General features: G+C 37.7%; 4 protein-coding genes, 1 long non-coding RNA gene and 1 other non-coding gene across 8 annotated transcripts in view; 1 reads left to right on the top strand and 5 right to left on the bottom strand.

Annotated features, from left to right (window-relative positions):
- The window catches only part of LOC122754426, a 17273-nt gene extending 5405 nt beyond the window's left edge, over positions 1 to 11868 (top strand). For both annotated transcript variants that reach the window (XR_006356366.1, XR_006356365.1), the window contains exons 2-3: positions 10203 to 10498; positions 10740 to 11868. This is a non-coding gene — a long non-coding RNA (uncharacterized LOC122754426). The remainder of the gene's footprint in view (positions 1 to 10202; positions 10499 to 10739) is intronic.
- A 3286-nt stretch (positions 11869 to 15154) lies between these two features.
- Positions 15155 to 16378, bottom strand: LOC122754425 (trace amine-associated receptor 8b-like). The gene has a single exon (XM_044002828.1). It carries the CDS (start codon positions 16361 to 16363, stop codon positions 15263 to 15265), a length of 1101 nt encoding a protein of 366 aa, XP_043858763.1. The 5' UTR covers positions 16364 to 16378; the 3' UTR covers positions 15155 to 15262.
- An 8147-nt stretch (positions 16379 to 24525) lies between these two features.
- On the bottom strand, positions 24526 to 25970 carry LOC122754422 (trace amine-associated receptor 6-like). The gene is made up of 2 exons (XM_044002825.1): positions 25900 to 25970; positions 24526 to 25640 (listed from the first exon to the last, which is right to left on the bottom strand). The coding sequence occupies exon 2, from the start codon at positions 25579 to 25581 to the stop codon at positions 24526 to 24528; it is 1056 nt and encodes a 351-aa protein (XP_043858760.1). The 5' UTR covers positions 25582 to 25640; positions 25900 to 25970.
- Positions 25971 to 30940: 4970 nt separating this feature from the next.
- On the bottom strand, positions 30941 to 32053 carry LOC122755136 (trace amine-associated receptor 8b-like). The gene has a single exon (XM_044003486.1). It carries the CDS (start codon positions 32036 to 32038, stop codon positions 30941 to 30943), a length of 1098 nt encoding a protein of 365 aa, XP_043859421.1. The 5' UTR covers positions 32039 to 32053.
- Positions 32054 to 47843: 15790 nt separating this feature from the next.
- On the bottom strand, positions 47844 to 56358 carry LOC122754421 (trace amine-associated receptor 7a-like). 2 transcript variants are annotated; one of them, XM_044002822.1, is made up of 2 exons: positions 56333 to 56358; positions 47844 to 48900 (listed from the first exon to the last, which is right to left on the bottom strand). In XM_044002822.1, exons 1-2 carry the CDS (start codon positions 56356 to 56358, stop codon positions 47844 to 47846), a joined length of 1083 nt encoding a protein of 360 aa, XP_043858757.1. The 2 variants fall into 2 exon arrangements, with proteins under 2 accessions (XP_043858757.1, XP_043858758.1); XM_044002823.1 differs by lacking the exon at positions 56333 to 56358 and having other exon boundaries at positions 47844 to 48908.
- Positions 56329 to 56435, bottom strand: LOC122726960. The gene has a single exon (XR_006352951.1). It is a non-coding gene; the product is annotated as a U6 spliceosomal RNA (small nuclear RNA).
- Between the last annotated feature and the right edge of the window lie 15654 nt (positions 56436 to 72089).

Raw genomic sequence — 72089 nt, 5'->3', positions numbered from 1 at the left:
TAGCAATAAAAGAACCCTTGGGGCAGAAAAATACACAAAAATATGGGCTGAGAGTTTTCTCCAGCTATAGATAGATTTCAGGGGGCCGTGCTGGGCCACCAATAAAGCCTAACCCTGCAATTGGGCCAATACACCAGATACCCACCAGAGGAATTTGCCCCAGTGCCTCTGAAGCAGCTGCAGCACCAGCACCAGCATCTTCTACAACCGAGCATGAGGTCAGACTGAACTGCTGGCCCGGGGGGTTGGGGGGGGGTAAGTGCCGGGGTACCAGTGGACTGGGGAGAAGGATTCAACTTTCTCACCCCAGTGGGGAACCAGGAAGAAATCCTGAGTGGCGGGAGACCCAAGTGGGGGAGGGGAACAGGGTTGCAGTCTCATCGGAACCTGAGAACCACACCACAGAAAGCTTTGTTGGTTGGGTGCTTAGTAAATAGGCCTGAGGTTATCTCTGGACCTGAGAACAGGCCAGGTGAGATTAAAGCCTGCCCCTCCTCAACCCAAAACACCTGGGACCCTCTGAAGCTGAGAACAGGAATGGAGCCAAGAAGGTTCTCCCCGCCCGCCCCCCCCCCCCCTCCCCAACCTCCAGTGGAGAGTTTAAAATCAAATGAAAGTGAGGCCAGGCAAGCTGAGAAAAAGCCCAACCATCCCCCAGGCAATGCTGTAGCTTGAACAGTGTGTTCTGGAAGCAGCACCACACTTTTAAGAAAGAGTTAAAAGCCAAGAAATAGTAAGCCAGGATGAGTAGGCAGAGAAAGCAGAAGACCATCGAAAACTTCTTTGGGGTAAGGTAGACCACAATACAACCTCAGAAGAAGAAGATAATAACAGGGTCAAAGCTCCAACACCCAAAGCTTCCAAGAAAAATAGGAACTGGTCTCAGGCCATGGAAGCTCTCAACAGGGACTTTGAAGAGAAAGTAGGAGAAATAGAAAGAAGATGTAGAGAAAAGGAGGAAAGAATGGAAAGGGAAATGAGAGTGATGCAGGAGAGGCATGAGAAAAAAGTCAACAGTTTGAAAAGCCAAATGGAAAAGGAGATTAAAAAACTGTCTGATGAAAATAACTGCCTAAGAATTAGGATTGAACAAATGGAAGCTAGTGACCTTATGAGAAACCAAGACACAGTAAAGCAAATCCAATTGAATGAAAAAATAGAGGGCAATGTGAAATATCTCCTTGGAAAAACAGCTGACCTAGAAAATAAATCTAGGAGAGAGAATTTGAAAATCACTGGACTACCTGAAAACTATGACCAAAACAAAAGCTTAGACACCATCCTCCAAGAGATTGTGAGGGAAAATTGCCCTGATATTCTAGAAGCAGAAGCTAAAATAGAAATTGAAAGAATCCAACAATCACCTCCTGAAAGAGATCCCCAAAGGAAAACCTCCAGGAATATTATAGCCAAATTCCAGAACTCCCAGGTCAAGGAGAAAATACTGCAAGCAGCTAGAAAAAAGGAATTCAAATTCTGTGGAGCTCCAATAAGGATAAAAATGATCTAGCACCTTCTACATTAAAGGACTGAAGGGCATGGAATATGATATTCCAGAAGGCAAAGGAACTGGGACTTCAGCCAAAAATCATGTACCCAGCAAAACTGAGTATAATTTTTCAGAGGCAAAAATGGGATTTCAATGAGAGAGGTCTTTCAAGCATTTGTGATGAAAAGACCTGAACTGAATAGAAAATTTGACTTTCAAATACAAGATCCTGGAGAAGGATAAAAAGGTAAACAGGAAAAAGACTTCATGAGGGATATTAAAAGATCAAATTGTTTACATTCCTACATGGGAAGATAATACTTTGAAATCATAAGAACTATCTCAGTAAGAAATTCAGGGGCAGCTGGGTGGTGCAGTGGATAGAGTGCCAGCCCTGGACTCAGGACAACCTGAGTTCAAATGTGACCTCAGACACTTAACAATTACTAGCTGTGTGACCCTAGGCAGGTCACTTGGCCCCAACTGCCTCACCAAAAAACAAAACAAAACAAAACAAAACAAAAAGTCTTCACAAGAAATTCACAGAAGACAGGGCTGAACTGAATATGAAGGGATGATATCTGTAAAGCATTTATGTTTTGTTCTTTGTAGAGCAGACAGGGTGGGGTGTCTTATGTCTGGGGCTGGATTTGGGCTTGGGGCCTCCTGGGTCCAGGTCTGGTGCTTTGTCCACTGTGCCACCTAACTAATCCATGATGACATCATTAAAATAGGGTTGAGGTGTAGGAGGAATAAACTGGGGGAGGGAGAAGGGGAGAGATGGTCTGGGGAGAGGTAGTTCACATGAAGGAAACAAGAAGAAAGTAGAAGAAGGGGAAGGAGTTGGGGAGTGAGTGAACCTTAATATCATCAGAATTGGCTCAAAGAAGGACTAACATACATACTCAAGTAGGTATAATAATATATTTTTGCCCTGGTGGGGGGGAGGGAGAAAAGAGGTGGGGGGGAAAGAAGGGAAGGAGGAAAGGGCAGATCGGGGGAGAGAGAAGTAAAAAGCAAAACACTTTCAAGGAAGATGAAGATGTTCTGCATTACTGCACCAGTATGACATATTGAATTGCTTGATCTCATAGGGAGGGTTGAGGAGGGAGGGAGGAAGAAAAATTTACAACACAGAAGTAGCTCAGGATCCCTGATCTCATTGGAGTGGGCTCATGGAGGGAATAGCTTTCCTACCCAATTGGGAGGATCAATCTATTTAACCCTGCAGGAAAATAGGAGGGGAAGAGGACAAGGAAGGAAGGGTGAAAAAAGGGAGTGCAGAGTGAGGGAGAGGATAGTCAGAAGTAAAACACCTCTGAAGAGGAATAGGTAAAAAGAAGATAGAGTAAATGTCATGGGAAGGGAGTGGGATAGAGGGAAATAGTTATGATGATTGATTATAATGGCAAAACGTATGGTACCTACTTTGCTGGGCTTTTATGAAGAAAATTCTCTGTCAAGCTTAAGGTACTATATAAAGGTTATGATGAACAGGACACTATCAGGAAAACCTGTTAAGACCTACATGAATGGAAGCAGAGTGAAATGTACTGTATACAAAATAACAGCAATAGTGGGGGATGATCTGCTGGGAAGCATGTGGTTATTTTCAGCAAGGCAATGATCCAATATAACCCTGAAAGACTTATGAAGATTGCAGCCCATCTGCAGAGAAAGAACTGATAGTATCTGAAAACAGATGGAAAGATATTTTAATTTTTTTTTTCATTTCCTCTTTGACAATTGCTTAATCTGAAGTTTTGGTTTTGTTGACTGTTTTCTCTCACAACTAGCTAATATGAGAATTTTTCCATGACTACTCATGTATAACTTATTTTGAATTGATTGAGTTCTTGTGGGTGGAGGGTGGGAATGGAGTGGGGAAGAGAAGTTGGAACACAAAGTTTTTAAAAAATTGATGTTAAAATTTTGTTTTCATATATATTTTGGAAAATAAAATTCTATTAGGAATTTTTAAAAAGAAGAAGAAAATTAGGAAATTGGAGGAGGGGGAGTCTTTGTAGCAAATTTTCTGATAAAGTCTCATTCCTAAAATATAAAGGGAATGAAGTAAAAACTATAAGAATATCATTCCCGAATTCATAAAAGTTCAAAGGATATGAATAGACAGTTTTCTGAGGGAGAAACCAAAGGTATTAATAACTGTATGAAAAATACTCTAAATCACTAATAATCAGAGAAATGTACATTAAAACAAATGAGGCATCAGCTCACACTTATCAGATTGGCTAAGATGACAAAAAAAGGAAAATGACAAGTATTAGAGGGAATATGGGAAAATAGGCATATTAATGCCCTGTTGATGGAGCCATGGACCAGTCTAAGCATTCTAGGAAGAAATTTGGAATTTTGCCTTCCCAAACCTATTAAACTGTGCATACCATTTGACCCAGTAATACCACTACTAGCTCTATATCTCAAAGAAATCAAATAAAGAAGAAAAAAGACTCATGTATACAAAGATATTTAAAGTAGTTTTTACTCTGTACTTTTCCTCTCTTTGGCACTTACCCCATCTTTCCAAAGAATAAAAAGATAGTGAAAGAGAAATGTTTTATTTGCTTTCTCTCTATTGCCACTCTTTTCTTCCCTATGTTCTGGGTCCCCTGGTAGTTTAGACTTAATACTGAAACAAAATAAGAGACTCGGGTGTCATTTAAGAGTTACTAAAATGAAACTTACTGAGGCACAGCAGGAGAAGGGTATTCAACAAGGATAGATATTGTGGATAGCTCTAGTTGATTTAGCTCAATGAAGCTCCCTTGCTTTGGTTGCCCTTCATTTTCCACCATCCAAACATCAGAGAAAGCATCTGGAGTCCTTTTGGATGTTTTGTACGCGGGATGTTTTTGTATTTAGGTACCCTGCTTGATTTCAACTTCCCAGAACAAGATGGCTCTCCCAGGATAAGGTCATTATTTTAAACTTACCACCATGCTGCTAAATCAAGCCTTGATTGACACCACCTCCCTCAGCCTCCTCTCCTCTCCAACAGAGGACTGGTGGTTGGAGAACCAAACTCCTCCCAGTGCCTTCTGGAAACTGAACTTAGTTCATTTCATTTTGAGTCTGTGCTTTACCTCGTTTCAGCAGAAATCTTGTTCAAAGAATAAGATGCCTCTCATCTGGGTAAACTCTGTTGATCTCCCTTCCCTTATCACTTTTCTACTTCCTTTTGTATGTTCTCTCCCCCTTCTTATTGTAATCTCCTTGAGGGCAGGAACTATCTCTTTTTATTAATATTATTCCTAGTGCTTAGCATAGTGCCTGGTACATAGTATTTTCCCTTCCTCAAGCTACCTTCCCACATTGATGTTTGTTTTTTTTTTACCATGACTAATCCCTCACTGATCCTACCATCTCTCTAAAAACTGTTTCCCTTTCGAATTTAATGTATGTCTACAACAAACTTATGTGTGCATACATATATGCAAACATGTCTCTGTGTGCATTCTACCTATCTTTTTGTCCAGATCAGAAGAAAATAAGGTTCATGTGAGGCCCTTTCCTCTTATCCATTCTTCCATGTGGTTATACTTCCTGTTTCTCATGCCTTGATTATGTGAGAGAATTAGCTCCCCCTCTCTTGTTTCCCCTTTCTTCCCTAGTATATTGTCTTTTTTTCTCCCTTTACTTTATTCCCTTAAGAGAAACAAAATAGAGCAAAAGCTGCCTCCAGGATGTCTGTCTGTCTTATTTAACTATCTCTGTGCCCTTGGAAGTCAGTCAGAATTTTAAAGGGAAAATTGTTCCTGCTTTCCCATTAGAATGTAAGAACTTCATAGTCCTATAGCCCTTTCTATCTGCTCAAATCTACTTACTTTTCTTTTTAAAATTTCTTTTTAATTTATGGAATAGAACAAGTATTTCCATAACACAGTATAATAAAAAGATGATTGAACTTGGAACTATTGTGAGTAATTTATTATTCCTTTAAAATTTATAATAATCATGTAAATCTATTTTTTTCCTTTCTTCTTCCTGTCCTACACTAGAGATAGCTACATTAGATACAAATAAGTAAATGTAAAATTATTCTATACAAACTTCTATTTATCAGTTCTTCCTCTGTATGAAGATAGCATCTTTAGATCTCCTTTATAGTAATTTGTCTATTTTTAATAGCCAAATGGCTTGTTTCTCAAAGTCCTTTTTTTTAAATTAATAAAGTATTTTATTTTTTTCCATTACATGTAAAGATAGTTCTCAACTCCTGTTTATACATGCTTTACAATTTCAGATTTTTCTCCCTCCCTCCCCTCCCTCCCCCCTCCCCTAGACAGCAGGTAATCTGATATAGGTTATATATATATATATATATATATATATATGCACACACACACATAAAAACATTAATCTTATTTCTGCATTAGTCATGTTATAAGAGAAAAAATCAGAGCAATGATGAGAAACCTCATAATAGAAAAAAAACAACAGCACCCAAAACAAAAGATATAGTATGGTTCATTCAGCTTCTATACTCCACAGTTCTTTTTTTTTCCCTTGGATTTGGAGATCCTCTTCTATCATGAGTTCCCTGGAACTCTTCTGTGCCATTGCATTGGTGAGAAGAATATAATCCATCACAGTAGATCAACACTCAATGTTGATGATACTGTGTACAATGTTCTTCTGGTTCTGCTCATCTCACTCATCATCAGCCCATTCAAGACCCTCCAGGTTTCTCTGAACTCCTCCTGCTCATCATTTCTTACAGCACAATAGTATTCCATTGTATTCATATACCATAACTTGTCCAGCCATTCCCCAATGGATGGGCACCCCCTCAACTTCCAATTCCTTGCCACCACATAAAGAGCAGCTATAAATATTTTTGTACATGTGGGTCCCTTTCCCCTTTCCATGATTTCTTTGGGAAAAAGACCCAAAAGTGGTATTGCTGGGTCAAAGGGTATGCACAGCTTTATCACCCTTTGGGCATAATTCCAAATTGCTCTCCAGAATGGTTGGATCAGTTCACAGCTCCACCAACAATGTATTAGTGTTCCAATTTTCCCACAGATGCTCCAACATTTATTATTTTCCTTTTTTGTCATTTTAGCCAATCTGATAGGTGTCACGTGGTACCTCAGAGTTGTTTTAATTTGCATCTCTCTAATCATTAGAGATTTAGAGCATTTTTTCATACGGGAATAGATAGCTTTGGTTTCTTCATCAGAAAACTGCCTGTTCATATCCTTCTCAAAGTCCTTCTTAAAACAATATTACTAATACTGTATACAATGTTCTTTTGGTTCTTCTCATTTTATTCTTCATTATTTTATGCAAGCCATTCTATGTTTTTCTAAGAGCTCATCATTTCTTTATATCACAGTAGCATTCCATCACAATAATATACCACAACTTGTTCAAATCTACTCACTTTTATAGGATTCTTTTGACTCCTCTGTTTATATTTAAAAGTCTCTACTCAGCTCTGATCTTTTCCTCAAGAACGTTTGAAAAGTCAGTGAGACTCACACCTTCCCCATGGATGAAGGATTTGAAGGAGAAGGCATCCAAGCATATTTTAAATAATAGCACAGTCAGTTTTGAGAACTACATTGGGTTTTTGTTTTTTGTTTTTTAGTGAGGCAATTGGGGTTAAGTGACTTGCCCAGGGTCACACAGCTAGTAAATGTTAAGTGTCTGAGGCTGGATTTGAACTCAGGTCCTCCTGACTCCAGGACCGGTGCTCTATCCACTGCACCGCCTAGCTGCCCCCGAGAACTACATTGTTGCATACATATATTGCAAAATTACCAAATAAAGTTGCAAACATTCTTTTTAAAACTTTTAATAATTTTTTTCCAGGAAAAGTCTCAGCTATCCTGTGGGAGACTTTGTAGGGAACCAGCTACAAGGTGATTTGATCAGTCTCTCAACACTAGACTTAAGTCTACTGTGTAGATGTCTCTCACTGAATATATTGTGGGCAGTCCCATGCCTGGACTGGAGATTATGAAGTGAATAGATAGATTAACATTTATTGAGTGCATCAATCACATATTTATAAAACATCTATTATATGTCAGGTATTGTATTAAGTCCTGGAACTATAAAGGCAAAAACCAGTCCCTACTCCCAAAGATCTCAGTCTAATGGGGGAGACAACATATAAATATCTATGTATAAATAAGCTATACATAAGATAAATTTTAAATAATCACAGAGGGAAGGCATTAGAATTAAAGGGATTGGGAAAGTCTTCCTATAGAAAGTAGGGAAGTCAAGAGGCCATGAGGAGGGGGGAGAACATTCTGAGCATGGGGGATTGTCAGTGAAAATGCCCAGAGTCAGGAGATAGATGATGTTGTTTGAGGAATAGCGAGGAGGCTAGTGTCACTCAACTGAGGAATATAGAAAGTTTGGAGAGTTAACAATACGAAGACTGGAAAACAGTGGGAAGAAAAGGTTATAAAGGACTTTGAATGCCTAGTGGCAGATTTTGTACTTGATCCTGGAAATGATAGGGAACCACTGTAGTTTATTGAGTAGAAGAGGCAACACAGATCTTTGATTTAGGAAGATCACAAACTGCTGAGAGAAAGACGGACTGAAGTGGAGAGACTTGTGTCAGGCTATTGAAATAGTGTAATTGTGAGGCAATGAGAGCCGGTACCAGGATGGTGGCAGTATCAGAGTAAAGAAGGGGGCATGTGGGAGAGTTGTTAAGAAGGTGAAATTGACAGGCCTTGGAAAGGATTGAATATAGAGGGTGAGAGAGAATGAAGAGCAAAAGATGACACCTAGGCTTTGAATTTGGTTGGATGGGAGGAAGGTGGCACTCTCTACAGTAAGGGGAGACTAGGAAGAGGGGAGGGCTTGGAAGGAAAGATAAGGAGTTTAGTTTTAGATGTGTGGAATTTAAGATATTTACAGAAATACAGAAATTAGATAGAGGAAGGAGCCAAATGTTATATTACTTACAAAGATCAAATGATCATAAATAATTGGAAGGGACCTAACATATTCCAACTCTTTCATTTACAGCTGAGGAAACTGAAGCCCAGAGAAGCTAAACACCTTCCATAAGTTCAGACTTATAAGTTAAGTATGAAAGGCTGTTTTGGAACCCATGTCTTCTGGCTATAGAGCCTGTACTCTTTCTGTTGGATCACTGCCTCTCTCTACTCTTTTTATTTTTCTTTTTGGTGAGGTAATTGGGGTTAAGTGACTTGCCCAGGATCACACAGCTAGTATGTGTCAAGTTTCTGAGGCCGGATTTGAACTCAGGTCCTCCTGAATTCAGGGCTGGTGCTCTATCCACTGTGCCACCTAGCTGCCCCACCTCTCTCTACTCTTAACTTTGTTACTAAATAATTGTGACACTTTAAAGATTTTTTTTAATCAGAGTCAACTACATACAAAGCAGTGGAACTATATGATTACTTTTTAGGGTTTCAGTGTTATGTGTCAGATAAATGATTAAGTTTTATGGAAGTTAAACAATGAAAGTCAAGAATGAGGGAAAAAACAAAAGAGGGGAAAGGAAAACCCAGTTCAGCTTTAGTTCTGACTCATCAGATGGTGTACAGAAATCATCTCAATGTGATTTAGAAATAACTTTCCTTACTTCTACCATGTCAATTAGGATTGAATATCCAGACCATTTATTTATTTATTCATTATTATTTAATAATTTATTCATTTATCCATTCTTTCTTTTGTCTATTTACCTATCATCTCTCTCACCCATCTATCTATCTATCAGTCAATCTATGTATCTATGTATCTATCAATCTATCTATTTATGTATGTATGTATGTATCTATTTATTTATGTATCTTTCTATCTATCTATCTATGTACCTATCTATGGATCTATCAATCTATCTATCTATCTATTTATGTATGTATGTATCTATCTATCTTGCAAGCATTTTAAATCAAGGAATAGAGGAGAAACTAGAATGGATTTTGAAGTTCTAATTCAGGATGATTCAGTGGATACTAAAGGATGGAAGCATCTCCCAAGAGGTGACACAATACCAAGTCAACCAGGACAAGGTTAAGGTAGTCAAAGGATTGTGAAATAGGTTTGGGAAGTAACCTTAGGTGAGAATTGATCATTGATGGATTAAGAAACTAAGGCCCAGGGAGGTTAACTTCAAGGTAGGAAGTAAGGAGGAGATGAAGATTTGAAAGCAGATCATCTATGTATGAAATCAACATCCCTTCTAATATGCTACCTTGAAGAACCTAGAAACCATGTTACCAGTTGGCAAGTATAACATGATTGTTCCCAAGAAAATGGAAGAATTCATCACTATATTTTGGACTGGTTATATCCAGTATGATGTCAATGATATTATGATGAAGGTAAATGCTGGAGTCACAAATGAGAAGAGTAGGCATCTCCAGTCATTCACGAGAGACAAAGTTTAATCACAGGGTGCTCAATATATATACAGAGGGATCAAATGCAGCTGGTCAGTGTGTCCATCCAGTGGAACAAACTCAAACAATGTAACATTAGGACTTTCACAATGATGAATATAGGAACAAAATGTTCTTTACAGGGAATGGCTAGTTTTAACCAAAACACATTGTTCAGTGTGTTCTATTTGATTTATGTGTTTGCTAATTTTTGTATCCTGGCCACAGCCTTGGAGTCGACCCTGAGGTCATTCCTCAGGTCCAGTAATCATGCTATATTTTGTTAACCAATTCCAATCTATCCCCCACAGGTAAATAACCAAAGAGATACACATCTGGACTGATATTAGATTTAAATTTGGGGATGAGCAAAAAGGAAAGATTCTTATGAGCATCCATGGGAGAAGAGGAGAGAAATATTTGTCTTTCTGTATATGATCCTTCTACTGACAAGAGAAATTGGAATTTGAACTGTATTGAGTGAAAAGCTCATTCCACAGAGTCACCAAGCTAGAGATAAGTGGTCATGATAGACAAATGCAATTTTCTTGGAGAAGAATGGGTTGGAAAAGCATTTATTAAGCACTTTTATGGACCAAGCATTTTGGTAAGTACTATATTAATATAAATTTGAAAGATTTCTTGCTATTGCAGAGCTTACTTTCTAACTGGGAGATGAAGTCCATATAAGAAAATTTAATGGCAGAATATATGGAAGGGCCTGGAGTTCCTTAGAGTAGTCAGGGATGATGGCAAGTCCAAGGGGTTCATTGTGGTGTACTGTAGGGATGGTGAGATCTGGGTGAGATTCGAGTGAGTGGATTTCCTTATTATTACTCCTCCCCTAGAAAGACAAGAAAGAGGAAGGACTGGAAAGTAACAATTCTATGAACAAGAGACAAACACTTTGTTTTTTCATGAAGAAGAAGAAGAAGATGTAGACCAGATCCTTGACTGGATGCCATTTTGCAGATCAACTTCACTAGAGAAGGATACAACTCTGTAGAGGAGAGCATAACAGATTTGGATGGAACAGTTCTAGCAGCATTAGTGGCAGGATTGGACCCCAGCCCTTTGAATAGCCTGTCTCTGCAATACATGATTAGTACTGTATTTGATAATGGCAGAGGGAACCATAAGCAGAGTGGTCTGCCCTTTTAGGTAGCAGATAGATTGCCCATGGTTTCTCATTGGGAGCTCAACGGTACTAGGTCCTCATTCTGTTTGGTAAAAGGCTTATATAACAATATTGAACTGGACACTATTTTTCCACAAAAGTCATTTAGAGAGAAAATATGAAAACTAAAAATTTCAATCCACCCCCCCGCCTCTACCCCTTCCCTCCCCGGCCCACTCTGTCTTTCACTTTTACATAAACAAGATAACTCAGTGAGAGCTTAAATAATAATTGCTAACATTTATATAGAACTGTAAGTTTTGCAAAACATTTTACAAATGTTATCCCATTTGATCTTCACAACAATGCTGGTAGAGAGGTATTACTATTATCTCCATTTTATAGATGAGGAAACTGGGGCAAAGGCTAAATAACTTCCCTAGTCACACAGATATTAAGTTTCTGGGGCTGGGTTTAAATTAAAATCTTCTTGATTTCAGGTCCAGGGTTTCATCTGGTGTGCCATCTAGCTGTCTCTCTTTCCTGGATGCCCTTGGGCAGTATTGGAAAGCAGAGTTGGTCAGTCCTTAGAACCAGGCTTAGGAAGGCTCAGTAGCATAACTGAGTTAGACTCTGATGACAAATTGTTCTTAGAAAATATATCTAGCTCCTACAAGAAGTTCCAAGGCTGACATGCATGTGTATCAAATTACAAGCAAGACAAAAATTAGCTCACATTTTGACATACATATTTATTAGGTCCCTTTCTACAAATCACAGTACAAAAAGAATCAGGTTTCCTAATGTGCCTGGTGTACTCTGAAATGGACAAAAACTAGTAAAACTTTTCAATGTTTTAAGATCTTTAATGGAGTGCTTTGTAAAAACAAATACATCCACAACTTGCCTTCATTTAATTTTTACTTTAAAAGGAAAGTAGGAGGCAGCTAGGTGGCACAGTGGATAAAGCACCAGCTCTGGATTCAGGAGGACCTGAGTTCAAATCCAGCCTCAGACACTTGACACTTAGTAGCTGTGTGACCCTGGCCAAGTCACTTAACCCTCATTGCCCTGAAAAAAAAAAGAAAAACAAACCAAAAACCAAAAATAAAACAAAAAACCCAAAAACTATCTTTAAAAAATTATTAAAAAAAGGAAAGTAAAATACCTTGGAATTTCTGAATATATGAGGTATCAAAAATGTGTTATCCTTAATGACTTGATAGCTTTTTTTTTTTGCACAGAAGCTCAATAATGTTTGCATCCTTATTATAATAGCAAACTGAAATATATGCAGATTTTTTGGTTTCATTTACTTTATACTGAATTTAAAAATACAAGATTTTCTATAACAGTAGAATAGGAAAAAAAGATGATTGCAAATGAACCTGCAAATCTATTATGTATAATTTGCTTCCTGTTAAATATATAATAAAGTTATTATGTAACTTTTTTTTTTTCCCTTTCCCCCCCTCCCCTCCACCCTAGAGATGGCAACCATTAGACACAAATATGTGTGTGTATGTGAAATCATTCTATCCATACTTATAGTTATCAATTCTTTCTCTGGATGCAAATAGTGTCTTCCTTCATAGGCCCTTTGTAGTTAATTTGAGTATAATAGTCAAAATGACTTAGCTCTCAAAATTGTCCTTAAAACAATATTGTTGTTACTGTATAAAACATTTTCTTGGTTCTCCTCATTTCACTCTTCACTGAGTGAATAGCAAGTCTATCCATATTTTTGTAAGATCATCAAGCTCATCATTTCTTATAGCATAGTAGTATTCCATCACAATCATATACCACAACTTGTTTAGCCATTCCCCAAATGATGGGCATCCCCACAATTTCCAGTTCCTTGCCACAAGAAGAGCTGCTATAAATATTTTAGAACATAGAGATTGTTGTTGACTAATTGACACAGTGATGGTATTGATGGGTAATTGTTGTTGACTAATTGACACAGTGATGGTATTGATGGGTAAATAGTTTGATAGCTCTTTGACCATAATTTCAGTTTGCTCTCCAAAATGGTTGGATCAGTTCACAGTTCCACCAACAATGAATTAGGGTCCCAATTTTTCCAAATCCCCTCCAGTATTTGTCACTTTCTCCTTCAATAATTTTAGCCAATCTGATAAGTATAAAATGATATCTCAAAGTTGTTTTAATTTGCATTTCTTTAATCAGTGATTTAGAACATTTTTTCACATGACTGTAAATTGTTTTGATTTCTTCATCAGAAAACTTCTCATTCATATTCACTGGCCATTTATCCATTGGGGAAGTGCAGAATTAACTGACCAGGAATTATTGTACCTGTCAGATTGTAGAAATTGTCTATTAGATTAATGGAATGATCAAATAATTATGAAAGCCAATCAAAACCTGTTTTACTTGCTAATTTGGCATTGTTATTTGTGTTAGGAAAATAATAGAAATGAAACAAATGTTAAAAATTGTTTTTACATATAATTTGTGAATTTTTTTTTTTGCAGGGCAATGGGGGTTAAGTGACTTGCCCAGGGTCATACAGCTAGTAAGTGTCAAGTGTCTGAGGCCGGATTTGAACTCAGGTCCTCCTGAATCCAAGGCTGGTGCTTTATGCACTGTGCCACCTGGCTGCCCCCGAAAAAAAATTTTAAAACAAATATCAATGACTAAAAAACAACTTATAAACCAAACAATACTTTTCCATAGGTAAAGGTAACCCTAGGTAGTTCTGTGGTTGAGGAGGAAATAGGAACACAAAAAGGAAATGACATCTATGGTAATAAAGTAATTGACTGTGAGAGTGATTTCTTTACCTGTGTAGACAATATATCAATAAATATTTTATAAAGTACCTACTATGTGTTAGGTACTATGCTAGGGACTGGGGATACAAATGCAAAAATGAGACAGTCCCTGATCTCAAAGAGCTTGCCTTCTAGAAGATATAGCATGTTCATATATAAATAAATACAGGATATGTACACAATGAAAGGGAGAGCAGAGGGTGGCTAGCAATTGGGGAAATTGGGAAAGGACTCTGGAATGAGGTAGAGTGACCCTTTAAATGAGGGGTGATGAGAAGTAAAGGTGAGGAGAGAGCATTACAGGCCTAGGGGACAGCCTGTGCAAAGGTGGCAATATATTTTTATTATTTATTGGATGTGTGAGCTATACTTTACTTCAGTCTTCAAAACACTAGGAAAAAAGAAACAAAGTTCTCAGATCCAGAATGAAGCTAATATTGCATGGGCTGGAGAGAATGAGGGGAGGGGCAAGAGAGACAGAGAGATAGAGAGAGAGACACACAAACACAGAGATAGAGACAGAGAAACAAGAGAGAGAGACAAAGACAGAGAATAGTGTAGATACATCACAGATACTTTTTTTTTTTAGTGAGGCAATTGGGGTTAAGTGACTTGCCCAGGGTCACACAGCTAGTAAGTGTTAAGTGTCTGAGGCTGGATTTGAACTCAGGTCCTCCTGACTCCAGGGCCGGTGCTCTATCCATTGCGCCATCTAGCTGCCCCACAGATACATTTTTAAAAAACAACAAAGAATCATGAGGAAAGTTAAAAAAAAACCACTTAAAATAGGTGATTTTTTTTCTACTTCATTTGAGATGCCAACCCAAGAAAGGAATTAGAATGAAAAGTGCTATGAAATAAGAAAAGAAAAGAAAAAAAAAAAGAACCAAGGGAACCCAGGCATGAGGTGTGAGCTATATCTCACTTCAGTCTTTAAAACAGGAGGGGAAAAAGATACAAAGTTCTTAGATCCAGAATGAAGCTATATTGAATGGGCTGGTGATAATGAAGGGGGAGACAGACAGACAGACAGACATACAGAGAGAGAGAGAGAGAGAGAGAGAGAGAGAGAGAGAGAGAGAGAATGAGAAACTTTTCTACTTCATTTGAAATGCTAACCCAGGAAAGGGATTAGAATGAAAAGTGCTATGAAATAAGAAAGAAGAAAAAAAAAAGAACCAAGGGAACCCAGGTTGTTGGAGGTGTGAGCTATACTTCAGTATTTCAGAGAAACTAAGACAGAAAAGATACCAAATGAGAAGAAGCAGGCACTGGTGGGAAGCTTTGAAACCTTGTAATTTTATTTGGCAAATGCATTTTACCAAATGAATTTATTGAACTGAAATTGGAGGTTTGTGTCTCATGTAAAGAGCAACAAATTTTTTACATATTAAAAAAGTCCTTCATCTTAGGTTTTTCCACTGTTTGATAATAGATTTCTTTCAAGTAAATTTTAACTTCTTCCATTGGAAGCCTTTGCCTGCTCAGAAAACAAATCTATTGTTGAAGTGTGACCTCTGAAGACTTTCCCAGTGACAATCAGTTTAACAGCTCTTCTAAACCAAGGGTAAAAGAAAGCATAAATCAGAGGGTTCATGGCTGAATTATAATAATAGGCAAACCAAACTAAAATTTCATAAATATATGTTGGGGTGATGAAGCCTAGGAAAGCATCAATTATTGTTTCAACAAAATAGGGGAACCATGAAATTACAAATGCAATCACAGCAATGCCCAGTGTTTTTGCTGCTTTTCTCTCCCTCTTGGACACTCTGGCTTTGTAACTATCTGAGGATGAAGATTCCCCTTTGCTACTTGTGTTTTCAATCCTTCTAGCCTGTTGTTTAGCTATTAGAAAAATCTTAAAGTAAAGAATAACCATAACCAGAGTGGGGATGAAGAACAATAGAAAACCTACCAATGACCAGGTTTGATTCATAGCAGTCTGACAGCCTCCCACACACTTGAGGGCACTTACTAATTCCTCCAGCCCATCGTCATTGACACCAATGGAAAGAATTGAAAAGACGTAAGTAATAGCAAGAAGCCATGAGACTGTGATGCACACTAAGGAAACATTCAAAGTGACTTTGGTTGGATAGATCAGAGGGTCAGTGACAGCAATGTATCTATCAATGGAGATGAAGCACAAGTGAAAAATGGAAGAATAACAAAATGATCCATCAAAATAACAGTGAACTTTACAATAACTCTCCCCAAAATACCAGCAACTCTCCACCGACCTCACCATGCTGAAGGGCATCACGGTGGCTCCCACCAAAAAGTCAGCACAAGCCAAGGAGGCAATGAGAAAATTGGCTGGAGAGTGCAGCTGCTTGAAGTGAAAGATAGAAATCATTACCAGGAAGTTTCCAAATACTGCCAGTACAGCCCCAGAGCCAAAGGCCATGTAGAGGATGATTTGGGGTCCCAGGGAGTAGGGAGTCTGAATGCAGGACCCATTGATATTCTCATAACAGAGCTGCACTGCTGCAGGCTGGAACCCATTGTTGCTGCTCATGATTCTGGTCTCTGAACCTTGCAGAATTTTCATTAGCTTGTGTATTTTTGGTGTTATTGAAATCTATAATTCTTTCCTTAAGATAAAAGATGCATCGAACTAATACCTTAAGAAATCTACCAGTTGCTATCTTTAATTAATTATGAACTTTTCCATTGATACTATGAATTACAAATCTTCTCATGCTTATTCAGAAGATAGCTATCTCATTCAGAAACACTTTTGCAACTAATTTCAAAGCAATTAATTAATAGTCTGGGCAAATCTTCTAAAGATCTCTATGACACATGTGAATGCCTTAACTGCTTATTTAATAAAATTTCTCTTCGACCTTCTAGTTCTTTACCTTTGAGGAGCTTATCTTTGTCAAGAGGAGAGAGATGTTATGTGATCACGCAGCTCAAAGGTTCGCTTTTATTCCAGTGCTCTCTCCCATGGTATCTGTAAACAGTTAATGCCCAAAGCACCTGGAAAGTCAACCAAAGAAATCCCCATCCCCTCAAAACCTCCAAGATGGAATCCCTATTGTGTGAGGTGTGAACTGCGAAGACAAACTTTTTTCCAGTCATTATTAGAAAGATTGCTTTTTAGTCTATAGGAAATCTATTAACTTGACTTGGCAATATATACACATCTATACATAGAAATTTTGTTTCTTTTATGGATTTCATTATTTTATATATGCATGCATATATATTTGTACATTTAAAGAATAATAGTGAGCACTTACACATCAAATTAACATTTGCTAAGAACTTTACATATGTTATCTCAAACCTCACAACCCTGAAATAGATGCTATAATCTTCATTTTACAGAAGGGGAAACTGAGGCTGAGAAATTAAATTCCCTGCCCACAGTAACACAGCTTGAAAATGTATGAGGCAGCCATCAATCACAAGTCTTCCTGTTTCTTAATTCCTGCATTCTATCCACTGATCCACCTAGTTTTGTTTTTTCCCCCTAGTGTCTCTAAACATTTAAAAAAAAAAGTCTGGGTAAATCTCTGGTCTCACAAAATTTTCTGTGAAGGACAATTGATATATGAAACAAACCACTAAAAATGAGAGAGCCCTGACTCTTTTGGCCTTGGGGCAGACTGCCATGCAGTAGGAGTGTGGGGGAGTAAAAAGGAATCCTGCAGGAAAAGTCATGAGTTCAAATCCCACAATGCCACTTACACAAGTGACAACCCATCCATTTCAGTTTTCTCATCTATCAAATATGAGCCTTAGACTAGGTGCCCTCTAAGCTCTATGCTCTAACCCATCTTTGATGGATTTTAGAAGTATCTATGCCCTGTGATACTTTCTTCCCTTTTCCCTTTCCCTTTTCTTTGACTTCAGTTCTCTTTTTCTGTCATCCTCTCATGCGGTTTTCCTTTGAGATAGTAGGGCCAGAGACCAACACACTCACCTCTGATCCATTCTCTGCTCAGCTGTCAAATAGATCTTCCTAAAGTACACACCTATTCATATCATCCCCCCATTCCGTAAACTCCTGTGACTCCCAGTTACTTCCAGGTGAAATATAACACCCTGTTTGGTTCTAAACAATTTGGCTCCTTCCATGCTTGATGGTCTTATATGTAATCCAAGATTCAGCGGCACTGGCTTCCTTGCTATTCCTCCTGCACGATGCTAAGTATCCAAGCTTGGAGTGTTTTCACTGTCTCTTCCCCATGCCTGGAATGTTCTGCTTCCCAACTCTGATTCTGAGTTTCCTTCAGGTGTCAACTAAGATTTCTCCCTTTTTCAAGAAAGTTTTGCCAGTCCTTCTTAATCTTAGGGCCTTCCCTCTGAGACTGCCTCAAATTTATACTGCCTATGTTTTGTTTGGACATAATGATTTTCACATTGTCTCCCTCATTAGACTGTGAGCTCTTTGAGGGTAGGGACTGCTTTTTGCCTTTCTTTGTATCCTCAGGGCTTACCACAGTCTCTAGCATAGAGTTGTTCAGTCATTTGGTCATGTCTGACTCTACTAGAGTGGTTTTCCATTTTCTTCTCCAGTGTGTCCCCATTTTACAGATGAAGAACTGAAGCAAATAGGGGTTAAGTGATTTGTCCAAGGTCACAGAGCTAGTAAGTGTCTGAGACTGAATTTGAACTCAGATCTTCCTGATTCCAGGCTCAGCTCTCTAGCCACTGCACCACCTAGCTGCCCTGGCATGTACTAGACCCCTAATAAATGCTAGTTGTTGACTAATTGACACATGTTGTATTAGCATGAACAAATATGATGCAGATGATGAAACAGTTGGACCACCATGGACAATAATAATAACTATATTAATAATAAACTCACATTTCTATAGCACTTCATGATATGCAAAATGCTTTATCAACATGAACTCCTTTTAGTCTTAAACAACCCTGGGAGGTAGGTGCTATTACCATCCTCTTTGGAGATGAGGAAAGAGAGGCAGGAAGAAGTTAAATGATTTGCTTCTGGTCACATGGCTAGTATGTGTCTAGCTTTGAACTTGTCTTGCTGACATCAAGTCCATGGCTGTACACTCTTCCCACCTAGCAGCAAGTATGAGAGCTCTGATCAGCACTCCTTCAGAGCAACAGAGGCTGTTCAGCATGACTCTCCAGGGGAGTCTTACTTATTTTCCCATTTTACTTTGTCTGAGTCATGGATTATATGCCCTTCCCTCTATTCCTTTTCCACAAGGAGTAGGAACATGTGTGGTTACATTTCCCTACAACTGTACTTGAAGATAAGAATAAAATTTTATGAATTCTAGGAGAAAATTGGTTGCAAATATATTGGTAGGGCAGGTAGGTGGCAAAGTGGATAGAGCACTGGCCTTGGAGTCAGGAGGACCTGAGTTCAAATCTGGCCTCAGACACTTGACTCTTACTAGTTGTGTGACCTTGGGTAAGTCACTTAACCCCAATTGCCTCACTAAAAAAAAAAGAGTATTCCAGATTAGTTGAACTATTCCTGCAAAAGAAAAACAAAACCCAATTTATAGATGAGAAGATTATTTGGCCTATAATCACTGAAAACAGGATCACAAGAGAGGTTTAAAAAATACAACCATGAAGAATATACTAAATAATAAAAGTAATTATCACATTTTATAAATTACTTTTATGTAAAATGTAGATAGATTGAGCTTTAGGAAGAAAGAAAGAACAGAGACCATCAAAGGATTGACAAAAGAACCTAAGGGGCTAAAGATATCAGAAAAATTTAAAGATGCCAGAGAAGCAAAATTGGAAAAGTTGAACTGATTTGGCATAGACTAACTTTCATCATGTGTTGTGTAAACCTAATATTTGTTTGTGGGGGGAAAGAACAGGAGATTGCATTAACAGGTGGTAGGAGACAAAAGAAGTGGGTAGTACACATTGTTACGCAAGGTGAACCCATTTGAAGATTATTTTTGAAATAAGAGTTTATTGAAAAAAAATAGGAGCTACCAGAGTATATGCATATGGGTAACCTGTGAGAGTCTACAAGACAAATATACAACAGCACTCTTTTTATACAGAGAACAGAGCAGCTTTATAGATATCTAAAAATAACGTGTGTAATATAACTATTTCTCTGAACATATTTCAATTACAACTATTTCTCTGAACTTGTTTCAATACAACCTTTTGTCTGAATCATTATCTCATTATTTTTTATTAGAAAGTTTATTGTGACCTGGGGGTGACAATAGCATTGGCAGAACAATTGGTTTGGATTGGTTCTGATACGTACACCTGTTCTTGGCAGGAGCTTCTTCTTGTTGTTTGTCCTTTGTCCTCTACGAGGAACTTGACAGATGTCATGACTTGCAATGAATTGGATTTAAGTAAGGAAGAGCTTTATGAAGTCACTAGCCTCACTTTCTCTTCTGGAGCCATCTGGGTCCAGTGGCAGGATATACATCAGGACAACTAGAGATGACCCTGAATATTTAAGGCAATTGGGGTTAAGTGATTTGCCCAGGGTCACACAGCTAGTAAATTTCTGAGGTGAGATTTGATCTCAGGTCTTTCTGACTTCAGAGCCAATGCCCTATTGACTGTACCACCTAGCTACCCCTTGGCAGGAGCTAAGGAATTTTAGAATACTACTTCCTAAAACTGTGCTATATCACAGTATAATCCCCTTAAAACTGTGCTAAGTTATAATAATTCATTGATTATACACTTATTACACTTATTCCTTAGTATACCCACTATGCCCAAGGTTGACGAGTAAAGAGATCAGTCCTATTGTCTATTGGTATTAGAATAATATTAATAGGGGCAGCTAGGTGGCACAGTGGATAAAGCACCTGTCCTAGATTCAGAAGGACCTGAGTTCAAATGTGACCTCAGACACTTGATGCTTACTAGCTGTGTGACCCTGGGCAAATCACTTAACCCTCACTGCCCTACAAAAAACAAACAAAAAAGAATATTATTAATAGCTGGCATTTATATAATGCTTTAATGTTTGAAAAGAGCTTTGCGAACATCTCATTTCATCATCACAACAACCCTAGAAGGCAAGTGCTCTTATGAACCTCATTTTACAGATGACAACAGGTGGAGAGAAGTTAAGTAGCTTGTCCCGGGTCACACTGCTAGTTAAGTATCTGAGGCTACATTTGAACTCAGCTCTTCCTGATTCCATATCTAGATCTATACACTATACCACCTAGTTGCCTATTTTTCTCACCAAATGCTGAGAGAATGAATGATGGCCTGGTCAAACTGAATCTTTTATTCATTAAGGTATAACTTGTCTATATTCAGTCTATGGCTAAAGTGGTGGGTCGCAAACCACAGCAGAATGAGTAGGGGATTTAAACAATGCTTTTAGAAGAGTGTTAAGATATGTTTTTTGAGCCAGTATTTATGGATTCCAAAGATTTTATGGATGAGTCAAGGATTCCACTTGCATAACTGATCACTCAGCATCTGGCATCATAGCTGAATGTAGCTAAAGGCCTCTAGATGGCACAGTGGATATAAGGTTGGACTTGGAATCAGAAAGACCTGAATTCTAAGTCAGGAAGATCTGAATTCAAATCCTGCCTCAGACAGTGGGCAAGTTACTTAACCTCTCATCTGTTTCCTCATCAGTAAGATGGGGATAATACAGCACTTGCCTCCCAGAGTAGTTGTGCTATTATTCTAATTTGTTCTTAAAATACACTTTTATTAAAAGCAAGATGTGTGCATTCTATTCAGGGGAAAATGTTCTGTAACAAAAGCACTGCCACATAGAAGAGGGACTAGATTTCTTCTGCTTAGATCCAGAGTCAAATACTAGAACCAACGGGTGACACATTTTGGTTCAATACCAGGGTAAGAATAGGTGGTTCAGTGGATAGAAACCCAGATTTGGAATTAGGAAGACCGGAGTTCAAATCCAGTCTCAGACACTTAATATCTTTGTACCCCATGACAAGTCACTTAGCCTTTATTTGCCTGAGTTTCCTTATCTATAAGATGAGGATAATAATAGAAATTATCTTCCAGGGTTGTTAGGAGGATAAAATGTATACATATGTAAAGTATGCAACCTTAAAGTGCTGCATAAATCCTAGCTAGAGTAGAGAAGAATACTGGTTCTGGAGGTAGGAAGACCTGAGTTCAAATATAGCCTCAGATGCTTACTAACTGTGTGACCCTAGGCAAGTCAGTGAACCTCCTTTCAGCCTCAGTCTCCTTATCTCTAAAATGGGGATAATGATAGCACCTACTCCTTAGCCTTGTCACAAAGATCAAATGAGATAATATTTGTGAAGTGCTTTGCAAAGTTTAAAATGCTATACAAATCCTCACTATAAGATATAAGGCAGAACTTTCTAACTATCAGAACCAAAAGTGAACTAGACTACCTCCAGAGGCACAGTTCCTGGACACAGGAAACATTTAAGCGAGGGTAAATGACTGATTTTATAGGATCTTATAAATGGAGTCATTGACCAAGGCAGGCAGCATAATACAGTGAAATGAATAATAGCTTTGACATTAGAAAACCTGTGTTCAATTCTGCCTGCCATTTTTATCCATAAGACCTTGGAAAAGTCACTTGCTATTGCTACATCTCGAAGTTGTTTAATATTGTCTTTTATTCAGACAGTGAGGGCTATAAGAGGCAAGATGATTGATTCCTAAAGACATTAAGCAGAGGTTAGGGGAGGTATCAGGTGGGATTTCAGTTGAACCTGAAATCCAAGGTAGGGCTTGATGTATAAAGGCATGGAAAGACTACCTTGAACAAAAGGAAAGGCATGAGATAAGAATGTATATGGTGTTTCAGGAACATATTAGACGTTCAGTTTAATGGTAGAGAAGGTTTATTTAGGGGAGCAGTGGGAAAACTGGAGACAGTTAATGCTCAGATTGTGGAAGGCCTTGAATGTCTATCTAGTATGCTAGTCATATAATAATTTCTCTGTTAATTTTTCACAGGTTCATAGGTTTAGAGCTGAAAGGGACCTTAATTGTCACCTGGCTCAATCCTCATATTTTAGAGATGAAGGAAATGAAGCCCAGAAAAGGTCAAGTGATTTTTTTTTTCCAAGATGACAAAGATAGCAAGTGACAGAGCCAGGATTCAAACTCAGGTTTGTGGACTCTATGTTTAGCCCTCTTTCCACTGTTCCTCCTTTTTATTGCCACCTAGATTGTACATTTGCTGAGAATGGAGACAATTCCCTATAATTATTTGCATCCTCCATTGTGTCTACTACCTAATCCAGGAAAATCTAATACTTATTGCCTGAGTTTATTAAATGATTTCTAATTCCTACTATAAAACAATAAAAGTGATGTAATAAGATAAATACTGACTGAGAGTTAACTGAAACAAGTATCTCAGAATGCAGTTGCAAATTATTTTTATTATATGAAAAGGGAGGACTCTAGAAATACATTTAAATGCAATTTTGACTAAATAAGCTAAATAAAGGGATTAAGGACTCATCAATAACAAATATGTCAAGTAATTGATAATCCACACTTCAACGATGTGAGGTGAGAAGACATTTACCTATTGAGTGACTGAAATGACCAAAAAAAAATTACACATCTTGAAAATATCCCATATATATGATTCCTGATTTCTGTCCTGGATTTGTTTTTTATTTTACTTTAACCATTTTCCCCAAATACCTATTATTGCTTATACTAATGGCAAATATTGAATGATTTTATTCTCAAAGAAGACATTGAACAGGTCACATAAGGAGGATGACAAAAAAAAATAAATGAGATCCATAACTCTTAGACAGAATGCCATAGGTCTACATGTAGTTGATGTAAAGGGAGGTCTGGTGGGATAGCCTGAACAGTGGTCCAGTTGTTCAGGCAGAAACTGACACAGAGCAAAGACACCAGAGAGTGAAAACTAGCTACCCAAAGACTGAGCCTGAGGAAGAATAGACAGTGCTATAATACTTCATAAATAATAGGGGATGAAGAGGAAAAGTCAGAAAAAGAGTGAAGGGTGTTGGGGTGGATAGAAGGAAAATATAGCTTAGGGTTTCACACCAGAAAAAGAATCAGTCAATTGATGGGTGCCATCTAAGCTCCAGGTATGCTAGGTACCAGGAATACAAGTCCAAAAAATCAAGAAAATCCTTGTCCTCAAGTTGTTCTGTTCTAGGGATGAGGTGGTGGTAGTGATAGTGGTGGGACACACAATGTTCAAAGGTAAATAAATAGAAAATACACACATATATGTGTATATTTATATAATGCATATACACACATGTATGTGAGTATATTCAATATATATATGCATCTTGTATTTATTTATCTATATTTGTATATATTATATATATTTACATATAATAAAAATTATGAGGATGCACTGGCACTAACAGCCAGGAGATTCAACAATCATGATTCTCGAGCTAAAGCTGTGATGGGCAATGGTAGGAATTCCAAGATACAGAGCTAAGGAGGAAATCATTGTGAAACAAAAGATCAGTAGACTGGAGGAAGAAAATGAGTCCCCAAGATAAATCTTTGTAGAGAATATGAGACCCTTAGTTAATCCTGCATAATTTAGGTAAGCAAAAGCTTTCTCAGTGGTCATCAGGAAATCCACACATTAAAAGACTTATGGTTGACCTGTCTAATTGAAAATTATTTCTTTTTTCCTCTTTTATATGTTTCTCTCTGTAATTATGTACCAATTGTCCATATATTCAGAAATTGGGAATACATAAGAATATATTATAAAATTCCTCATTCTAATCCTTTGCCTTGCTCAGAAAATAAATTTGTGGTTGAAGAGCTATCTTCTAAGATTTTCCCAGTTACAATCAATTTTATGGCTTTCCTAAACCATGGATAGAAGAAAGCATAAATCAAGGGGTTCATGGCTGAGTTATAATAAGCAAACCAACAAAGGATTTCATAAATATAGGCAGGGGTGATGAAGCCTATGAATGCATCAATCAATGCATCAATAGAATAGGGTAACCATGAAATCAGAAATGCAATCACTGCAATACCCAGTGTTTTGGCTGCTTTTCTCTCCCTCTTGGACACTCTGGCTTTGTAACTTTCTGAAGATGAAGATTCCCCTTTGTTGCTTGTATTTTCAATCTTTCTAGCTTGGATTTTAGCTACAAGAAAAATCTTACAGTAAAGGATGATCATAACCAGAGTGGGGATGAAGAACAACAGAAAATCTACTAGCACCCAATTTTGATTCACATAAACCTGACAAGTCCCTACACAGGTGAGGGCACTTATTAATTCCTCCAATCCATCATCATTGGCACCTGTGTAGAAAACAGAACCACTATAAGTAATGGGGATAATCCAGGAGAGAGCAATACACAGCCCAGAAACATTCACTGTGAACTTGGTTGGATAGATCAGAGGGTCAGTGACAGCGATATATCTATCAATGGAGATGAAGCATAAATGAAAGAGGGAAGCATAACAAAATGCTGTATCACCACAGCTATGAAATGTACAGAAAGTCTCCCCAAAGTACCAGCAACTCTCCACCGACCTCACCATGCTGAAGGGCATCACAGTGGCTCCCACCAAAAAGTCAGCACAAGCCAAGGAGGCAATGAGAAAATTGGCTGGAGAGTGCAGCTGCTTGAAGTGAAAGATAGAAATCATTACCAGAAGGTTTCCAAATACTGCAAGCACAGCCCCAGAGCCAAACACCACATAGAGGATCACTCGGGATCCCTGGGAATAGGGATTTTTAATACAGGATCCATTTACATTTTGAAAGCATAACTGGACAGCTGCAGGCTGGAATTCAGAGCTGCTACTCATGATTCTTCTTTTAGAAACTTGGAGTATCTGTGCTCTTGATTGTTAAATTCTTAATTCTCCTACAAAAAGACATGTTCCGTGTAAATAAATAAAATGATTTGGATTAAATTTATGCCCCCCAATTCTCCCTATTACTTCACTTTGAAGGCATTATGATCCTTTCCTGTTTTATCTATAAACTCCAAATTATTATGTATAATCACAAGATGAACCTATGACTGTATTTTCAGGGTTTTCAGTAAATAAATGAGCACCAAGTAAATCATTAACTTTAAGTACATGTACTTTGAAAGTGTATAAGCAGTGGAAATTCCATACCTGCTCTTCTGGTAACATTTCCTCCTGATCTTCTGTTCTGTTCCTGGAACAGCTTCTCTTTGTCAAAAGCTGGGAAATAGGACGTGATTATGCCGCTGCTGACTCACCTTTTATTCGACTTGCCTCCTGATGTTGTCAGGTTAGATTAATGCCCAAAGCACACTTTACTTTCAGGAAGTTTGCCAAAGAAATCTCGTCTACTGAAAACCCTTAAGATAGAATCCCTGTAGTGTAAGGTGTGAACTGAGAGGATAAAACTTTTTTTTTCAGGAATCATTACCAAGGAAAATTTCCTACAGAGCTACAGTTTATATTCCAGTAACATACATACACCAATATGTATATGCATAGGCATATGTGCATATACACAGGCATATAATAATTTAACAAACATGTATATAATTACACACATGTATGCACATATGTAGGCCAAAATAAGTTACCAGGTTGTTACCCAGTTTATGGATGCCAATGCACTTATAATTCTATCACTTTTATACATGTTATCTAAATACTTGTTACTGTACATGCACACACACAATGCAGTATAACAATGTGTGTGCATGCTTATATGCACATATGTAAAATGAGCAAGCCTATTCATTACACAGTATGTGTTGTACACATGTACACTTACATGCACATATGTTTGTGTTTATATGCATGTGTGTACATACATATATAATATATGCACATGTATTGTGTTCATATGGAGGAATAGAGGATAGAGAGCCAGCCTCAGACTCATGAAAACCTGGGTTCATACTTGCTATATGACACCTTATGTCACTTTACTTAGTGCCCTAGCAACTCTAAGTAGAAAAGCAGGTACTTAGCTATATTGGTAGATGAAATTTGCTACATCAATGAAATCACAGGTCTGGCCCAAAAAACCCAAAACACCAAAACAAAACCCAAACCCAACCCTTGTGTGCCTATATTAATACTTATATTAAAATTGATCTATAACCACAAATCCAAACAAAAAATTGGAAACTTTCTGTCTAATATCTTGTGATGATTAAAAAATTCTGAGACCAAATGTCTGGGTAAATTAAAATCAGTTTTATTAAGAACATCTAGAAAGTAGTCAGCAAAAGCAAGCACATTCTTCCCTCTGTAGCCAAAGAGACTACATGGCTACTTCTTTAGGGTTTTATGCCTTTTAGACAAGAGGTATTCCATCAAACAGCATTCAAATATAATTGGTTAATGTGATGGGAGATGGGCTTTATATATATATATATATGTATATGTATATGTATATGTATGTATATTTGGTGAGACAATTGGGGTTAAGTGATTTGCCCAGGGTCACACAGCTAGTCAGTGTCAAGTTTCTGAGGTCGGATTTGAACTCAGGTCCTCCTGAATTCAGGGCTGGTGCTCTATCCACTGTGCCACCTAGCTGCCCCACCTCTCTCTACTCTTAACTTTGTTACTAAATAATTGTGACACCTTAAAGATTTTTTTAATCAGAGTCAACTACATACAAAGCAGTGGAACTATATGATTACTTTTTAGGGTTTCAGTGTTATGTGTCAGATAAATGATTAAATTTTATGGAAATTAAACAATGAAAGTCAAGAATGAGGGAAAAAACAGAAGAGGAGAAAGGAAAACCCAGTTCAGTTTTAGTTCTGACTCATCAGATGGTGTTCAGAAATCATCTCAATGTCATTTAGAAATAACTTTCCTTACTTCTCCCATGTCAATTAGGATTGAATATCCAGACCATTTATTTATTTATTCATTATTATTTAATAATTTATTCATTTATCCATTCTTTCTTTTGTCTATTTACCTATCATCTCTCTCACCCATCTATCAGTCAATCTATGTATCTATCTATTTATCTATCTATCTATCTATGTATCTATGTATCTATCAATCTATCTATTTATGTATCTATCTATGTATCTATCAATCTATCTATCTATTTATGGATCTATGTATGTATATATGTATCTATTTATGGATCTATGTATCTATCTATCAGTCTATCTATCTATCTATGTATCTATCTGTATCTATGTATCTATCTATGGATCTATCAATCTATCTATCTTTTTATGTATCTATCTATCTATCTATCTTGCAAGGATTTTAAATCAAGGAATAGAGGAGAAACTAGAATGGATTTTGAAGTTGTAATTCAGTATGATTCAGTGGATACTAAAGGATGGAAGCATCTCCCAAGAGGTGCCACAATGCCAAGTCAACCAGGACAAGATTAAGGTAGTCAAAGGATTGTGAAATAGGTTTGGGAAGTAACCTTAGGTGAGAATTGATCATTGATGGATTAAGAAACTAAGGCCCAGGGAGGTTAACTTCAAGGTAGGAAGTAAGGAGGAGATGAAGATTTGAAAGCAGATCATCTATGTATGAAATCAACTTCCCTTCTAATATGCTACCTTGAAGAAGCTAGAAACCATGTTACCAGTTGGCAAGTATAACATGATTGTTCCCAAGAAAATGGAAGAATTCATCACTATATTTTGGACTGGTTATATCCAATATGATGTCAATGATATTATGATGAAGGTAAATGCTGGAGTCACAAATGAGAAGAGTAGGCATCTCCAGTCATTCACGAGAGACAAAGTTTAATCACAGGGTGCTCAGAATATATACAGAGAGATCAAATGCAGCTGGTCAGTGTGTCCATCCAGTGGAACAAACTCAAACAGTGTAACATTAGGACTTTCACAATGATGAATACAAGAACAAAATGTTCTTTACAGGGAATGGCTAGTTTTAACCAAAACACATTGTTCAGTGTGTTCTATTTGATTTATGTGTTTGTTAATTTTTGTATCCTGGCCACAGCCTTGGAGTCGACCCTGAGGTCATTCCTCAGGTCCAGTAATCATGCTATATTTTGTTAACCAATTCCAATCTATCCCCCACAGGTAAATAACCAAAGAGATATATAATTTGCTATTCATTTTAAATATATAATAAAGTTATTATGTAACTTTCTTTTTTCCCTTTCCCCTCCCTCCACCCTAGAGATGGCAACCATTAGACACAAATATGTGTGTGTATGTGAAATCATTCTATCCATACTTATAGTTATCAATTCTTTAGTGTCTTCCTTCATAGGCCCTTTGTAGTTAATTTGAGTATTTATAATAGTCAAAATGACTTAGCTCTCAAAGTTGTCCTTAAAACAATATTGCTGTTACTGTAAAAAACATTTTCTTGGTTCTCCTCATTTCACTCTTCACTGGGTGAATAGCAAGTCTATCCATATTTTTGTAAGATCATCAAGCTCATCATTTCTTATAGCATAGTAGTATTCCATCACAATCACATACCACAACTTGTTTAGCCATTCCCCAAATGATGGTCATACCCACAATTTCCAGTTCTTTGCCACAAGAAGAGCTGCTATAAATATTTTAGAACATAGAGGTTCTTTTCCTTTTCCCTTAATCATCTTTGGAAATAGACCCAGTGATGGTATTGATGGGTAAATAGTTTGATAGCTCTTTGAACATAATTCCAGTTTGCTCTCCAAAATGGTTGGATCAGTTCACAGTTCCACCAACAATGAATTAGGGTCCCAATTTTTCCAAATCCCCTCCAATATTTGTCACTTTCTCTTTCAATGATTTTAGCCAACCTGATAAGTATAAAATGATATCTCAAAGTTGTTTTAATTTGCATTTCTTTAATCAGTGATTTAGAACATTTTTTCACGTGACTGTAAATGATTTTGATTTCTTCATCAGAAAACTTCCCATTCATATTCTTTGGCCATTTATCAATTGGGGAAGTGCAGAATTAACTGAACAGGAATTATTGTACCTGTCAGATTGTAGAAATTGTCTATTAGATTAATGGAATGATCAAATAATTATGAAAGCTAATCAAAACCTGTTTTACTTGCTAATTTGGAATTGTTATTTGTGTTAGTAAATTAATAGAAATGAAACAAATGTTAAAAATTGTTTTTACATATAATTTGTGAATTTTTTTGTTGCAGGGCAACAGGGGTTTAGTGACTTGCCCAGGGTCACACAGCTAGTAAATGTCAAGTGTCTGAGGCCGGATTTGAACTCAGGTACTCCTGACTCCAGGGCCGGTGCTCTATCCACTGCACCATCTAGCTGCCCCACAGATACATTTTTTTAAAACAACAAAGAATCATGAGGAAAGTTTAAAAAAACACTTAAAACAGGTGATTTTTTTCCTCCTTCATTTGAGATGCTAACCCAAGAAAGGGATTAGAATGAAAAGTGCTATGAAATAAGAAAAGAAAAGAAAAAAAAAAGAACCAAGGGAACCCATGCATGAGGTGTGAGCTATATCTCACTTCAGTCTTTAAAACAGTAGGGGAAAAAGATACAAAGTTCTTAGATCCAGAATGAAGCTATATTGAATGGGTTGGTAATAATGAAGGGGGAGAAAGGCAGACAGACATACAGAGAGAGAGAGAGAGAGAGAGAGAGAGAGAGAGAGAGAGAGAGAGAGAGAGAGAGAAAGAGAGACAGAGAGAATGAGAAACTTTTCTACTTCATTTGAAATGCTAACCCAGGAAAGGGATTAGAATGAAAAGTGCTATGAAATAAGAAAAGAAAAGAAAAAAAGAACCAAGGGAGCCCAGGTTATTGGAGGTGTGAGCTATACTTCAGTATTTCAGAGAAACTAAGACAGAAAAGATACCAAATGAGAAGAGGCAGGCACTGGTGGGAAGCTTTGAAACCTTGTAATTTTATTTGGCAAATGCATTTTACCAAATGAATTTATTGAACTGAAATTGGAGGTTTGTGTCTCATGTAAAGAGCAACAAATTTTTTACATATTAAAAAAGTCCTTCATCTTAGGTTTTTCCACTGTTTGATAATAGATTTCTTTCTTTTTTTTTTTTTTTTTTAGTGAGGCAATTGGGGTTAAGTGACTTGCCCAAGGTCACACAGCTAGTAAGTGTTAAGTGTCTGAGGCTGGATTTGAACTCAGGTACTCCTGAATCCAGGGCCGGTGCTCTATCCACTGCGCCACCTAGCTGCCCCAATAGATTTCTTTCAAGTAAATTTTAACTTCTTCCATTGGAAGCCTTTGCCTGTTCAGAAAACAAATCTATTGTTGAAGTGTGACCTCTGAAGACTTTCCCAGTGACAATCAGTTTAACAGCTCTTCTAAACCAAGGGTAAAAGAAAGCATAAATCAGAGGGTTCATGGCTGAATTATAATAGGCAAACCAAACTAAAATTTCATAAATATATGTTGGGGTGATGAAGCCTAGGAAAGCATCAATTATTGTTTCAACAAAATAGGGGAACCATGAAATTACAAATGCAATCACAGCAATGCCCAGTGTTTTTGCTGCTTTTCTCTCCCTCTTGGACACTCTGGCTTTGTAACTATCTGAGGATGAAGATTCCCCTTTGCTACTTGTGTTTTCAATCCTTCTAGCCTGTTGTTTAGCTATTAGAAAAATCTTAAAGTAAAGAATAACCATAACCAGAGTGGGGATGAAGAACAATAGAAAACCTACCAATGACCAGGTTTGATTCATAGCAGTCTGACAGCCTCCCACACACTTGAGGGCACTTACTAATTCCTCCAGCCCATCGTCATTGACACCAGTGGAAAGAATTGAAAAGACGTAAGTAATAGCAAGAAGCCATGAGACTGTGATGCACACTAAGGAAACATTCAAAGTGACTTTGGTTGGATAGATCAGAGGGTCAGTGACAGCAATGTATCTATCAATGGAGATGAAGCACAAGTGAAAAATGGAAGAATAACAAAATGATCCATCAAAATAACAGTGAACTTTACAATATCTCTTCCCAAAATACCAACAACTCTCCACCGACCTCACCATGCTGAAGGGCATCACAGTGGCTCCCACCAAAAAGTCAGCATAAGCCAAGGAGGCAATGAGAAAATTGGCTGGAGAGTGCAGCTGCTTGAAGTGAAAGATAGAAATCATTACCAGGAAGTTTCCAAATACTGCCAGTACAGCCCCAGAGCCAAAGGCCATGTAGAGGATGATTTGGGGTCCCAGGGAGTAGGGAGTCTGAATGCAGGACCCATTGATATTCTCATAACAGAGCTGCACTGCTGCAGGCTGGAACCCATTGTTGCTGCTCATGATTCTGGTCTCTGAACCTTGCAGAATTTTCATTAGCTTGTGTATTTTTGGTGTTATTGAAATCTATAATTCTTTCCTTAAGATAAAAGATGCATCGAACTAATACCTTAAGAAATCTACCAGTTGCTATCTTTAATTAATTATGAACTTTTCCATTGATACTATGAATTACAAATCTTCTCATGCTTATTCAGAAGATAGCTATCTCATTCAGAAACACTTTTGCAACTAATTTCAAAGCAATTAATTAATAGTCTGGGCAAATCTTCTAAAGATCTCTATGACACATGTGAATGCCTTAACTGCTTATTTAATAAAATTTCTCTTCGACCTTCTAGTTCTTTACCTTTGAGGAGCTTATCTTTGTCAAGAGGAGAGAGATGTTATGTGATCACGCAGCTCAAAGGTTCGCTTTTATTCCAGTGCTCTCTCCCATGGTATCTGTTAACAGTTAATGCCCAAAGCACCTGGAAAGTCAACCAAAGAAATCCCCATCCCCTCAAAACCTCCAAGATGGAATCCCTATTGTGTGAGGTGTGAACTGAGAAGACAAACTTTTTTCCAGTCATTATTAGAAAGATTGCTTTTTAGTCTATAGGAAATCTATCAACTTGACTTGGCAATATATACACATCTATACATAGAAATTTTGTTTCTTTTATGGATTTCATTATTTTATATATGCATGCATATATATTTGTACATTTAAAGAATAATAGTGAGCACTTACACATCAAATTAACATTTGCTAAGAACTTTACATATGTTATCTCAAACCTCACAACCCTGAAATAGATGCTATAATCTTCATTTTACAGAAGGGGAAACTGAGGCTGAGAAATTAAATTCCCTGCCCACAGTAACACAGCTTGAAAATGTATGAGGCAGCCATCAATCACAAGTCTTCCTGTTTCTTAATTCCTGCATTCTATCCACTGATCCACCTAGTTTTGTTTTTTCCCCCTAGTGTCTCTAAACATTTAAAAAAAAAAGTCTGGGTAAATCTCTGGTCTCACAAAATTTTCTGTGAAGGACAATTGATATATGAAACAAACCACTAAAAATGAGAGAGCCCTGACTCTTTTGGCCTTAGGGCAGAGAAAGGATCTTGGGGCAGACTGCCATGCAGTAGGAGTGTGGGGGACTAAAAAGGAATCCTGCGGGAAAAGTCATGAGTTCAAATCCCAGCAATGCCACTTGCATAAATGACAACCAATCCATTTCAGTTTTCTCATCTATCAAATATGAGCCTTGGACTAGATGCCCTCTAAGCTCTATGCTCTAACCCATCTTTGATGGATTTTAGAAATATCTATGCCCTGTGATACTTTCTTACCTTTTCCCTTTTCTTTTTCTTTTGCTTCTGTTCTCTTCTTCTGTCAACCTCTGATGTGGTTTTCCTTTGAAATGGTAGGGCCAGAGACCAACACACTCACCTCTGATCCATTCCCTTTGTTTCCATAGCATGTAGATGCTCAGACGTTGCTCGAGTTGGAGCACTTTTGTGTTGGTGATCCTATCTGACCAAGATATGCCAAGGATGTGCCCAAGGCAGTGCATGTGGAAGCTGTTAAGCTTCTTCTCTTGTCTAGTATACATAGTCCATATTTTGCTGCCATACAGTAAAGTACTCAGGATGCATGATCTATAGACAGCAAATTTGGTTCATCTTGTCAGTTTACTGTTTACTCAGACATGCTTGGCAAGCTTAGCCATAGTTGAAGTAGCTTTCCCAATCCTCTGATTGATCTCAGAATCAAGTGACAAATTGTCACTGACAATAGAGCCAAGATACAAGAATTGGCTTATGACATCCAACTGATAGCTACCGATGTGTATTAGTAGAGGCAACATAGCACTCTGACACATGACTTTCATCTTTTTAAGATTTATGGTTAGGCCAAAGTCCGTGTAAGCTTGGGAGAAGTGATCCATCAAGGTCCGCAATTCATGCTCTGAGTGACAGGCAAGTGTGGCATCATCGACGAAAAGCAGGTCTCTAAGGGTGCTACCTCTCACTCTGAGAGTGAGAATGAGTGGTGGTAATAAGCGCCACTTATTTTTTTTGTTGTTTTATTTTTTCTGGGACAATGCGGGTTAAGTGACTAACCCAAGGTCACACAGCTAGTGTGTCAAGTGTCTGAGGCCAGATTTGGACTCAGGTCCCCCTGAATCCAGGGCCTGTGCTTTATCTACTGTACCACCTACCTGCCCCTACTCTTATTTGTTAAGTAGAGGCATGATGTGTTCAGACCTGTGGTTTTAGGAAATCACTTTGGCAGCTTAGTAGAGGATAGATCAGAATGGAGAGAGATTTGATAAAGGGAAACCATTAAACCAATAATAATAATCTAAGAGTAAAGTGATGAAAACTCCACAAAAGTGGTAGCTGTGGGGGTGTTGAGGTGACATATATAAGACGTTGTGAAGGTAAAAAAGGATAATGGTTGGAAAGATTGGGCATGTGCATTGATTGATGAAACCAGCACGACTTTGAGGTTGGAAGCCATGGTGATTGGGAGGGTGGTAATGCCTTCCACAGTTACAGGAACTTTTGGAAGTGGGGAGAGGTTTGGTAAAAAAAATAATAGGTTCCTTTTTTCTTTTTGAATATAGAGACTTTAAGATGCCTACAGGATATAAGATTTCAGTTGTATAAAAGGTTATTAAATGTAGAACCAAAGATTAGAATGGAGGTTAGGGCTGGATATACAAATCTAGGAATAGAGACTCCACAACAGGAATAGAAACTACCTAGAGATGATAATTGAACCCAGGGAATCTGAAAAAAAATCATCTGAGATAATTCAAAGGTCCCCATAGTTGACTTAATCTGAGTTCTATGAACTATTTTTGTTTTTGTTTTTGTTTTTTTAGTGAGGCAATTGGGGTTAAGTGACTTGCTCAGGGTCACACAGCTAGTAAGTGTTATGTGTCTGAGGCCGGATTTGAACTCAGGTACTCCTGACTCCAGGGCCAGTGCTCTATTCACTGCACCACCTAGCTGCCCCTCTATGAACTATTTAAACAAAAAATATTTTGTTAAATATTTATGTACAATTGGTTTCTATCTAGAAGCAGCTAATTGGCACAGTGGATATAACACTTACAAAGATTTGTGTTCATATCCAGCCCCTGGCAAGTCACTTAACAACTGTCAGAATCAGTTTACTCAACTATAAAATGGGTCTAATAATAACATCCATCTCCCAATGTTTTTGTTGAGAGGATCAAATGAGTTAATATTTGTAAGGTGCTTAGTATAGTATCTGGCATATCATAAACTCTTAATGAATTCCTTCCTTCCTTCCTTCCTTCCTTCCTTCCTTCCTTCCTTCCTTCCTTCCTTCCTTCCTTCCTTCCTTCCTTCCTTCCTTCCTTCCTTCCTTCCGTGTCAAGATAATGGAATGTGGTAGATGAGGAGATTTAGCAGATACTCAGGGGCCCACCTGGAGATTGATTTAAACTGATTGAATTGGATAAGGTGACTGACTGATTGTCTTACTTCCAGTTAACTAGATTTTAAGTACATCTGGCTGGTACTTAAGAGGGTACTTAAGAGGGTATTGTTCTCAGAAGCTAAAAACTTTGAACTTTATATTGAGATCACCTTCCGGTGCAGTGAACCAATGAATTTGAATGACGCCAGCCAATCTGCTTGAAGAGCCTCCCATCTCTGGGAGGGGAACATGAAGGAGGAAAAGGACTCTGGCAGGAGAGTTCTCTCTCTTTTGGTGTGAGACATCAGCATGGTGGCAGAGGACTTCAGAAGTGGGAGGTTTAGGTAGGCGAGTATTTCAGGCGATAAGAAATCTATTCTCAATCTTTCTCTTTCTTTTACTATCTTTCAATAAACCCTTAAAAAAACCCTAAACTCATTTATCAGTGATTTTAGTCAGTTTCCCTCCAAAACTGGGGGGGGGACAGATTAGAATCCACATTTAGAATTTTTAATTACACACTTCCTTCCTTCCTTCTTTTCCCTCCCTCTCTCCCTCTCTTTCCTTTCTTTCTTCCTTAATCCAATTAATTTTATTTTATATCTTTAAAAACAAAATTCTGATAAGGGTTCCCTAGACTTTATCAGTCTGCCAAAGGCAGCCAAAACACACAAAAAAGTTAAGAACTCCTGATTTAGAGGCTTGAAGGACAGGGCCTTCAGGTGTATACACACAGGACAGTAGCCATGATATGGATGTTGAACCAGTAAAGGAAAAGTTGGACAGTAGGAGAAAAACCATGAAAACTAGAGAAGAAATAGAAGAAGATGATGACTGACAAGGTCAAAGGCTACAGAAAGGTCGAGAAGGATGAGGAATGAGAAAGGACCATTTATTTGACAAAGAAAGGATCATCAGTGACTTGTTTTAGTTGAATACTATCAGAATCTAGATTTCAGAGGATTTAGAAGAGAGTAAGAAGATAGCAATTGGAGGTAGGATACAGACAACTTTCTTAAAAAATTCTCTCAAGAAGGAAAGGAGATATCTAGGATAATAGGATCAGGTCAGTCTTTTAAGGAGGGAGAAGATATGGGTGTGTTTGAAGTCAGCAGGAAAGGAAGCAATAGGTAGAGAAATGATGAAGATAATAAGAAAAACAGAAAGGAGGTATGATAGATGAGCAATTTGCTAGATGAGATGGGATAGGATGAAGGATGCACATACAAGGTTTCTGTTATTATCACATAAGAACCCCTATAAGTGTTCTTAGTCAGTAAACTATCAGCCAAGCCTAATATGCTTTTAGAAAAGGTATTTACTAAATAGGGATAACTAGTACAGTTATTATAGAAACAGTCCTCCCAAACTGGTGGCATGGTCTTCCTTTGCACACACAAAGTCATTAGAGACACTGGGATCAAATTTATGGAACAAATGTAACTCATAGCTCCTATTTACTAAAAATTCCTTTCTCCCTTGGTGGAGTTCTCATGAAATTCCTCTTAGGGAACTTTCTAATAGCCTGTGAGAGTTGGTTCCCTTGTAGCATTCTGAAGTTGCCTTTCCTAAGCATGTCTATTTTGTTCCCAGGCTGTTTCTCAGCTCCTGGCCAGATGCTGTCATCAGCCATCCTGAGGACGCTATTATCAGATCTTGTAGACACTGTTACTGGTGCTAAAGGAAACTCTAGGTCTTTCAAATTTCCAAAATTCACAAGATAAATGGGTGGGGGAGAAGAAAGGAGATAAAGAAAAAAACTCAATTGCCTCCTTCCCCAACCCTCCAAGATGATTTCCTCTCAGAAATCTTTCATCACTGGATTTGACATTGACTGGACCTGCTTGATCCTCAAATGTGCAAATTACAAAGTGACTTACATAGACACAGAGGTGTATCTACAATAAGAAAATTAGTATATGACATGTGTCTTTTACCATTAATCAAAGCACTTCAGACCTCCCAAATTTTTTAGCATTTAGTGGAATGTGGTTTTACCTTTGATTGATTCAATCAGGTTGTCTTGGCCTTCTTTGATTACGTTCATTGGCGCTAGAGTGAAATCTCTCACCATTACACACACACACACACACACACAATTAGTATATATTATATCATATATCATAATTATGATATATGATATAATATATATTTACATATAATTATTTTCTCCCATGGAAACATAAGCTCCTTGATGTCAGAGACTGTTTTATCTTCTTCTTTGTATCACCTATAGCACAGGGCCTGCCACAAAGCAAATACTTAAATACTTGCTTATTAGTTGATCTTCTAAAGGAGAAGTGTAAAAGGAGGCTTGCACATATGTATTATGCGTGGGACCATATGTAGAGAATCTGAGAAATCTGTTTATAGGAGAGTCATGATGATGTGGAACGGAAATACTTAGGAAAGACGATTATATGTTGACATTCTATAACTAGTTCTGGTCTGTTAACCATGTAGTTAGGAAGAGTATTGACCACATAGCACAAACTGGAAGATCTTCAAAAGATTTAGTCAGTCTCAGCTCTCTGTCTTTGGCTCATTCTCTAAGCTACAATGTTGGAAGATCTTGGTGACTCCTTTGCTCCCAGTGTCCAATGAGAGACAATGCAGTAAAGAGAGAGGCCCTGGGTTCTTCCCTCCTCTGAGGCCATGAAAGGGCCATTGTCTTTGGCCTCCATATTTGTTGTTTAGGGAGCAACCTCTGGACCAAGGCAAGTAATGGCTGAGATGATAAATCACCCAATAGTCTCACCACATCTGGACCTGAGCTTTGTGGGACCAATATTATAAAGGAACTAAGTTAACAACATAACCCCAAGGTGTTAGAGGGAAATGTTGGTACTTTTATTATTGCTATATCTTTGAAGTAAATATTCCTTCATAAAATCTAACAATTTTTAAATGGTGAAATGAAATCTTTTTTGTATATATAGTCAGATCTTCAAATTGTTACATCAGACTTCAAAATTAATATCCAACTAGAAAACTGATTAGAGAAAACCAGTCTAACTATGGCTGTGCTATCCCAGGATGATAACAATACTACTAAAGAAAATTAGAATTACCCCACTTTCTGAATGGGTATGATTAGAACTAATTCCCCTATATCCCTACCTATCATTTCTCTCTCCTCATTAGGAAATTTAGAAAATACCTTCATTTCATTGGTCCTGGATATACCTTGTTAAAATAATATTTAACTTAACTAATGTTAACTAATGTGTGGACTTTTGGCTGGCTATCTGACTGCTTTTGATTTAGTATGGGCTATTTAAAAATTCCCACAACTGCTTCTCCCAAATTGATAAGCAATTAAATTTCTTCAATTAAAGCAAATGGGTTTATTTATGAGAATAAATGTAAGAGATAAGGGTAAAGAAATGAAAATTATAGGACCTGAAACCTTTTTAAACTTTCTCTCCTGCTGCCTCAAATCTCTCCCCGGAGGGTATGCTGGCCACGGTCCTTGTCTGCTCTCCCCTTTCTCAGTCTCCTTTCTCTCAGTCAGTTCCCCTTCCCTTTCACTGTTCCACTCCTCTCTCTATCTGTGCTTGTAGCATTCTCTAACTGCCAGCCCCAAAGCCCCTTTTCTTTTGTCTCCCTTCCTCGGTAGCGTCTCCATAGCCTTTCCCCTTTCACTGTGTCAACCTCTCAGGCTATATGTCCCTTATCTTCATCCTCCTGAAACTCTGGCTGACTACGACTACAAGTCATGACATCACTTTCTGATGTCATGGTCCTTTTTGAGAATGAAGCACAAACAACAATGGATTAGAGCAAAATTTTTTCTGCTGTAGGTGAACTAAAAAAAAAAAGTGCATGTAGCAATAATGATCTCAGAAAAGGTGACAGTAAAACAAAACACAATCAATCTTGTCAGGAAATTTCTCTTCACATCAAGTTAAATCTGTCTCTCTGCAACTTCCTATGAGTCCTCCTGTAGTGGAGTCAATCAAAACAAACCTAATTTCTCTTGCATATAACAGCTCTTCAAAGATTTGAAATCTATGATCAGGTTCTTTCTAGGTCTTTTTTCTCCAAACTAAATAACTCCATTTATCTTAGCATTCTTATCTCTTTATCCTACTACTACAATGCCCTGAATGTTATTTGGGTTCCTAGATACCTTAGAGCCCTTTGAAAATGAATTACTACTCCCAACCAGCCCTGGGTTTTCTTCCTTCCTTCTCATTTTCCAGTCTAATGCCACATCCCTACTCTGTATATCACTAGCTGCTTAGTCTTTCGTGTTTTTTTTTTTGTTTGTTTTTTTAGGCAATGGGGGTTAAGTGACTTGTCCACGGTCACACAGCTAGTAAGTGTCAAGTGTCTGAGGCCGGATTTGAACTCAGGTACTCCTGAATCCAGGGCTGGTGCTTTAACCACTTTCATGTTATTTAAAAAAAATAGATATCTTTCATTTTTATGGCCTTCATGTGTATATTTATATGTATACACATATATGTACATACATATATACATGTATATACCTCCCGAAATATATGTACACATAAACATATACTACTGTGTATATGTGTCTAATATCTCCTAGCAAGCCATCCATGGTACCAAAGAAATTTTAAAAATAAAGATAATAAATTTAGCAATATCAACACATCAATAGAATCTGGCAGTATACGCATAGAACAAACTAAGAAAGGAAACAAGATGCCCAGTCATATCACCAATGAATGATCTTTGGGCCATTCAGAAAAACAGAGGTTTCCTACCCCAAATATAAATGGAAGAATAGGTCTTTGGAGTGCCACTTCTTTGGGCATATTCTCAAATCATTTAAGCCAGCTTTTTACATTGTGACAATAGCTGATTGTGATTGATGATGAAGTTTGTCCTATAGGCAGGTTTCTTATACTCTTTCTATTGAGGTCCTAGAATTACCTAAAAAAAAACCCCCAAAAAACAAAAGGAACTAACTAGAATTCTATGGCACAGCCATTGGGTAAAATGAAGTATAATTCTGTGAGGAATGATAACACCGTGATAGGGGAATTTGAAGAACTCCAGAGCTGGGTAAGGCGAAAGTCACTACCAATGAAGAAGGGGCTTTGGTCCAATGTCTGTTTCTAAATAACATTGTAAACTTGACCAAATAACCATATTACTTGCCTTAGCTTTAAAACTGTAGGATTGAAGTACGTGTAATTCCATCTCTAGCAAAGTATGGTTGTATTTTTTGTGGTCTCCATACAAATGTTTAATCTTCAAAGTAGGGGGAAGGCAATTTTTGCATGAAGAAATCACTTTTATGTAATACAGAGGGGGAGATTATTGAATTTAGAAGCTAGCCCTGGTTCCATTCTTGTGTTTGAAGCTTTATAACTGTATGTGATAGTGAGGAAGCCATCTGTCTTCTTGGACCTTGGGTTTCCTTAAGTGTAAAATGAGAGTATTGGACCAGGAACTCATCAAGTTCCTTTGTTAATATAGTTTGGAGTAATAAATTTATTAATAATAGTCTGGTGTATTTTTTTTTTCAGGGCAATGAGGGTTAAGTGACTTGCCCAGGGTCACACAGCTAGTAAGTGTCAAGTGTCGGAGGCCAGATTTGAACTCAGGTACTCCTGAATCCAGGGCTGGTGCTTTATCCACTGTACCACCTAGCTGCCTCTCATCAAGTTCCTTAAAGCACTAAAGGCTATAAATTGTTTCATCCCATTTGTCTAAGTGAGCATTTTAAGCCCAAACAGCAGCCATGTTATGCTTTGTGAGAAGATAAAAAGGACCTATTTCTGCAAAATTCCCTTCCATTCTTTTTAATTCACTTGAAAATAAATAGTCAGGCATGAACCTCAATGTACTTTGCTTTTGATGTGACTGACCTTGCCAGCATGGTTAACAAAAACATGTTCAGTTGAAAATTAAAGGGAATCTCCACTGTGCCCTGCTATCTACCTATTCAGTCATCCATTTATAAAATGTTGATTTAGGCCATGAATTTTTGCACCAGAGTCATTTACAAGTAATCTGAACCCTCTTTGCCCGGGCTTCCACATTTGAACTATCCCTATTAACAAAGTAAAACAATTCAGCAACAACACAAACAATGCATTTCCTACTTCATTTAATACATGAAATGTTCCCTTCTGAGAAGAGGAAAGTGCATATCATTCTTCACCTCAGGACCATGATAGGCTTTTCAATTATTCCATTTAGTTTCACTTCAATAATATTTTCATTTGTATTGTCTTAGGTACAACTAAATTATTCTGCTGAGTTTATTAATCAGATTATGAGGTCACATCTCCAGAAGTTCCATTTCGCCTCAGACTAGATACAAACTCTTCTGTTTGGAATTCAAAGCCCTTCACAGCCAGAGTGAATCATACCTTTCTAAAGTTTCTATACATTGTTCCCTTTGTGCTGTTTCTCATAGATGACATTCAACCTCCAATTTGTGCCTTTTACATAGACTATCCTAATGCTTGGATTTTCCTTGGATTTCCTAAGGCATTTTCTCCTCACACTTCTTAGAATTCCCCCAGCTTTTTTCAAAATTTATATTAAGCACCACTTCCTACATGACAACTTTTCTAATTTCCCCCAATTGTTAGTGCCTGTTGCCCCCTAAAATTACCCTGTATTTACTTTGTGTTTTGTATATCTTTAGAAGATCATAGATCTGTGAGACATTTTATAAGTCACCTCATTCAACCTCCTCATTTTACATGTGAGGAAACAGATCAAGAGAAGTGATGTGAATTTCCCAGGATGAGAAAGGTTGTAAGTGTTAGGACTGGCATTTGAACTTGGGTCTGTGGACTCCCAAGCTCACTGTTCATTCTACTGCGCCATATTGCCTCAATGCCTTGGCAGATGGGCTAAACCAGGTTGAGGGTAACCAACAGACCTCAAACCTGTTGGTGATTTAGGAGGATGTCTACCCCAAGCATGTGAAAACTCCCCCCCCGCCCCCAGCCCAAGGAATGGGTGGATAAATTCAATTTGTTCCAACAGTCATGAAGGTGGCAGAAGCAGGCATTGTGCAGGGTTTAGAACTTGGTCAGACATCAAAGATGCCAAGGTTATGCACTGTATCCTGGGCCATTGCCAGTTGTTCTGACTTCTATCTTGCCCACTGGACTTGGATGACTCTCCCTGAAAGGGAAAATGGAGTTGATGATTGCTTCACTTAAATCCAATTCTTGGATGAATCAAGACATCACCCTGTGATATCATTGGTTGTCTTTGAAAATGAAGGACAAACAACAGGAAGAGGAGCAGTGTGGTACAGTAGAAAAATAGGGCCTTTGGCATCAAAAGAACTTGTTCAATTCTTTCCTCTACCACTTACTATTTACTCAACTTTAGGTAAGTTGCTTATCTCTTTGAGACACAATTTCCTTATTTTCCAAATGAGGGGATTGGACTAGATCTTATGAGGGTTTTTAAATCTAAGACTCTGTGTTGTTTTTCTAATATCCTTGAGGGCAGGGTCCATTTCTTTTCTTTTCTTTTCTTTTTTTCTTTTTTTTTTCTTTTTTTTTTTTTTTTAGTGAGGCAATTGGGGTTAAGTGACTTGCCCAGGGTCACACAGCTAGTAAGTGTTAAGTGTCTGAGGCGGGATTTGAACTCAGGTACTCCTGACTCCAGGGCCGGAGCTCTATCCACTGCGCCATCTAGCTGCCCCCTTTTCTTTTTTCTTTATTTTGGTTTGTATCCCCAGAACCTAGCAGTGTCTATGGAGATTTTTTTTGCTATGCCTGGATCACATTTCCCTTTTATTCACTTCATTAAACAAGGCACTGGGGCCCAATGACCTCTGAGGTGTCAGCCTTCTGAGAGTCAATATCATACGATATCTAAACGCTTAAACTTTCCAGTTTAAGCACCAAAAGACAGAGTCAAGAAAAGAGGGAAGCAGGGCAGCTAGGTGGCGCAGGGGATAGAGCACAGGCCCTGGAGTCAGGAGTACCTGAGTTCAAATCCGGCCTCAGATACTTAACACTTACTAGCTGTGTGACCCTGGGCAAGTCACTTAACCCCAATTGCCTCACTAAAAAAAAAAAAAGAAAAAGAAAAGAGGGAAGCTTTGTAGTAGATAGATCAATCAATAACCTTGAAAATATTACCAATAATCTCGAGAGTATTTAGAAACAGCCTTGCTACCTGCTGCCTTCTCATTTAGCATTGTTCAGTCTTTTTTCCACTCACTTAAGATTCTTCATGATCTCATTTGGAGTTTTCTTGGCAAAATTGCTAGGGTGGTTTTCCATTTCTTTCTCCAGCTCATTTTACAGGTGAGGAAACTAAGGCAAACAGAATTAAGTGACTTTCTCAGGATTACACAGCTAGTAAGTGTATGAGGCCAGATTTGGATGCAGGAAGAGAGGTCTTCCTGACTCCAGGTCTGGTATTCTATTCACTGAACCACTTACCTGCCCCCATTTAGCATTGTATTGTTATATTTTGTGTGTGTGTGTGAGGCAATTGGGGTTAAGCAACTTGCTCAGGGTCACACAGCTAGTGTCATTTGTCTGAGGCTGGAACTCGGGTGCTCCTGATGACAGGGCCGATGCTCTATACACTGCACCACATAGCTGCCCCTTCTATATTATTTTTATAAGAATTTTATCTCACAGAATATAAGAGAAAATGAATCAGATCTTGACATAGAAACTCATCTGGATTCACTGGCCACCAGTAAGGAGGATACCACCTCCAAAGAGGCATCAGAAATGTCCAATTTATCAAAAGAAGATTTCGTTTTAAGGTATCTTAGAGTTCATCTTGTGCAGTTTTATTATTTAACATGAAAAAACCTGAGACCCATCTAGGTTAAATCTGAAGTCATATAAGTAGTAAGTTTGGACTTCTGGATATCTGGACTGACATATGACATCTAGGTGAGAGGGGAATTTTGTGAACATCAGTGATAGAGGAGGAGAGAGACATGTTTCAGAATATGAAATCCTGTATTGCCAGGGAATGTTGGAATTTGAGTTCCTGGCTATTAGCCAGAGTTATGTGGCCCCAATACAGTACTTTTTTTTTTTTTTAGTGAGGCAATTAGGGTTAAGTGACTTGCCCAGGGTCACACAGCTAGTAAGTGTTAAGTGTCTGAGACCGGATTTGAACTCAGGTCCTCCTGACTCCAGGGCCAGTGCTTTATCCACTGCACCACCTAGCTGCCCCCAATACAGTACTTTTTAAAAATCCTGGTTCCCTATATTACTTCTGATCCAAGAAAGCCAAGATGGGGGAAGGACTAGGGAGCAACACAATGATCTTATGGCCCAGGGAATAAAGACTTTGTATTTCTTTTTCATGAAGAAGAGGTATAAACTAAACCCTTTACCTCCAGTAAAGATGCAGAGGACTTCTTAGCCTCAGTGTTATCAAGAAGGGAACCAGCCTAAAAGACTATAGTGTAAGCAACTTGGATGGGAAGGCTTTAGAAACATCAATTTGGGAGTGAAGCCTTTTGTAATCTGAGCTAACTATCCAGACACTGTAGCTATTAGAAGCTAAGTGGCAAAGTGTATAGAATTCTGCATGTGAAGTTGGCAATACTTGAGTTCAAATCCTCCCTTAGACATTTGTTTAACTATGTAACTCCGGAGAAGTCCCTTAACCTCTCTAACCCAAAGTTTCTTCATCTGTAAAATGAGGGGCTTAGATTTGATAGCCTCTAAATTCCCTTCCAGCACTAAATCTATGCCATATTCCATTTCAACATCTTTGTCTTACTTCATTTCTCCTAGGGAGAGAATAGTCTGGGTAAGTATATTGGTCTTTCTCTCCAACAAAAGTGTGCATTGTCTAAGGTTTCTGAATAGGAGCCAGATGCTTTAGGGAATGACACTCATTTTGCTCACTATAATAACATTGAATTAGATTAAGGCAAATGCCAGTTAGAAATGTGTTGTGAAAAATCTAAGGTGTAACATCCTTCTATCTCCACTGTATATTCCAACTGGGGTATACAACTAGCCCACAACTCTTTTATGTAACTAAGAAAGTTCAATGAAAAATGAAGTCATCCTCTGACCACTTACTAAGCTATTCCCAAATGCCGGACAACAAAGGGTGGGAAACCTTCCAATTTCCCCTGAACCTTAGACAAGACCCTCTATCAAGCATCTTTGCTCTAGTGGAAGCCCAGACATATAAGCTGGAGAATATGGTTCCTACCAGGGGGATGCAAGACTAATATGAGGCAAAGTATTAAGTTATAAGGAAGACACAGTTTGTCTGATATTTTAATATTCAATTCACAAATCACAACACAATGAGAATCATGTTTTCTCATAGGTCTGCTATGCATCAAACCATGGAAAAATTATTAAAATATTTCAACATTTTTATATACATTTCTAATTTAGTTTCTAAAGATTTAAAATAAATACATCCATAACCTCTTTTAAAATTTCCTGTACTTTTTATTTAAAGAGAAAGGAAACTACATTTCATGGAATTGATGACTATAAAGCAAGTAGTAACAGAAAGTATACCATATATAGCTGCAACATATTTGATAGCATGTGGTAGGCAATAGCATTTGTATATTCATACATACACACATGCACACACACATATATCCATACATATATAATTATAATTGTGAACTAAAATTGGGGGCAGCTAGATTGCACATTGGATAGAGTACTGGGCCTAGATTCAGGAAGACTCATCTTCATGAGTTCAAATCTGACCTCAGGCACTTTTTAGCTGGGTGACCTTGGGTAAGTTATTTAGCCCTGTTGACCTTAATTCCTCATCTGTAAAATGAGCTGGAGAAGGAAATGGCAAACAATCTCAGTATCTTTGGCAAACAAATCCCAAATGGCGTCCCAAAGAGTTGGACACAACTGAACAACAACCCAAAATCAATGCTGTCCCATGTTAATTTTATGACTTTTTTTAGATGAAGTAGCCTCTTATATGTGTAACGATTGGAATGACGCCACCTGCTGGAGACTTATTGTAGAAGAGTTCCGCCCATGAAGCGAAGGTCTTTGAGGGCAAGACCAGGAGTCTTTTTTTTTTGGCATCAGGAAGTGACGTTGGGTCGTGGGAGGAAGAAGGAAGAGACTAGCACTCTGTCTCGGGCTCTTTCCTTTGGACTCTGGTGGAGAGCGCAGCTAGAAATGTGCTCTCCCTTTAATAGATAGGAATCTAGGCCTTTCTCTCTCTCTTTACCAAATTCTTATTCTCCTTAATAAATGCTTAAAAGTCTAACTCTTGCTAAAGCTTATAATTTATTGGCGACCACTCATTGGATATTTTAGACAGACTAGCTAGAATTTTAGCCCTTAACATATGAATGGAATGAGCAAATAGTTGTAAAAGAAAATTAGAATCTGCTGTAACTGCTGTTTTGGTAATGTTATGTTATTGAAGTATATTTATTGTTGCTAATTAGGTAGCTACTTGGTGTAGTAGATACAAACTATGGGCCTTGAGCCATGAAGACCTGAGTTCAAATCCAGCCTCAGACACTTGCAATCCTGGACAAATCACTTCACCTCTGTTTACCTCAGTTTCCTCAACTGTAAAATGGGGATAATAATAGAAGCCCAGGGTTGTTGTAAAAACAAATGAGAAAATATTTGTAAAGCACTTAGCACAGTGCCTGGGCTGTACGCTATATACATGCTTGTGATAATTATTATTAATGAAGTAATGGTATAAGAAACAATGATAAAATGCACTTACACTCCAAAAAACAACTGTGTTGGGCTAAGGTTACTTTATGAAGTTCTCTAATTGGCTAGAATATAAAGGAAGCCAAGGACTTTGGGAGCAAAATCATTGTCATTGTATGAATTCCTTTTACTGGGAGGCTCAGCTTCATTATTGGCTGTATGTGCGATTGATCTCTCACTTTACTCTCTTTTAAAAAAAAGGCAATGAAAGAAAAAAATCTACAATCCCAAATACAACTGAAAACTTTTCAGGGCTACTGAATTAAATAAATATAATTGATAACTGCTCAATAGAAAGTCATTCAGATTTGTTATATGTAAAAAATTAAACTTTTTAAAAGGAAGAAAGGATATCAAGAGATGGTGTTGGAAGGAATCGGAATAAGCAAAATAGGTGCCTTATCTATTCCAAATGAAAGGTTAACAGAGGGAAGGGATTAAATAAGATTATAAAATATTCATTAGAGAAGAAAAAACCCTTTTACCCCTTGGTCCTAGAGAATGAGGAATTAAGGACAAAAACAAACATTAACTGAGAAGAACAAATACAGGAGTGCAACTTGGAAGACAGCTTGTAAACACTATTTACATATAATTTGGCATGGTAAATAACTTTTACTAAACATCAATTGTGAAATTGGGATTTGGACTAAATGAAGAGAGCATACTTTCATCTCACAATAATTCACCTGTTCCATTTTTAACTTTTTCCATATTTTAATGTCTTCAATCTAAAACCTTCATTTGTTCAGAAAACAAATCTATTGTTGAAGAATGACCTCTGAAGACTTTCCCAGTGACAATCAATTTAATTGCTCTTCTAAACCAAGGGTAAAAAAAAGCATAGATCAAAGGGTTCATGGCTGAATTATAATAGGCAAACCAAACTAAAATTTCATAAATATATGTTGGGGTGATGAATCCTAAGAATGCATCAATTATTGACTCAATAAAGTATGGGAACCATGAAATCAGAAAGGCAACCACTGCAATACCCAGTGTTTTTGCTGCTTTTCTCTCCCTCTTGGACACTCTGGCTTTGTAACTCTCTGAGGATGACTCAGTTTTGCTGTTCATACTTTCAATCTTTCTAGCCTGTTGTTTAGCTACTAGAAAAATCTTACAATAAAGAATGACCATAACCAGGGTGGGAATAAAGAACAACAGAAAGTCTATCAGTACCCAGGTTTGATTCACAGCAATCTGACAACCTCCCACACAGGTGAGGGCACTTACTAATTCCTCCAGCCCATCATCATTGGCACCTGTATAAAGAAGTGAAAAACTAAATGTAATGGCAAGAGCCCAGGAGAATACAATGCACATTCCTGAAACTGACAGAGTGAATTTGGTTGGATAGACCAGAGGGTCTGTGACAGCAATGTATCTATCAATGGATATAAAGCACAAGTGAAAAATGGAAGAATAACAAAATGACCCTTCAAAACAAGAATGAAATTTACAGTAACTCTCCCCAAAATACCAGCAACTCTCCACCGACCTCACCATGCTGAAGGGCATCACAGTGGCTCCCACCAAAAAGTCAGCACAAGCCAAGGAGGCAATGAGAAAATTGGCTGGAGAGTGCAGCTGCTTGAAGTGAAGGATTGAGATCATGACCAAAAGATTTCCCAACACAGCTAGCAGAGCCCCAGAGCCAAAGGCCATGTAGAGGATGACTCGGGGTCCTGGGGAGTAGGAAGTTTTCATGCAGGACCCATTGATGTTCTCATAGCAGAGCTGTACTACTGAAGGCTGGGACCCATTGTTGCTGCTCATCATTCTTCTTTCTGAGCTTGGAAGTGTCTTTGTTTTTCTTAGTAATCACAGAAAAGCTATCATTGACACTTCCAATATTCCTGAAAAAAATAAATTAAAGGCATCTCTGTACAAAGTCAGATACCATCCTTCATATGTAATTATCTGTTTGCTGAGATATTTGTAAAATACTTAGCTCATTTCTTGGCACAGTAGGCACTATATAAATGGTTAATCTCTTCCCTCTTTCCTATTAAAAAATCAAGCCCCCAGCCTCTGTTATATGCAGTATATATCCAATTAGCTCAGTAGAACTGTTTCTCTTAATCCAAACATCACTAAATAAATAGTTTTGAATAAGTCTACAAATGATTTCCACCTAAACAGTCAATGCTTGTCTGTTTGGTAACATTTCCCTCTAATCTCCTGGTTCAGTACCTCTGACAAGCTCCTCTGCAAAGTTCAGTTAGATATTAAAGGATTTCTCAGTTTAAGGGTCACCTTTTATTATTCTGTCCTCCATACTGTGAACTCTGAGTTAATGCCTAAAGTACCCCAACCTTTCGGGAACTCGGCCAAAGAAGTGCCAGAGAAACCCCAGGATACAATCCCTTTAGGCTTAGGTGTGAACTAGGAGAAGAAACTTTTTTCCATTACCCATTAGTATGGAATTTATTCTACTACACTACTGTTTACTCCATAAGAACATAAATTATGCATTTTGTTTTGTAATATTCATGCATTTATGTGTCTTTTTAGTATATGGATTTTAATTTTTGATAGCTGAATTTTTCATTAATGTACTTCTCATATACACACATATATGTATCTACATACACACATATCTATTACACACATGATATGCAGGTAGACACATATAACTATATATGTATATATGTGGGTGTGTTTGTATGTATAGCTATTAAAGCTTAAAATTGTACTGTCTTTTAGGACTCCCTGACTACATGTGTATAACACACATATATGTATACATATACATATACACACACGTGTGTATTTTAATAGTTTCGCCTGAGTATTAAACAGTTATCTGTACTTTCTTTGGTGTTGGCTGCCCATGTTAGAGCATAGCTCTTCAATAACTTTTTAGAAAATTTTCTATTGCTATCTGGTTTTGCTTCACATTTTTAGATAGGTTTTGGAATTCACACAGCAACTCACCAAAGAGGTGAAGTGTTGGTTCAGATTTCAAGATATTATTTAATACCAATATCTTGTAGGAAATAAGCAAAACTGCAATAAGATTTTCCAGTGGTGCCTGCCTCCAAACTCTCCTGATATATCTCCTGATAATAACTGCAATTGATTGGGGCTGGGATGGACTACATCTGCTATTGTTTGTCCTTTGTTTTCAAAGCAGACCAACAATAGGAAGGGTTGATGTCTTGACTCATGGGTGAATTGGATTTAAGTGAGTCAGAATAACACAATATCATCAACCTCACTCTCTTCCAGAGTCATCAGGACAAAAGCCAGACTGGCAATGGCCCAGCATACACCTTGGAGATTTTGATGTCTGAACAAGCTCCAAATACTCTACAAAGACTGCTTCAGCTGCCTTCATGGCTATTGGAACAAATTGTTTTCACCTGCCCATTTCTCAGAGAAGTGGGAAGTGGGGGAAGTGAGGATTGGAAGGGGGAGTCTTCACATGCTTGGGGTAAACATCCCCCTAACTCAGATGGGTTTGAAGACTGTTGATTACCCTCAACTTGGTTTAGCCTGTCTGACAAGACAGTTTTACATGGCTTTGGCTACATACTACAGTCTCTTAGAACCACAGAGAGTTGGGTGGCAGGTGGTTGTCATTTGTTCTTCGTTTTTGAAGAGAGACATAACATCAGGAAGTGATGTCATGACTTGCAGTGAATTGGATTTAAGTAAGGAAGGGCTGTGCAAAGTCATCTGCCTCACTCTCTCCTGCAGAGAGGTCCAGTGGCAAGATATACATCAGGACAACTGGAAATGGTCCCTGCGTGGCAGGTGGACACCAAAGGTGGATAAACAGCCCTGAAAATGGCTTGGCAAATACTCATACCAGAGGTGTTAGTACTTTTGGAACACCCAATACACCCCTGGACTGTACCTACCAGCCATTTTATTGCTATGGGGAATCAATGCAATGGAAACTCCTGTGCTAATGACGGCTGACAAACTGTCTCTCACTTACAGTACCTGAGAGTTGGTTGTAGGCACAGAGAGGGTACGTGACTTGCTTTTGGACACAAGTATATTGTGTCAGAGATAGAAGATCCCAAGATTCCAAATTAAGATTCTGACTCCAAGACCAAGCCTCAATCCATTGTCATGCTGTCTCCCTTTGCATTGATTATAAATAAGTTGGTAGTCTTTCTTTATGTGTACACTAAACTTAATTGCTATAAAATATACATTGTGAATAGGAAGATAATAAACCCCTGTTGTTTGGGCATCTAGGTGGGCAGTGCATAGAGTTCTGAGCCTGGAGTCAGGAAGACTCATCTTCCTAAAATTCTAGCTAGTCTGTCTAAAATATCTAATGAGTAGTTGCCAATAAATTATAAGCTTTAGCAAGAGTTAGACTTTTAAGCATTTATTAAGGAGAATAAGAATTTGGTGAAGAGAGAGAGAAAAGCCTAGATTCATCTATCTATCAAAGGGAGAGCACATTTCTCACTCCACTCTCAAACAGAGTCCTGATGAAAGAGTGACAGAGCGGCAGCCTCTCCCCCTCTTCCTCCCACCAGCAAACGTCACTTCCTGATGCCAAAGAGCCAGATGTCTTGCCCTCAGATGCCTTCTCCTCATGGCAGAGCTTTGCTACAGTAAGTCTCCAGCAGGTGGCATCATTCCAGTTATTACTCTGAGTTTAAATCTGACCTCAGATACTTAATAGCTATGTCACCCTTGGCAAGTCATTTAACCCTGTCTGCCTCAGTTTTCCCATCTGTAAAATGAACTAGAGAAGAAAATGGCAAGCAACTCTAGTATTTTGCCAAGAAAACCCAAAAGGGGTCACAGAGACACAACTGAATAAAAAAAAAGCTCCTGTTTAAAATGGGCACATTTCATTATGAGAGGCAGAGCCAAGATGGCAGAGGAAAGGTAGTAAGCACTTAGAGCTCCTGACACAATCACTCCAAAAAACTCCAAATAATGCCATAAGACAATTTCTGGAGCATCCGAACCCACAAAAAGATGGGCTGAGACCATTTTTGAGCCAAAGACTGCTTAGAAGTTCAGCAGGAGGAGTCTGTTGTAGCAGGGTGGGAGTGGACCCCAACCAGAAGCCAAGATGACACAGATCTAGCCCCAGGCCTCACCAGAGAAAGAGACTTCCCGAGTCTCTGAATCAGCTGCAATTGTGAGCAGTTGGATGGAGGGGAGAGTACAGGGGTCTCTGTTGGCACTGAGATGGAAGTCTGATGTTTTGCCAGGCTCCCATACAGGACACAGTCTTGGGTAGTGGTCCCAGGTGGGGGAGGGGCTCAGGTACACCCACACTTGCAACCAAAGTGAACCAGATTTGTTTCTGGGTAAAAGAGCAAAGCAGTCTGTGGTTACTTACAGACCAGAACAGAGACCAGATGAGCTGAGAATGTGATTCTCCTTAAATCTTACCACCTGTGAACCCCTGAAGCTGGGGACAGTATATCCAAGAAACAGTGCCCCACTTTAAGAAGGAGTCAAAAGTCAAGAAATAGGCTGGCAAGATGAGTAGGCAAAATAAAATGGGCACATTTTCTAAGGAACACCGACCTTTCTCAGACCCAATAGAGGAGAAATCAATGTTCCTCAAGGTGTTATCACTGGATGCATCTGGAATGGCTTACCCCAAGCCGACTTGGAGGAAAGTAGTGTCTCTGAACATATAGTATTTATAGTCCCAAATCATTTTCCATTTTTTCTTCTAATACCCAGTAGGGGTATGAACTTGTCCTGTCAGCCTATTTTTATTTCAAATACCAACATTGAAGCAATGGCATTGAATGGGTATATCCACACCGCTGGGGATGCTGGACCTATAGTGAAGCCTTCTCAGCTCCTCACCACCCTTGGCAATATCATAGCTGACAGCTGCCACTTTTAACTATTGGAAAGGGAAAAAGCCACCTCTTCCACCTGACTCCTTACAGTATGGAATGATCCCCAAACGGGTCTCACAATTGTGGAAGCCAGCTAGAAGGGAAAAAAAAGAATAGGAAACAGGTCATGAGTAAATACTCTAGTAAACTTCTCTGAAGGAGGTACTTAATAAATGCTTACTGACTGACTGAAGCCAAGCCTCCTTCTTCCAGTTAAATCAAGCCATATATGTTCCTGGTCATGCATCCCTTTTCTAGGGTCAAAGGGAGGGCCTCAGCTCCTACTTAACAGGGGTAAGGCAGCAGCTAGGTGTATGTGACAGAGTACTGGAGCTGGACTCAAGAAAACCTGAGTTCAAATCCTGTCTCAAACACTTAATAGCTTTGTGACTCTGGGCAAGTCACTTAACCATCCTCATCAGTAAAATGGGGCTAATAATAGGATTTAAAATATTTGTAACTCACTATATAAATGCTAGCTACTTCTTCTTCCTCCTCTTCCTCCTCCTCAAGAATTCTATTTGGTTGCTATGTTGTTCAGTTTCTAAATCTTTTTGAGTTGTTTGTCTTTACCATGTTCTTATTATATAAATTGTTCTTCTAGTTCTATTCACTTCATTCTGCATCAGTTCATACAAATCTGCCAAGGCTTCTCTGAAGCCATCCCCTTCACTGTCTATTTCTCCCTGTAACTCATTTAGCATTTCTTTTAAATATTTAGATGCTATTCCATTCTATTAAGTTATATTATTAATTTATTGTCTTTGGTATCTTTGAGCATAATGTAGTTTCTCTGTTTATCTCTCTTAATTAAGCCCATTTTTGCTGTTGCCTTATATGATTATGACCGCTACGTTTACCTTTTTTTCTACTACAGCTGAATGGTAATAGATTTTTTTCTCACACTAATTTTAATGATGTGTGAATCTTTATCTTTTAACTGTGTTTTCTTATGAAAACCATATTGTTTCTAATCCATTCTGTTATCCTCTTCTGTGAGTTCATCCTATTCATATTCACATTTTTATCATTAATTGCATATTTGCCTCCATTGTATCCTCTTACATTTTTCCTATCCGTACTTTCTGTCTCATCTTTAAAAAGGTGAGAAGTAAAAAATTATGCTCAGTACCAGTGCTTTGTACTAAATTAAATCTGTTTCTACTCCTCTGTCCCTCTTTTCCCTTCCCTTTAATCATAAGGACAGATTCTTATACTCTCTCTCCTTTTAAACCTCTCTTTATAATCAACACTTCATGGTTAGATTTGCTTTGCTTATGATTCATGTTTTCTGGAATATATTCCTGACTTTCCCTTCCCCCCTAATTCCCTCCTCCATTCTCCCTGTTCACTCTTACTTTCCTGTTGGGTGAAATGCATTTCTGCACTCAATTCTGTATATATTTTCTTTTAACCTTTTGAGGTGAAAGGTAAGATTCCAGCAATGCCTAAAGGAAAAAAAAAAAGCTACATGAAAGATAGATGGGAGTTAGGAGTGTCTTCAGGCAAGGTGATTACATAGGAAGCTTTTGTTGAAGGGTCTAAGCCTCACCCTCTATGGTGAAGAACCTGGGTCCAAAGAAACAACTAATTGTGGAGAATAGAGTCATTCATTATTGCTATGGGAGACATTCTCTTACAAGCCATTCTCCCTTTACTGCTAGCTCTCCAGTATTGTCAAGAAGCATTTATTAAGTACCTACTATGTGCCACTAGAATAGCAGGTATAAAGGGTTTTTTGTGATGATATATGCTATAAAGCCTCTATTTTTACCAACTGGATTTGTGGAGTGAACATTTACCTTTTATTTATTTTGTCTTTCTATATATTGTCTTTTAATATATTCTATTTTATGATAAAATGAAATGGCTTCAAAGTTGTTTTTGCTGTGCTTTTGAACAGGACTAGGCTCTCAGGATAACTGCAGCTGAATTCAGAAACAAAAGTTCTGTCCAGATAAAACCCAGAAAACTGTGTATTTCACACAACCCTTTCTTTCTTTCTTGTCTTGCCTCTTAAAGCATTCCCTTAATTTATTCCTCAGGAATAAGGGATTTCTGACTGCCAAAGCTATGAAGCCTCTTAGGAAATGGCATTGGCAGATTAGGGACTTTGGTGATGGCAAGGTTAGTTTGAGGATTTAACAGTGTGTGTGTGTGTGTGTGTGTGTGTGTGTGTGTGTGAACATATAGCTCTCTATTCTATTAAATACTACTAATAATTTTGGAGAAGAAATGAATTACAAATGGAAAACATTTCTGTATTGTGACTTTGTAGATGAAATTCTAAATAGTTTGCTTTAAAATCCAAGTATGGTGACCAGGTATGGCAAATAAACTGATCTTGGATTTGTGGATGCAAATTGGATTGGTGGAATATAAACTCAGGAAATTTTCTTTCCATGGAGCAGAAATCTACCTCTATGAAATGTTCATTTCTTTAGTTTTGGCATCTGAGACTAAACAGAAAAAGCCTAACCTCTCTTCCATATGACACCTTAATTACTTGGAGATTGCTCTCATGTTCTCCCTAAATTTTCCCTCCTATATGCTAAATATATCCAGTGTTTTCAATTAGCACTTATTTGACATATTCTCCATTTCTTTCGCCAATTGTTGTTATCTTATTTTGGTCACTTCATTTTATCTGTTTCCTTCCTCAAATGCAGTGCCAAGAAGAGAACACCATACTCCAAGATATAGTGTGACTAGAGCTGAGTATAACTTCTATATATTATACTTATATTAATCATTTGTTATTACTGTTAAGTTGTTTCAGTCTTGTCTCTATGAACCCATTTGTGGTCTTCTTGCCAAAAATACTGGAGTGGTTTGCCATTTCCTTCTCCAGCTCATTTTACAGATGAGGAAACTGAAGCAAATAAGGTTAAGTGGCTTGCCCAGGGTCACACATTTATTAAGTATCTGAAGCTGGATTTTGAACTTAGGTCCTTCTAACTCCAGGCCCGTTGCTTTATCCACTGTGCTACCTAGATCTTTTCCTCAGATCTTTTTTCAAAATAACTGCACTGAGATACAACACTGCCATCTTATGCTTTTGAAGTTACTTTTTTTGGAAACAACAGAGAATATTTATCCCTATTAAATTTAATTTTACTTGATTTCCCACATTTTTATAGCCTATTGAAACACTTTTGTATTCTAATTTTGTCATACAATGTGTTAACTCTCCTATGATTTCATTGAAGTTGTTGAAATCATATTCAACGGAACCAAGACGGAATCAAGGATATATTTCTGGGGCACTCCAATATAAACTTCCCCCAAAAGTAACGTTATCCAGAAACAATCATTCTATGGATCAAGTAATTCAACTTATTCTACATATGCATAACTATACTACCATCTAGCCTATAGCTCTCTTCATAAATTTGCATGTCTTCCTTGTGCAGGGGCCATGTTAATCTTCTCTGTATCATTCCATTTTTAGTATATGTGCTGCCAAAGCGAGCACTAGTCTATAGCTCTCTTATCTTACCCATAAGGACAGCATGAGACATGTCAAATATTTTCCTGAGATCTATGGTTACTATTACTATTAGCATTCTTCTCAGTTTATTATTCTATCAGAAAAGTTAGCTAAGCCATAGTGGCTTTTAGTGATCATTAAACCCCTTTCTAAGCATTCAAAAATACCCTTTTAATGATATGTTCTAGAAGTTTACCAGTAATAGAAGATAAGCTCACCAACCCTTAAATTTTCATTCTCTATCCTCTTCCCTTTTTTGAAAACTGAGACATTTAGCCTTCTTTAATCCTGCAGCTTATCTTTGTCAGATAACTTACCTGATAATAGTTGAATTTTGCAAAGCCCTATCCAGTTTAAAATATTTATTATCAAATTTACTGATGACACAAGAATAGAAGAAATGGTTAATGTGTTGAATTAAACATCAAAATAATCTTTAAGAGTTTGAATGGTGGACAGAAACCAAGATGAAACTTAATAGGAAAGGGGGTGGTAATGAAGAAATTCCTTTCCCATGACTCAAAAAAGAGTGGGTTCAAGAGGTGTTTATTTTCCAGTTTGATTTCAAGGACTAAATACAGAAAAGTGGCTTCCTGGTAATCACTAGTTTAGTGGGATTATAGCAGTCATAGTTCTCAACAATCTTGAATTTTTTTTTCTTTTCCCTATAATTCCCAACCTTCATATATACCCCAGGATCCTGGGTTGTGATGGCATTATGGTAGGTGTTACATCTTAATTGTTTCTGGATGAAGCTGGTCATCTTTTTTTCTAAGCCTTTTTTCCAGTACTTAGCTCAGTGCCCAGGAGAGGAAGCACTTAATGAATGTTGATTTACTGATTAGGGTGGCCCTTGGTTATAATGGCTACCCTATTGCTCTCCTGGGAATTTGAATAGAGAGAAAGCTTGCTGGTCACCATGTTTTATTGCTGTTTTGGTTGATCTGTATTTAGGTTATTCTACTCCTGTGGTAGTGCTTGATCTTTTAGTGTGGCTTGGGTATTTCAATTCTACCTGTAATCCATTAATTCATGGCTTTTTTTTACCCTTGGTTTAGGAATGCACTCAAGTATATTTTGTCAGGCAAAATCTTTAGCTCACATTCAGGTACAGCCAACTTGTTCCCTGAAGCCCATTAAAAATTATACCAACAAAGAGAATGCAAAATGAAATTTGAGGCTATTAGTGTTCTGACCTTCAAATAGGTTATTGCATATTTTATACCACTAGTTTGTAATAATTCAGACAAATATGATATGGTCAAGAGTTAGATACATACTATGTTTTTGTATGTTATATATACATATATATATATATAAACATATATATAAAATTGACAATTAAAATTTATGAAGTTATTACTGTGTCATCAGGACTGAGTTTAAAAATGTACAAGGGGGGTGGTTAAGAAGATATGTAAAACACGATCTGTAATTGGGGTGACAAAACAACATCCACCAATTTAGAATCACATTTGACTCTTCCTTCTTGCTCACCATCTTTCCCCAATATCCAAACAGCTGCCAAGTCTCATTGATTCTATCTCTATAACATTTCTCTAATCTGCTCCCTTTTCTCCATTCACCCTCAACTCTAACTTAGACCCTTATCATCTCTCACCTATGGAATTGTGGTAGTTTTCTGATTATCTTTCTGTCTCAGTCTCTCAAATCGTTCTTTCTTATGGCTGCTAAATTTATAATCCCAATTTCTCCTATAATTCCAATTTCTCAAAAACCATTATTGGTTCTAGAATATAATACAATGTGATCAGCCTGACAAACTTTGTTCAGGCTGCTTCCTTTCTACCGTGCTGTTCTTATCTCATATTACCCTTTCCCCTATAATCTTTATTCTATTTAAACTGTTTTGCTGGCTGTTTTTCATAAATTATATTCCATCTTCTACTCCATAACTCTGTACAGGTGATCTTCCTTGTCTCTCTGTTCAGCTCTACCTCTTCAAATCTCTAGTTTAACTTAAGCCTATATGGGCCTTTCCTGATTTCCCCTAGTTGCTGACACTTTTTCTCTTTTGAAATTACTTTGCGTTGCTTTGTACATGTTTTTAAAATTTACTTTTATGTGTACATGTTATATTATTCTAGCAAAATGTAAGCTCCTTGAGGGTAGGAATTTGTATCCCTAGAGTTTTGCATCTAGTAGTGGCCTAATAAATCTTTGTTAAACTGTTGAATTAAAAAAAAAAGTAAAGGATAATCAAGTTTTAAATTGTTTTGTCCAGGCATGGTTTAACTATAGGAGTTTGGAGAAATGAAAGTTTATCTCAGACTAGGTTAGTCAAGGAAGATTTCATGAAGGAAATAAATCAAACTTGGCTATTTTTTTGCTCCTGAAAATGATATATTTTTTATAGAGCTGTATAACATAACAAATTTATTTGGAAGAACAAAAGGTCTAGAATAAGAAGAGAAATAATGAATATATATGAAGTAAGGGTGAGTATTACTTCAGAACTCAAAACTATATTATAAAGAAATAAACAACAAAGCAATTTGGTATTGGTTAAAAAGTACATGATTTTTTAAACAAACAAAAGATAAAGGCAATTACAAAAAATACATAGTTTTGATTATGTGAAATTGAAAACTTGTATGAACTAATTAATTCAACTAAAATAAGAAGGGATATGTTTAACTGGGAAACATTTTGTATAAAACAGCTCTAATAAGGATGTAATATCCAAGATATATAGACAACTAGCAGAAATACATGAGCCATTCTATAATAGGTACGTGGTCAAAGAATATAAACAGTTTTCTTTTTTTTAATGCTTCAATCTGTATTCAGACACCATCAGTTTTTTTTTTCTTTTGGAAATGGACTGCATTTTTCATAAGTCCTTCAGAGTTGTCTTGGATCATTGCATTACTGATAATAGCCATGTTATTCACAGCTGATCATCTTACAGTATTGCTGTTACTTTCTATATAGTACATCTCACTTTGCATCAGCTAATATAAGTCTTTCCAGGTTTTTCTGAGAGCATTCTTTTCATCATTTCTTACAGAAAAATAGTGTTCCATCATAATCTCATCCCACAATTTGTTCAATCTTTCCCTATTTGATGGGCATCTCCTCAATTTCAAATATATGAATAGTTTTCAAAAGGTGAATTGCAAACTATTAACAATCATATGAAAAAATGCTCTCAATCACTATTGATAAGAAAAATACAAATCGAAACAACTCTGAGGTTTCATCTTACACTCAGAAATTTGAAAAAGATGACAAAGGATAGTAATAGTGTTGGTGTCATTGGGGAAAAACAAATAAATGTATGCACTGAAAATGAAGTTGTAAATTGAGTCAATCATTGTTGAAAGTAATTTGGAATTATGTGAAGAGGATGACTAAAATGTCTGTACACTTTAACTCAAAGATTCTAGTCATATATACCCCAAGATGGTCAGTGAAAAAAAAATAAAGACAATATATATGAATTATTTGTGGCAAAAACTTTATATGGTAGCAAAGAATTGTAAACAAAGTAGATATACATTGATTGGGAATGGCTATAAAAATGGAGGGATATGAACATAATGGAATGTTACTGTTTTCAGAAACAATGAATATAGAAAAGCTTGGGAAGACACACGAACTAGAGCAAAGTAAAGTAAGCAGAACCAGTAAAGTAATACATAAAATTATTACAACAATGCAAATGGAAAGAAATCTTTCCTATTTTATGCTTTCTTCCCCTATTAGAATATAGGCTTCTTGAGGGTAGGGCAGTCTTTTTGCTTATATTTGTATACCCAGCATTTAGCACAGTTCCTGCCCCATGATACATGTGGAAACTTAGAACAATAGCAAAATCGTCAAAACTTATAGCTATGAAATTAAAATGACCAAACTTGATTACAAAGAAGAGATACTAGAATATGCCTTTCTTTACTTCTTTGCCAAAAGGAACTATAAGTATGAAACATTACACATAATATCAGTCTTTTGATATATTGTTTAGTTTTATTGAATTTGCTTTTTTCTTACTCTTTTTGATTATATATGATACATTTCTTGGAGGTGGTGGAAAGAGAGAAATACAAGGGATGGAAAAACAAAAGATATCAACCCCAATTTTATTTTTAAAAAAGAAAATTATGACAATAATTAGTATAGCATAATATTGTTCTCTCCCTCCTCTTACACACACACAAAATGGATGGCATTTCAAAAATGATTTATAATTGATTGATTGATTGCTTAGATGCCGAAACGTACTTTTTCATAGAAATAATGTCATAAATGGTGATTAGGTTTCCAGATAAACCTATTTAACCACAATGTAATTAAACTATAATATTACACTAAAGTTTTTGATCCCAGAAATGTGGTAGGTATAGAAAAATGATAAGAATGAAGGGGTGATTATGCCAGCTTTCCTTAAAAAATAATTAGATCTTTACAAAATTTTGAAATAGATGGCTTGCCTTCAGCATTCTCCACCCTGACTTTCTGCACCTTATTTCTATTTCCTGGTTGTCTTTTTTTTTTTTCAGACTTTCCAGATTCCCCAGTGTACCATGTTTCAATCTCACTACTCTGCTGCTCCCCGCAACCTTTATTATCTGCCAACATGCTCATTGTTTCAAAATTGCCTTCTTTTTCTTCATATACAGGAACAAGTCTTTTAAAGAGGTAAGGCTCTGATAATCCATGCACACTGCCAGAGATATAGACAGTTTTAAGCAAGTGGACCATTCCACAGACATAAAGTGATTTTTCTATAATTCAAATTTATTCCTATGAACCCACTTTATTTAGCCTATACAACAAAGGCATACACAAAATGTGGGTTAGGGGTGTGATACCTCCATGATCTTGAAAATCAGCTTAAATTTTTTTAGCCCTCCCTTTGTATCAGAGAAGAAATCTCAATTATTATGTTGTTAAAAGATAAAATATGTTGATATTGCATAATACTATATATGTATTTTAGTTTCTAAACTTTTTAGTTTTTAGTTTTCTAAACTAATGTTTTTAGTTTCTAAACTCAGTATTTCTGAGTTTCTAAACTTTTTCTGTGTCATCCATTGGCTTTTGCAATACTCTCCCCAAATTCCCATTTAATATCTTATGCCATCCTTCAATATATTGAAACTGGGATGGGGAAAGTCATGATGTAGAAGAGTTAACTGTAATAGCTTTACACAAGTCATAAAATACTAAACTGCAGACATATTAAAGACTGTACCATGATAATAAGCAGAATTATGAAATGAAAGATAAAGTTTATGATAAAACATGCCCAGTATTATGCCGTAAGATTAACATAGGTATGCAATATGCTGTCTCTTCTTCAGTCATTGCAGGTAGTCTATCACTGGTGGTTGGCTGGGCAACTTTTTTATAAACCAATTAAGAGATGTTCATACAGTGACTCTCTTTTTTCCCCTTGTATATCTGACAGTAGCAAGCAATATCATCCTCAATCAGTTTTTGAATTTTTAAAAATCTTGAAATATTTGAATCCATCTTTCCAACACAAAAAAATCACCCAAATGATGAAATGCTTTCTTCTTTCTTCTTCTTATCTTATCTCATATTATTATATGCAATCTTTGCAGCTAGCTAGAAATCTTTATAAGGATTTCTTTCAGAATTCTTTATGTAAAGTCAAATTTGCTTAATATAGATTTACATAAGGAGAAAATTGTCTGTATTTGTATTCAACCTGGAAGATGATGTCTTTTGTGGAACTTCAAGAATAACTGAAGAAAGTGATTTTCAAGTACACAGGGATTGGAGTTTAAGATATTTTTATGTAAAATGATTCCTTACTAGATAGGTCAGCCCTACTTGTGGGTCTGTCTTCTTGAGATTTGCTCCTTTAAACTATTAATACTTATAGTTTCTTCCTTTCATCTGCTTCTGAAATCACTGGTTATCTCAAAACCCATTTTTTTCCCATATCATTGTCCCATGCAATGGCAGCTAGATCTCCAAAGGTGTGAATGAAGACTCATTTGTATATGTTTAGATGTATGAGTTCTTTTTAGCTCCCCCACATATACACACATTTCAAGGATTTTAAGATGACTAACGTGGGAACTCCATCTATTGGTACAGACGAAATCCCCCCATACTTTGGTATATGATCCTCTAGAATTATGGTAGACAAAAAAATTCATTGCCTAAGGGCCATCCTTCTGATGATAAGCCTTATGAATTTAGCAAATCATGTCCTTAGGCAAAAAGTGAAACACTGGGTCCCTACTTGGTAGGACCTATCAGAGCTTATACTCCACTGGCATAGCCTTTGAGAGCTCAAGATCACAATGAGTTATCCAGAAAGCAAACATGTTTAGTGAAGCAAGTATATTTATATATAAATTTATATATTTCCACATGTTATGCTTGCAAGAGCAATGAATCTGTTTTTATATTAAAATGTTCATTATGCTTTCAAAAATTAGAAGTTGTTAGTAGTTAATCCAAAAATGACTCAGCTCATTGTAGTTTTTTTCTTTGTTACAAGATTAAAGACACAGAACACCTCCCTACCTTCTCTTAGCCTTTGACTTTATGACTCATAGCTACCAGAATTCTAGAGGACCCAAGAGAATGAGAAATCAGGAAAGTTAGGCAAACTATTGTAATTAATTAATACAAATTGAACAGTTATAAGTAGTAGAGAAATAAAATATCTAAAAAAATTCAAGTCATGGGGAAAACTAAGCATTTTTTCATATTTGTGGTGGTGGGACGCATGTATTTTGGAGAATAATGCCATGCATAAAATACTTTAGAAATATTTTAGCAACTTTTAGAAACTGTGTCTTTTCTGACTAAAGAACATAAAAATGGAGGACAGCTAGGTGGCACAGTGGATAAAGCACTGGCCCTGGATTCCGGAGGATCTGAATTCAAATCTAGCCTCAGACACTTGACACTTACTAGCTGTGTGACCCTGGGCAAGTCACTTAACCCTTATTCCCCGCCCTGACACCAAAATAAAGAACATAAAAATGTCTTTCTATATACTTTGTTTTACTCATGAAATTATCATAGATGGGATGTTAAGTTTAAAAGTATAGTTTATACTTTTATATAATTTTTAAAAATAATGTACCTAGATCTAAAGGTCATAGAGTCGCAAGAATCCACTTTCTAACTTCAAATTCCTGAACCTTGAGTTGTACTCTTTTCTGTCCTGAAATTTTTGAGTAAACAGGGCAATAAACAATGTGTTTCTAATCTCTAAAGAAATAGATTGATTTTTTTTGCCGATATTTCAACCATTATATATCTTTGGGGGGAAGCAAAGGCATGGCAGCAATATGCACTAGTGGACTGAAAAACTGCCTCATCCTCCCATATTAAGAAATTTAGAGTTAATTTTCTACTGCCTTTGGGTGCTCAGGACCATCTCTGACTAGATTTCAGTCACCTTTCCTTCAAGATTGGTATAGCCATTCACTTGGGGCCTCCATGTCAGTTCCACTATTATCTTCTTTGTGTGTGTGTGTGTGTGTGTGTGTGTGTGTGTGTGTGTGTGAGAGAGAGAGAGAGAGAGAGAGAGAGAGAGAGAGAGAGAGAGAAAGAGAGAGAGAGAGAGAGAGAGAGAGAGAGAGAGAGAGAGAGAGAGGCAATTGGGGTTAAGTGACTTGCCCAGGGTCACACAGCTAGTGTCAAGTGTCTGAGGTCAGTTTTGAACTCAGGTTCTCCTGACTCCAGGGCCGGTGCTCTATCCACTGTGCCACCTAGCTACCCCCCACTATTATCTTCTTACATTTCATTCTCATGATTGGACAAAGCCAGTGCCTATAGCTTTTTTCAGGGATTGAAGGATGATAAGGGATATACCACAAAAAAGACTGAAGCAAAGAGGTTACATTGATGACTTACTTATGGTTATCCATATATTTCTACCTTCCCCTCACCTTCAAAAAATGTTTATTTCATCATCTTTAGGATTCTTTTATTGTCTTTAACTAGCTTGCTAGGGCTTACTGTTAAATTTTCAGTGTGAGCATTTACAACTTGGAAATCAGTAATCTACAAATCTGGGCTTGATTTTTTGATGACTGTCCAAACCTAAAGAACTGTTAATGGGGCAGCTAGGTGGCGCAGTGGATAGAGCACCGATCCTGAAGTCAGGAGTACCTAAGTTCAAATCCAGCCTCAGACACTTAACACTTACTAGCTGTGTGACCCTGGGCAAGTCACTTAACCCCAACTGCCTCACTAAAACAAACAAACAAAAAAAAAGTGTTAACAATGTAGGTCAAATCTAACATTGTATGCATACATGATTCGCAATCCCACTTCCAAAGCTCTGTTGCTAAACATTTACCACAAGAAGCACATGTTGTTCTATAAGCATTGCATGCAGTAAGCAAGAGTACAATAGAAGGCTCTGGAATAAAGTCATCAACAGACTTGCATATAGCTCTTCAAGGTTTACTAAATGCTTTGCATTCATTTTCTTAATTGAGTCTTCCAATATCCCTGGACAAAGTTGCAAGTTGTATACCTTCCCCATTCTAAAATGCATTTTTTTTTCAAGGCAAAACTCATGGCTCAGCTTTATTTATAGTCCCGTTCTCTTTCATTTTTCTTTATTTTTAGATGATTTAATGAAGTTTGTTTTAACTGTGTAATGAGTTTAAAATGTGAGATAGTTATTATTTCAATGAACATTGATTATAAAAATAAATATTGCTTCCCCAAAGCACCCAAATATTTAAACCTATCCAAATTTAATTAGGTTGGATATATGGTAAAAGTAGAATTTGAGTGACTGGAAATTTTCTTTCTTTCTTTCTTTTTATTTTTTAGTGAGGCAATTGGGGTTAAGTGACTTGCCCAGGGTCACACAGCTAGTAAGTGTGTGAGATTTAAAATTGGATATTAGATCATAAATCTCCCCTACTTAACCCTTCCCTTAATTCATCTCCCAGACTAGTAAATGGAAGAAGCTTCTGGTTTTCTAGATAGAGCCTTTATTGTATATAAGGTGTTGTTGATTAGAAGGATAGGAAAACAGAAATACAGTACAAATCGTCTTAAATCTAGGCTGTCTATATTCCTTATAAAAACTCACCAAACCGATTTAGGCCACCTTTGGAGTGAGTCAGACCGTCTGTGCCGCGCCGCCCGGAGTCCCGCCAAGCCGGCAAAAAAAAGCTACTCCCGTTCTCTCCACCCCGGAAGTCAAAAAAACCCGGCAGGCAGTCTGACATGCGCAGCAGGCGCACTGTACCTGGCAGGCAGTCTGACATGCGCAGCAGGCGGACTGTACCCGGCAGGCAGTCTGACATGCGCAGCAGGCAGACTGTTCATCTCCTCCCCAAAAGGGTGGTCCTTGAAAAACTGGCGTCTTTCACTTATCCTAACCGACTGTTAAAAACTTTCATATTTTACCACATTTCCCCCCTTTGCTTCCTCAAGAAACGGAATGTTTCCTTGATGGAACAGTAAAAAGAATATAATAACTTTTGCTGACTAATAATATGCGAACAACAATACAGAAAAGGAAGAGAGGAAAGTTTTGTCCAGAGGGGCGATTTTTTTTTTTTCCTCATGAACCGACGCTTTGACATTAGTCTTGCAAAGGGAGAGCCTCTGCAGAGAGTACATGTTACAGATAGTATATAACAGAAAGGAGATAGTAAAAGCTAATAAAGCAAAACAGTTCATATAAAGTCTCTGAGTTCTCTTGTCTTCTTGAAGTGGTAAGATGTCATCAGGAGGAAACTGGATTCTGGTCTGGAAAACTGGATTCTGGACTCTGGTCTGGAAAGCTGGATTATCTTCTTTAACTGTTTGAATTGCTGTATTTTTAAAACCTTAGCATAGCATTGTCAATGATCAAATTAATAAATTCCATTACATTCCCTCCTTTATATGGTTAGACTTGTAATAGAGGGTTGAGGTAGTTATGCAATGTGTAACACTTTTTACCACCATGTGTCTGGATCAAAGCCAAATTTAGTATGTGTTCATGACACCTGAAAATGTTATGGAAAGGTTATCATACCATATCTCATGGTTCTGAGACAGCCAGTGATTGTGCTAGGCCACAGGTGAATTCAACTGAGTGAGATAAAAAGATAAATAAGTTCAGTTAAATTAGGTTAAATTAGGAGGGAGAGAGGATGAATACTGGACTGTGCCTAGTAATTGTGCTCTACATAGTCACCATCATAAGCAAACCATGGACTTACGTATACCTGTCTCTCCTTTTGTTGCACATATATTCTCTCCAGGGCCTGCGTCAGAGTTCACAGCAAGTTAGTCTCTGAAATGATAAGTTTCCATATTTCTGAAATCTCATTAATTTCACCAAAGACAATATGATGGTAAAAATGTGTGCTATGCTGCATAACTGAGAATATATTAGTGATATATACAATAATTCCAAACCATACCCAGAGTATAATGACATATAAATAATAAACGAATGTAAATAGCTGATTATATTAGACATTGTTACATAATCTTCTTTTAGACATTATTACATAATCTTCTTTTAGCAAGTAGACCACATCATCTTATACATGAATTCTCTGGTATAACAGTAGCAGATACTTAAAGTGGTGATTAATTCATCAAAAAGAAATAAGACTTCAATTAGCAAGATTCAATATTCAATGTTTTCAGTGAGGTATCAGGCAATTTCTGGTACTTTTTAGTTAAACAGAACAACATACAAGAGAAAGGAGAAAAATAAATAAATAAAACAAAACTCATTAGAACTCATGGTTCTCTCAAAAAGAAAGAGTAAATAAAAAAAAAGAAGAATTCTGGTAGCTTCTGAGGCCCGATAGCCTCACCCACAGCATATACTTAAAATGTCTTTGAATAATCACTTAGTTTACAAAATTTAGTTTTAAAGAAAAGCAAAAGAAACAAAAGTAAAAAAAAAACCAAAGCAAAACCAAAAATAAAAAATAAAAAGCAAAAGATTCGCTAAGCACCCTTTTGTGCTCTTAAAGAACTTAAAGGTGCAGTCAATTCCAGGTCTTTTCAGTGCCTTTCAAAAGTCAAAACAAAAACAAAAAAAACCCAAAAATTAATAAAAAAAAAAAAATAGTTGAGGTAGGCCAGAAAACTAGGCCATGTACTTCAGTGCTTTTGCCTGTAGAAGGAAATGCTTGTTAAATTATAAGGTATTTAAGCTGCTAGAGTTTGGGGTATGCCACATTGTTTTAACTGGTTCCCCAATTCTCTGCATGCCAAAGTGGCAGGGGTTTCTGAATTGTCATTGATCTTTCTAATGCTGTCATAATGTTCTTTATGGTAGAAAATGTGGAGTTCTGTAGCATCAGTTTTGTCTGTGCCACTGATTTTCAATAAAGGCTGATTTAATTGATGAACCACAACATTCAGCTGATGCTGCTTAGCAAATGCTACAATTGTATCATTTCCTCCCCACTTTCCAAATTTCTTTAATTCATCAACATATTCTTCAAAAGGGGAGTCATTTACTATAAAAGACTCAAACTCTTGTCTATGGTTAATCATATAAGAAGCAGCTTCTTGTCTGTGTCTGAGATGATTTCTACAGTGACCTTCTAGCTGGTCTGCTAAAGCCCTAAAAAGGCAATTTCCGTCTCCTGATACTTTACGAAGACTGAGTCCCAAAGCATTTAACTGATCAGTGGGATTCTTAAATGGGAACTTCCTGTTTCCTCTGAACTTTCTTTGCTCTTTAACAGTTGCTATCGTTAGGGTTTTTACCTCTTTAGCGTCTACCTCAGGTCTATCTGAAATCTCTTCACCTATGAATGGTGCAGGCTTTATATGAGAGCAATGAATCCATGAGTCTTTTTCACCAATTTTAATGGCGGTAGGAGTTGTCAATAATACCTGAAAAGGTCCTTCCCAGGCAGGTTGAGTTCCACTGGTTCTCTGAAAATTCTTTACATATATTTTATCTCCTGGGTTGAAGTTATGCAATGAAAAGTCTAATGGTCCTGCCTGGACCACAGCTCCTGCCTCATGGAGTTCACGTAGCCTGGTCTGTAATTCCTGTATATAGGAAGCAACAGAAGTATCACCTCCCACCAGTGATGTATAAACTGGGGAAAAAGTTTTAGCTTGGATAGGAGGGTGACCAAAAAGCATTTCATAAGGAGATATATGAAGTTCTCCTCTTGGTCTACTTCGTAGATAGAATAATGCCAATGGTAGAACATCAGGCCATTTCAAATGGGTTTCAGTACATAATTTGCCAATCATACTCTTAAGCTCTTTATTCATACGTTCGACTTGGCCTGAACTTTGTGGATGGTAGGGCGTGTGGAATTTTGGAGTCACTCCCAAGAAAGAGTAGATTTGGGATAAAATCGAATCAGTGAAATGTGTGCCTTTGTCAGAATCGATGCGGGCTGGTGGGCCAAAACGAGGTACTATCTCTTTAAGAAGAATTTTGGCAACAAAGGCAGCTGTGGCTCGGGGGCTGGGAAAGGCCTCCACCCACCGAGTGAGCTGATCAACTATAACAAGGCAAAATTTATAATGTCCTGCTTTTGGCATAGTAATATAATCAATTTGTAAGTGCTCAAAAGGTGTATATGCTAGAGGACGCCCTCCATAAGCTTTGACCTTAAAAGCATACTGATTATAAGACTGACATGTGGAGCAGCCCGAGCAGATTCGAGATGCTGTATTAGTCACACCTGGTGCTATCCAGGTTCTCTTAATAGAGTCTACAATGCCTTGTGTACCAAAATGGCCTTTTCTGTGAACAGAGAGGCATACCTGGTGGTAGAATTTCCGGGGAAGAAATGGCTTACCTTCCGGAGACACCCAGATGCCATTGATCTGTTTCGCCTTAAATTTCTTTTTCCACTTTTCTACTTCAGAATCGTCATAGGTTAGGTTGGAAGGAATATCCTCAGAAGGTGAAAGGTTAAATACATGTTCAGGAGCTTCTAATGCAGCAAGCTTGGCTGCAGAATCGGCTCGTGCATTTCCCTTTGAAACAGGATCACTATTCCCTGTGTGGGCAGGGCAATGTACAATGGCTAGGGAAGAAGGCAGTTTTAGGGCATCTAAGAGGTCCTTGATAAGGTCCCCATTGGCAATAGCCTTGCCCGAGGATGTTAGAAAGCCTCGTTGACGCCAAATCATACCAATAAAGTGGCATATGCCAAAGCCATATTTCGAGTCAGTAAAAATGGTGGCACTCTTATCTTTAGCTATATTACAGGCCTGTGTAAGAGCCACAAGTTCAGCAGCCTGTGCACTAAAATGGGAAGGCAGAGAAGCTGCCCAGAGGGTGTCATAATCAGAAACTACAGCAGCTCCAGTAAAACGGGTTCCCTCTCTCATAAATGAGGAACCATCTGTATAGAGGACAAGATCAGGATTTTCTAAAGGTGTATCAAAAAGATCATCACGGGGTTTTTCAGCCATATCAACTAAAGAAGCACAGTCATGCAACGGTTCCCCCGAGAATGGTAAGTTAGGGAGTAGTGTTGCTGGATTAAGAACTGTGCAGCGTTTTAAAGTGATATTCTCATTACCTAACAGGGTTATTTCATACTTAGCCAGCCTTTGATCTGAAAAGGCTTGTGTCCTGTGACGTAGTAAGAGAGCCTCCACTTCGTGAGGGCATTGCACAGTTAGAGGGTTACCTAGGACCAAATCAGAGGCTTTTTCTACCAAAAGCGCTGTGGCCGCCACTGCTCTAAGGCAAGGTGGCGCTCCAGCCGCTACAGGGTCCAGCTGAATTGAATAGTAGGCTATAGGACGTTGGTTAGGCCCCAGTGACTGAGTCAGGACTCCAGAAGCCACCCCCCTTTGTTCATGCACAAAGAGAGTGAAAGGCTTACTATAATCTGGCAGTCCTAGGGCAGGTGCTGATAACAAGGCCCGTTTTAATTCTTTTATGGCTGAGAGATGCTGGGGATCCAACTGTAAACTGTCTGGAACAGAACTTTTTGTAAGAGCTATGAGGGGTTTAGTAATTTCACCAAAAGAGGGTATCCATTGTCTACAGTACCCAGCTGCTCCCAGAATGGCTCTCAACTGCCTCTTAGTAGTGGGGGCAGAGAGTTGTTGAATGGCCTGGACTCTCTTAGAAGAGACAGAGCGAGTTCCAGCAGCCAAAATAAATCCTAAATATTCTACCTGGGGCAAACACCATTGTACCTTTGTCTTGGAAACCTTGTGTCCTCTCTTGTGCAGCTCCAGCAGTAAGTGACGGCTATCTTCCTGACAAATTTCAGCATTAGGAGAGGCCAAAAGTAAGTCATCTACATATTGTACTAGTGTGGAGCCCTTAAAGGTAATAGAGGCCAGATCCTGCTGTAAAATTTGGGAAAATAATGTGGGACTGTCTACAAATCCCTGTGGGAGTCTAGTCCAGGTCCACTGTCTATTTTTCCAGGTAAAAGCAAATAAATATTGGAAGTCCTCATGTACTGGTATGGAGAAAAAGGCAGAGCAAAGGTCTACCACTGTGAAACATGTAGATTCATAGGGAATTGAGGAAATTATCGTAGCCGGGTTTGGAACTATGGAATGTCTAGGAATAACATAATTATTAATCGCTCTAAGATCTTGCACAAAGCGATAAACAGGTTTACCATCTGGCCCAGGCTTGGGTTTTTTAACTGGCAAAATGGGAGTATTGCATGGAGAGTGATGACATGGAATAATAATACCCTGGCTTTTCAAAGCCTCAATTATAGGGGTGATCCCTTCTATTGCTTCCCTAGACAATGGATACTGTGGAATGGAGGGGGGTGGTCCCCCCTTAACTTTAAAGGTAACAGGCATGGCAGACTTAAGGAGCCCCACCTCATTAGGGGATGAGGCCCATAAAGACTCAGGAATGTCAGAGGGGATTTTGGATACCTCCCCTGCTGTTCCTTGAGCTTCTGTAAGTAAAATTGGTAATAAATGAACAGTATCCTCTGGCAATTGTAAGGAGACAGCCCCATCTGGAGCACAAGATATGGTTGCTCTAAGCTTGCAAAGGAGATCACGACCTAATAAATTTACAGGGGCATCAGGCATGAGTAAAAATGAATGTTCCACTGTTAAGGGCCCCATAGATACCATGCGAGGATTCAATTTTGCCACTCTCTGGCTCTTTCCTGAGACTCCCACTACATTCAAAAATCCTACAGGTCTACACCCAGCATCTGGTTTGCTTACTAATACTGATTTAGAGGCTCCTGTGTCTAGCAGACAATCATAATAAGTCTCCCCCACTTTTAAGGTGACATGTGGTTCATTACTCTGGGGAGGTGAATGGACTGGCACAAGTGCATTCAAAAAATCTGGATCTGGGAATATATGGCTTTCATTATCTATGTTCCATTCCTCCCCAAGACACCATCATTCCTGTGTCCTCTTCTGAGGGGGGTCTTGGTTACCATTATTCTGGTACTGCCTTTCTGTATTCCTCCAAAAAGATCTATTTCTATTTTGATTTCGCCTGTAATTAGAATTAGAATTTCTTCTCCAAGTCCTACATTCTCTCAATTCATGCCCCTCCTTACGACAGTAACAACACACCTTAGTGTCCTTGTTCCGGTGTCCACATGGCTGACTAGGAATCGCTGGTGCCAGAATGCTCTGTTTAGGGTGATCTGGATCTTCCTCACGTGAGTCAAAGACATAATTTGCAAGTTCCTTAATTCTATCTACTGAGAG

This window comes from Dromiciops gliroides, chromosome 4 (assembly GCF_019393635.1).
Source record: "Dromiciops gliroides isolate mDroGli1 chromosome 4, mDroGli1.pri, whole genome shotgun sequence".
Lineage (NCBI taxonomy): Eukaryota > Metazoa > Chordata > Mammalia > Microbiotheria > Microbiotheriidae > Dromiciops > Dromiciops gliroides.
The sequence above is the reverse complement of the archived record's forward strand: the minus strand, read 5'-3'. Positions and strand labels throughout refer to the sequence as shown.

Bases quoted from the DNA above. Each gene is read 5' to 3' on its own strand.
- LOC122754422 (XM_044002825.1), bottom strand. From the start codon at position 25,581: ATGAGTAGCAGCTCTGAATTCCAGCCTGCAGCTGTCCAGTTATGCTTT.
- LOC122754421 (XM_044002822.1), bottom strand. From the start codon at position 56,358: ATGCAAATTTATGAAGAGAGCTATAG. The intron at 48,901-56,332 runs GCTAGATGGTAG...CTCAGAAAGAAG, and splicing joins ATTTATGAAGAGAGCTATAG to AATGATGAGCAGCAACAATG.
- LOC122754425 (XM_044002828.1), bottom strand. From the start codon at position 16,363: ATGAAAATTCTGCAAGGTTCAGAGACCAGAATCATGAGCAGCAACAAT.
- LOC122755136 (XM_044003486.1), bottom strand. From the start codon at position 32,038: ATGAAAATTCTGCAAGGTTCAGAGACCAGAATCATGAGCAGCAACAAT.